General features: G+C 36.4%; 3 protein-coding genes and 1 long non-coding RNA gene across 7 annotated transcripts; 2 read left to right on the plus strand and 2 right to left on the minus strand.

The window, feature by feature from the left end:
* Positions 1-1,646: 1,646 nt before the first annotated feature.
* LOC114268751 (putative complex I intermediate-associated protein 30) lies at positions 1,647-10,466 on the plus strand. The gene is given in 10 exon segments (XM_082869566.1): positions 1,647-1,751; positions 2,319-2,390; positions 2,474-2,543; positions 2,795-2,867; positions 5,076-5,189; positions 5,612-5,662; positions 6,985-7,076; positions 8,504-8,584; positions 8,707-8,805; positions 9,970-10,466. Coding segments are annotated over 7 exon segments (681 nt in total). The 5' UTR covers positions 1,647-1,751; positions 2,319-2,390; positions 2,474-2,543; positions 2,795-2,815; the 3' UTR covers positions 10,162-10,466.
* A 20,059-nt stretch (positions 10,467-30,525) lies between these two features.
* On the plus strand, positions 30,526-32,065 carry LOC114317339 (uncharacterized). Its single transcript, XM_082871991.1, has 4 exons — positions 30,526-30,763; positions 30,935-31,331; positions 31,423-31,579; positions 31,739-32,065. Exons 1-4 carry the CDS (start codon positions 30,526-30,528, stop codon positions 32,063-32,065), a joined length of 1,119 nt encoding a protein of 372 aa, XP_082728117.1.
* A 9,366-nt stretch (positions 32,066-41,431) lies between these two features.
* LOC114276168 (chlorophyll(ide) b reductase NOL, chloroplastic-like) lies at positions 41,432-44,517 on the minus strand. 4 transcript variants are annotated; one of them, XR_014330002.1, is made up of 7 exons: positions 44,269-44,515; positions 43,477-44,144; positions 43,276-43,384; positions 42,790-42,935; positions 42,666-42,707; positions 42,006-42,116; positions 41,437-41,905 (listed from the first exon to the last, which is right to left on the minus strand). XR_014330002.1 is itself a non-coding variant. In XM_082869540.1 (6 exons), exons 3-6 carry the CDS (start codon positions 42,928-42,930, stop codon positions 41,858-41,860), a joined length of 342 nt encoding a protein of 113 aa, XP_082725666.1. In that variant the 5' UTR covers positions 42,931-42,935; positions 43,276-43,384; positions 43,477-44,510; the 3' UTR covers positions 41,442-41,857. The 4 variants fall into 4 exon arrangements, 1 of the variants encoding a protein (XP_082725666.1); XR_014330004.1 differs by having other exon boundaries at positions 41,438-41,905; positions 43,477-43,518; positions 43,646-44,514; XR_014330003.1 differs by having other exon boundaries at positions 41,432-41,905; positions 42,340-42,707; positions 43,477-44,517.
* A 10,859-nt stretch (positions 44,518-55,376) lies between these two features.
* On the minus strand, positions 55,377-56,818 carry LOC145790183 (uncharacterized). Its single transcript, XR_014328847.1, has 4 exons — positions 56,514-56,818; positions 56,261-56,363; positions 55,681-55,767; positions 55,377-55,439 (listed from the first exon to the last, which is right to left on the minus strand). It is a non-coding gene; the product is annotated as an uncharacterized LOC145790183 (long non-coding RNA).
* Positions 56,819-72,089: the final 15,271 nt, after the last annotated feature.

The following is a 72,089-nucleotide window of genomic DNA, read 5'->3' on the forward strand; positions in this document are numbered from 1 at the left end:
AAAACATAGTCCTCGCTCGCTCGAGCCAAGAAACACAACCTTTAGGTCCAAACTAGACGCAGACGCACGGATGCACGCTCGAACGCAAGAATGCTTGCTCGAGCCAATAGACACACCACTCAAAGCTCGCTCGAGCGAAGGAATCCTGGCTCGAGCGAAGGAACTAAAACCCAGAGCTCGCTCAAGCGACAAAAACTTCGCTCGAGCAAAGACACCAAAAACTGGGCAACAACCATTTGTTTTAAAACACACCCTACCTGTTACAAACTTGCCTAACACATCCTAAAACTCAAATACAAAGAATTGAAGGACGAAAAGAGATATATACAACAATACTCAACCACGGAACCCAAGTCCGGAATACTGTACATAAAGGAAAAAACCCGAGATCGCTATATTTACATAATTTTTGAAAATTATGAATAAAAATTCATTTGGTTTCTATTTTCATTTTCAAAAAGTTATAAATAGGCACAAAAAGGTTAGTTTCGTTTCCTTTAATTTTTTAATTTTTATTTTTTTTATTTCTTCTTATTTTTTCCACTCTTTCCAACTACCACCCATCGCTCTCTCGGCCAAACCTCAATTTTATTTATTAAATATATTTATATATATATATATAAAATATTTATTTTCACTCATTTATCATATTACATCTTCTAACTCTCATTAATTATAATCTATTATATTACCTTTAATTTTTATTATTTTTTTTTTATTTTTAAAGTTATAAAACTAACCTATCATTGCCTTTATATGATATGGGGCTGGGGCTAGGACGGAGACGGTGGTAGGGGTAAGGCATGGGCAGGGGCAGGGGCAGGGGCAGGGGCGAGGGCAGGGCCTCATTGTCATCTATTCTCATCATTATTGGCTACCATCACTAACAATGGCCTCATTTGTTAACCACTTTCAGCTACCACATCCCTTAATCATTAACCACTTTTCATTGGTACCAACCGTCTCTTACTGGTGATAACCATCCTTTGGTTACTACTTTTTATTGAAAATCACCTTCAACTACCACTAGTCATTATCTTTGACAGTTGACAATCACTTTCAACCAACATTTCATGTGGCCAATAACCACATTTAGCCACTGCAAACTACCTCTTACCGGTGGCAATCAGTTTCAGCCATTAACTTGCATTGCCAACGATCATCTCGGGCCACCATTTTCAACCATCAACAATCACCTCTCCATCCCTTATTTTTACTTGGTTTCAAAATAAAATTTTCAAATATTTATGTAAAAAACATTTTTTTTTATTTTTACTAAAAATAAATATAAACATATTTAATATTTTTTATAAACAAAATAAATTTATAATTTTTTCCAAACGACACCTTAATTATCTAACATGTTCATATTCCAGTTCTCAATCAAAAAAAAAAAAATCTATTAAGGGGTTATTTGGAATAATCTAAATAAGTGTACTTTTTTATTTTTTAAGAAATATGGATTGAATTTGAAGTGATATGGTAAAAAGGAGATATGATTTAAATAAGATAATGTGACTTAAATAGAATAGTAATTTTTTAACTTTTTTATGTTATGCCAAACTTAACTTAAATATTGTATTTGTAAACAAATTACATATGTTCAATTTATATTTTTTTACATAATTTTAATTTTAATGTTATCCGCATCCGTTTTTGTCTTTTCTCCTTATTCGCCGTCTCGCCCTATCCACGGCCTCCCCGGCACCACCGCCTCAGCCCCACTCGACACTGTCGCTCCACCTCATGTGGTACTCTCGTCTCTCTCTCTCTCTGTCTCTCTGTCTCTCTCTCTCTCTCTCTCTCTCTCTCTCCTTTGTTGATTTGTGTTGCTTTCTTCTTGCAACTGTATATGTATATGATCCTTTGAATCCCCAATCCTCCAAATCCAAGGCTGGTCGCTGATATGTGTTAGGGCAAATTTGATCCTGCAAGTCTCAGGTTTCTAATTGTTAGATTTCTTGAAGTTCAGGATTTCTTGCTCTTCCTTTGATTTTTTGTTACTTATTATCATTTTTAAAAGCACACAGCTCACCCCTACTGCTTTCTACTTGCTTCTAAGAGTTGTGTGACCTCTCCACTTGATTTTCTTCTGAGTTGGATGTTTGTTGGTTTTCAATTTGATGTTCATAGAATTTGTTTTTCTGTCTTCGTTTGGATGAATTTTGCAATTGTCGTTGTTTTCTCTTTTCCTTCTACATTTTCCCATATTTAAATTATAGTTTCCTTCTATTCTATTGTTCCTCTTGATTTTCTATTAAGTTAATGTTGTTGTTGTTGTTGTTGCTGTTTTTTTTTTTTTTTTTTTTTTTTTTCAGATTGAGAACAAAACTGTAGAGGACCACAAAACAGAACAGAAATATTGGAGTTTGTTTTCTCCTGCGTTTCAGGTAAAAAAATTCTCTATGGTTTAGGGTTTCTATTGGCTGCATCTTGCTTTGAACAAATCTCATATATATATATATATATACAGAGTGGATTTGGGTTATTTCTTTGTGGGTCATGCATGAGAGAGACGGAATGGTGGTGACTACGGCTAGTGGGTATTGTGCATTTGGTTAAAATAATTTTTTGGTTCTTAGAAGCTGCAAGTATATATGTAATTAGTTCAAGCCCACCAAGAAATTGACATTTTTTTTGGAGTAATTACTCATATTGTGTAAAATTATGTTGAAGCATTTGCAAAGACTGCTTTCTGTTTACAAGTTCACAGTTCCCTACAGCTGCACTGTCTTTAGGTTTTTATATCAACCATAGCTAAAGATCTGAAAAAGGCAGTTTGTGTATATTTTAGGAATTTTGAGGGGCAAGGGAGATGTCCAGGTTTCGTGCACTGTGGCAAGCTTCTCTTAATGCAACAAAGTGAGGTATGCCATCTCAACTTTTAAGATGATGGGTGTCTATGTTTATGCATGTTGAGTTTGCAGAACTGCTTTCTTGTTGTTAAGTTGATCTCTATCTGCCTGTTTGATATGTTTATTGGTTCTTTTGATTTTTATTTATTTATTTTTCAGTGTTTTTTTTTAAAAAATAAAAAAATAAAAAATTGCTGTGTAATTAAAATTATTGTATGTTGTATTGCTGCATTTAACTGGAATTCATGTCAATGCATTGATGTTGGAAATCGTACACCACATTTCTGATAAGTAGGCTATTTCTGAAGTTTGACGCAATTAGTTCTATGAAGAAATGAAATTTTGTGAGCTGTTAAAGAAGTGTTTCCCTTTCTTTTTCTTGATGTCAAAAAATATGTCTCATATGATATCACAAATCAGGAGTAGAGACACTAAGCTTCGCAAGTTTATCAATCATTGATTAATTTGTGAAATAGGTAGTTGTAGATTTCATCACCGACCTATTTAATAAAATATTTTTATGAAATTTCACTCACAAATATTTGAATAAAAAACTAGGCTTTGCATTTTGGAAATTTATGTAGTTAATAATTGTTTCAGGGAAATCACTTATTTGAGAAGTAAAGCAAGTGAGTTCCTTTTTAATATTCCATATCATTTAAACGAGATGTCAATGATTGGTGCTATCAAATTTTTCTGGTTAATTATATTGCCATAAAAATTGCCCTTGATCAACTTTGTCAAGACTTGTATTTAAGACTGAAAGATTACATGTGAAACTCCTTTTGAGGTGGTGCTTAGTGAAAAAAAGGATTCTTTTTAAAGTTTCAACCTAAGCAACACTGACACTTCTAAGAAGGTAACGTGCCGTGTCCAACACCATGCCGGACACTGACACAACACGACATGACATTTATTTGAAACTTCCCAACACTTAGACACACATGAATGACATTACAAGTTTGAATGGAATAACTTGGAATCAAATGACAAAAAGAAAGTAATGTAAATTTATAACCAATCTCCTCCGTAACAAGACTTAAAAAATTATTATCTTTTATTTAAATATTCATATATATGATATATAATAATTATTATATATTTATTATATCTTTTGCATGTGACCCCACGTGTCAAGCGTACATTTTTTGAAAATTTATGTGTTAGTGTGTCCGTGTCGTATCATGTGTCCGTATCTGTGTCTGTGCTTCTTAGGTTTCAACTTTCAAGCAGAAGTTCCTTCTATATTAACGTGCCATCTGGTATTAACAAGATGACTTGAGAGAGAATTGGGGTTGTAAGTTGTAAGTTAACATCTCCAACCCATGTTTTGGGAAGTTGGTAAAAAGCTAGTTTTTTTGCTTTTTTAGTCTATTTTGTATGTGAGAGGTGATGTGACTCAAAATGGCTAAAAAGTTAAAAGCTGGCCTTTTTTTTTTTTGCTTCCCAAAAGACCCCAAGGTTAGAACGAGAAATCCAAACTTGGATAGCTTTTCAGAAGCAAACAGAATAAATAAGCACTAATTATTGGTTATAGTCGTCGAGTTGTTAATGTTTATGAAGTTGGACTTCATAAACATTGCATTGGAGAGTTCTAACTACAACAAAGAGCTGAAGGAAGCCGCCCATGAGTCTTTCCTGAGAGTGCCGTGCTTGGTGTTGGTTGCAGGCTAGTAGTCTCATTTTTGCATTAAACATGGTATGGCCATTTTATCACTGGCTACAATTGAGCAATAGAAGACATTTCCCAGTGGATACAATGCTTGTTGGAATTTCATAGAATGAAAGGGTCCCTCAAAAAGCACAAAGACATCTAACAACGGTTAGTTCTCAAGATGAGATTTTGCCCCTACATCTGATTATCCACATTCTTGAAAGGTATATATATGTTCTGGGCTGGATATATTGAAACCAAACATCGATTGCCATATGATTTAAGTCTGAAAGTAAACTATTTGACTTTATTTCTTATTGTTATAAATATCTTCTTCTCTTTTTTGGAACATGGAGTATGGTGAAACTTTTCTAGGATCTTATAACTCATTTTATTGTTCTAAAATACCCAGATGAGGATTTGTATTATCTAAAGTTTGTTCACCTCTGCATCTCTTGAAGACATATCCTTTTGTGAGCATTATGATATGTGATGCCTTTTCCTTGTGTTTGTGCTTTTATGGATGACCTTCAGTCTGCCCTTCTTTTTCTGTTGTTAACTTGTAGCTCTCACATGGAATTTGGAAGACTTGATTCCTCCGAGCGAAAGATATATTTTCAATTTCAATTCAAAAGAAGAGCTAAAAAAGTGGCATCTGTATTCAGATTCTGAATATGGAGGTGTGTCTTGCTAAACTTTGATGCCTCTATTACATAAATGATTCATGATTGAGATATTGTACAACATACACATCCAACCAACCAAAGGTTGTGGAGGAATCTGTAACTCACTTTATTTCATTTGTTGATTCCTTTTCTTTTATAGTGGTTGTTGTATTAATTATGTACATGAGTAATATCATTCAATCTTATCCCGGATTTACTACACACTCTTTAAGTAGAAAAATTCTTGTTCATTTTCTCAAGAAAGTATCTTGATTTACTGAACTGCATGGTTCTTCCAACACCCCCCCCCCGCATTAATTTTTTAATTTTCCTGCATGAAGGCAATTCATGTATAGTTAGATGTTGTGCAGTAATTGATACTAAAGATTATTCAAAGTGGAGACTCCTTTTACTATCATTGATCGGTCACTCTTCAGGTTTGTCCTCGGCGTCTTTGGAGATCAGAGATGCTGGAACTGAATTAAGAGGTAACTCTCAGTGGATATTACTCAATATGTCAAAGCACAGGTATCTAGAAATTAGAAAATATAGTTATTATCTTGCGACATTCCAAGGGGAATGTAAAATATCTATGTATGAGCATGAAACTAAATTCCTTTTGGAAAATTTCCAGGAGAACATTAGTTTATACCTTTTTATAGTGCTTCCCACTCTTTAATCCAAATTGAGGTTCTAAGTTTTTATTAAATGCAGATGGCATCTAGTTTTTTTTTCTTTGATCAGAAAACTCAACCTACTATCTGATGGTTGAGGAATCCCAGTTTAATCCATGCTAGAAATGGTTGAAATTAAAGTTAGAGTGAGTCAAGATAAAAATCTTGTTTAAATGACTTTGGTGAACTGGTGGTTATTTCCTTCCTTCCTTTCCTTCCTTGTCTTTTATAGGAATAACCCTGGGTCTTCAACTATGCTACAATGGACTTTGGTATGGGTGTCGGATATGCAAACTAGACAAAAAAGGGGTCGTATTTTTACTATGTGAGATGAAATGGTGTTATACGTAACATACACTGTTTAAAAGGCATTTTACTCATTTTACAACAATTATACAATAATATATACATATATAACGATGGTGTTAAACACAAATATAACAAGTGTCCGATGGAATGTACCAGACACATATGTCACACCCTTGTCCAAGTGTCGAGTGTATGACATGGGTATTTGATTTATTTTGATGAGTCCATGTAACATAGGTCTTCAACTAATTTGAAACTTCCTATAGCATTCTACGTATTTATATTGAGCTGTGATCAGGTTGCTACAAATCATGATATTTTTCTTATATGTAGGGCTTCATTTGTGTGCGCAACCTCTTACTCAATTATGTTTGAGAGGGGTACACTGGATATTGACTTGACCTTTGTCATAATACGCACAAAGTGTCTGCTGTCATAATTGATCCCATCCTTGTGCTTGGTAGTATTAGCATTTAACCACTGCACCAAACATTGGCTCCTACATTGTTTGGTTGTTTTCATTTTTTAATTTAAATCATATCCATGCAAGATATGTGGTTTTGGTTTTACTTTCTACTTATGCTAGTGCCATTTGGGTTCGGCATCTCTCATACAACATGGTGCAGCAAAAGCCTGTCTGATTTTAATATGGTTGCAGCAAATCAGCTGCCAAACTAACTTCTCCATGACTCACCTGCAAAATCAGAAGCTTACAAACTGCAATGTGCACTTTAAGCTTTGCATGATTCCCTAAATTTTTGTTCTTTACAACATTTGAACCTTGTGTTGACTTCTGAACTTTGATTGGTCTTGATGTTTTTGATTAGGGGTTTTCTCTGGAAAACTTTCTCTGGATGTAGCTGAGGATTCAAAATGGAACATTTCTCGGAGTGGCTTTTGTGGTATGCGCTCTAAGAAGGTGATGTGATTGCCATCATTCTTAGGGATCAACTGTAAACAATTATAAATTTCTATTGCAGTTCTATTCCTGTTTGCATTTTCAACTATGTTCTGGAGTAGTGTTACCAGAAAATACTAGTACCCTAGAAAATTACGTTTTGGAACGCATGTTCGAAAACAGGGTACACTTTTGTTCCAAAACAGTAAATTTAGCTATCCAAATCAATCCCAAAAGTTTTTCCAATATATTTACTTAAGGTTTCCGTATAAGTAAAAAAATAAAATGTAATGAACTAAAATGGGTTAATAATATTACATAGACCTCCCTTGAGGTTTTTGACAATTACAGAGACTTCCCCTAAGGTTTTTAAAATTACAATGACCTCCCTTACTTTACTGACAATATACGTGAACCTCCCCTCTGTTAAATAGTTGTTAGAGGTGCTAACAGAATATTCTAACATCGGCACATTTGAGCCTCTAAATGCCAATACTATCCTTTTTCACCACTGCAAATACCAAACACCTTTTCTTATCCCTAACACCAAACACGCATTATCACTGACCATCACAACCAAACACCACCTTCTCTCTCTCTCTCTCTCTCTAAAGTGCTGCACCATTACTTCCAATCCCACCCAAATCAAACACTCACTTTGAAAACATCTTTAAATTCTTTTTTTTCTTTTATTCTTGTGGGTAGAAATCTTTGAATTCATTTATATATATATAATCTGGTGGGATATACACGATCTTTTGCATTTCATATTTCTTATGTGTGTATATATATTGTCTATATATATGAATGCAAGATATACATATATATATATATGTATGAACCTAATGATGGTGCTTAACCAGAATTAAGGAAACATTTCTATGCTTGTGATATCTATGTGCGTCTCTAGGATACTCTGGACAAGTGGCAATGAGCCAGCGTATGGGATGGGGGTTGGGGAGTGAGATGGCGATTCTACTATGGTAGGCACTAGGCACACAGATTGAATGTTGGAAGGGGTTTAATCAGGTTAGCGGTTGGCTGTTGTCATTTATCACACAACCTATGATTTCCTTAGAATTTGAATGGTTCTGTGTCGCCAACCACTCTCTTGGGAGCTGTGACATCTAAATTTTTCTCCTGTTGTTTTAAGCACAATAAAAGATTGGCTTTTTATCTGGGAGAATTTCCCCCTCCCTATGGTATGCAAGTTAAATGACTCAAATTCATGTCATGTATTAATTCATTTGCCTGATTTTAAGAAAATTAAATCATTTTTTATTTTATCAACAATTTTTTAATGGCTCCTTTCCTTAATGACTATATTTCATACTCCAAACATTGCGTAGCATTAAATGGAATGATTTAATTTACATACATGCAATGCAGAGCATCCCTCCTCCTCTCTGCTACCACAGTTTCTCTTTACTAATCTGTGTTGTCTGCAGTTTGATGGTTTCATTGATTTGGATGCATATGACACCATAGCACTAAAAGTCAAAGGAGATGGAAGATGCTATATTTCTACTGTGAGCTTTCTTCGTTGAGAATGGACTATTGAGAGGCTTGTATATCTAGTGCTCTATCTAGGGTTAATAGTTGATATTAGACTCTTCAATTTGTACTGAACTTTTAGCATACTGTGATGCAGATTTATACGGAAAATTGGGTCAATTCGCCTGGGCAGGAGGAGGATAATTCCTGGCAAGCTTTTGTTTTTGTGCCTAGGGACAACTGGTATATTGCTAAGGCAAGTTCCGCACCCTTTCGTATAGCTGGAGATTACTAAGACAGTTTAGAGACCAACTAGAAAAAGCTAAGAAAGGAAAAAAGGTGACAAAATTGTAGTAATTTACCTGGAAAGATGTACAACAGAAAACAGTGACATTATTGATATTATAAACAAAAAACTGTTATTAATAACACCATAATTTGAATCTGCTTATGATACTGCTACTTATTGTGGAGCTTAGATTATGCATCTTTTGTTGAATGGGAATGACCTTTTTGCTTGATAATTGAAATTCCTCAATTTGTAGACCGTGGTAAGATTTGTTTATATGGTAAAATGAGCCAACCTGCCAGTTTTTGCTTGTATATAGGAAATCAAGTGTTATTTGATGTATAAGACTACTGGGAATTTTAGTTTTTGTTATGTCCATTTGCACACTTGAAACATGTTCTATTGTGGCTTAGGTGGGGTTTGACAGTTGCTTATTATTATTATTATTATTATTATTATTATTATTATTATTACAGAATCTAAAAAAGCTTATGCATTTGGTAATTGCTAGAAATAATTTTTGGGGCTCTTTTTAAACTTGCTTTTTGGTGAAAAATTCCCATATTACGCTTGTATAATTGTTGGGCCTTTGTAGGGACGCAATGGAATTTCTGAAGTATTGAGGGTAAAATCTTCGGTAAAATCTTCTGTTCACAAATTTGATAAATAATAAAGAAGTCATTCCAAATAGGCTCATTTGCTTTTGGCTTTTTTAGCAAAAAGAAAGAGCTTATTTAGGAGATCCCATACAGAGGCTTAAGTTGCCCTGTTCTGCAATTGGAATTTCAGACTCATAATCCTATGTAATGTCGGTAAGAAAAAAATATCATAGACAGAGGAATACTTTTCCATCATTTTGGGAAGTAGGGAGTCTGTGATCGTGAATTGTCATGTTGAAAATGCTAAATATGAAATATGTTTTTCTTATCTTTTGACATCTGCTGTTTGTCGAATATCCATTTAAAATAGTTTTTTATGTAACTGTTGCTTGATTTGCTTGCTAGCAACATGGTTGACTTGCCCTAGTAGATCTGAGATAGGCACGTAATGCTTCTTTGCATGGGAAAAAAAAAAAAAACATGTAAATTAACTACAAATTGGTTGTGCTTTGGAAACAACGTGGCTTTACAGATTCCGCTTGCTCGATATCTGCCAACATGGAGAGGGAACATTATAGACGTAGACTTGGAAATGAATCCATCTCGAATTGTTGGCATGTCTCTATCTGTCAATGCAGAAGGTGGAGTCCCAGGTGCTACGTCTGGCCCAGGTGATTTTCAAATGGAAATCGATTGGATTAAAGCCTTGAGGACAACACAGTGAGTTGTAAAATGCTTTGTTGTACATTGTTCATTTCAAACATGTTACATTTAAAAGTTATTGACTAAAAAAAAAAAAAAAAAAATGTTTTTGGTTAATGTGCTAACTGAAATCCCGAATCCATGGAGTTGCTTTTTGGTTTCGTGTATTTTCTCTGAACTTTCTCATTAATTTGGAGTATCTTTTAACTTGACTTTGTGGACATTGATTCTTGTTGCACTCTCAACTTGCAAAATACTCTCTTCTGCCCATGTACCACTTTCATCTTTGTAATAGCAACATTCGATTGTTCACTTTCTCTGATTCAATTTCTCATTGTCCTAGTTTATGACTCTCTTTCAATTTTAGATTTGTGGGCATATTTTGTTATGTTTTTGTTTTTGTTTTTTTGTTGTTTGTTTGTGTGTATTTTTAAAAACTAAAAGCAAATGGAAAATTTGAACATATCCATCATTTTTCATTTTTGTGTGAAATATTTTTCAAAATAACTTTTTGGTTTTCGGCATAATGTATTGTTCTCAAAAATATTTCTTAAAAACTGTTTTTGAAAGGTTTTGACAACTTGTATAATCGATAGTAGTAGAATATGAAAGGATTTTTTTTTTTTTTTTTTTTTTCTTTTTGAGAACAGTATTATATGAAAGGATATGATAACTTGTGGCCCTTATGTGATCTGTAAAAATTTGGATTTGACTTGTTTGGTGAATCAATTTTCCAATTGATTGTGATAGAACCACCAAAGTTATGACTATTTGTGGTCATTGTTACTAGCTTTGTGAATAAAAAAAAGTTATGATATTACGTGGGCTATGACCTTGAAAGTCAAGTTTTGTGGTTATGAGTATGGTTATCAAAATCTTTATTTGAATGTTAGGATCTTACGAGTTGGACCAAATAATTTGGATTATAATAAGATTTTAAAATAATTACAATCTTAATTATAAAATTGTGTAAAATCGCACTTTGATTTCAATTCTAGTTCGATTTTGATTTTACTAATTGTTTTTTTCTTTTTATTTATTTCTTGTATGTGTGTATATGCATATATGCATATATTTATATTAAAAAAAAAATTGACTATAAACTCTATTTTTATCCATGTCCTCTGATTTATGTTAACATAGAAAATATATTAGCGGTTGACACATGTGATATATATGTAATTTAAATAAAGATAAATTACTAATAAGTCTTACTTTTAAAATTTAGAAAAATGCTTCCTACCCCCAGCTGGGGGTGACACCCAGTGAGGTGTCAGCTGGGGGTTGGTCCGAAAAAAACAGTTTTTTTTTTTTTTTTTTTTTTTTTGATTTCTGACCAGTGGGGGCGCGCCACGTCACTGGGGCGCGACCCCCACTGGGTGTATGAAGCAAGGTTGTAAAATTTATTACCCATTAAGTCTTATTGATAAATTTATTAGTTTATCTTGTTTTTATGAATAAATTTATAGTGATAAATTTATTAGTCAAAACTTGTAGATAAATAAATATAGTTAATAAGATTGATTGGTAAGTGCTTTTTCAAATAAATGATAAAAAAAATTAAATAATATTAAATTATGTATATTGCTCATATGGTAAGAGTTTTATTTCTCAAACTTTAAAGTTTCTAAGATGGTGCACATATATATATATATATATATATTGTTATAAATATAGAAATAAGGACACATCTCATAAACGTCAAGTTTAGCCTTCACTTCACATAATAATATAAATATAAATATAAATAGTATAAATTATATTATTTTTTTATAAATAATTTTGAAATTATGTAATATATATTATTATCATCAATGTGCCTCCGTACTTTTCAATTTTGTGGTGGTTTGTGAGGGCACATGTTAATATGTAATGCTAGAGGCTCAAATATGAAATTTAGAAATAAGAAAATTTCTGTGATACAGAATTGATTTGTTTAAACACTAAATTAAATATTCAAATTTTTAAAAAAAAAATAGTAAAATTTTTAATTTGAATGTTTAAATTTAAATAGCGAAATTCACACACATAATAGTGATTTTTATTCATTAGGCTTCAGGTTGATTATGGGTACTTTGAATTTGATTCATTAATTGGGCTTCGGATTGATTATGGGTACTTTGAACTTGATTCAATAATCTTAGAAAATTATTATAAAATTATCATTTTACTATTAAACAGTCAAACTATTTCATAAGCTGATTATCAATCACTACTGCATCAATTGAGTGCATCATTTATAAGATTGCACATGTTGGAAAGATTTACACAAAGCACCTATGTAACAAAGCAAATAGACAATGATTGAGAGTTTTAATTTTTGAGTTTTAAAAAGAGGTCTAGTGATGTGGGAAGAGAGAAAAAAAAACAAAACAAAACAAAAATCAAAAACATAGACACACATATCACATCATATGTGAGTCCCACTCCTTACACATCACTAAAACTTTCTTTAAAATTTTAAAATTAGAACTCTCAATCTTCTCAATCTTTATTCAAGCTCAAAATGATGGTTTACTTTTTTCACCATACATGGGGCTCAGTAGCACTATATGATCTCATAATTATGTTTTCCTATGCTTTTTTGTTTTCTAGATTTGTAATTGTGGAATCTATTAGAGTTACAGGCACCCATCACATTAGTCCCTTATTTTACACTGAATATACATTATACTTTATGTCCTCAATTCAAGTCACACGTGCAATTTTATTTGAATACATATTATTTGAGTAATGATTAGTAAATAGGAAGATTATATGAGCGAATTATATTAGATTTTGATTCCTTCATTTCAAATAAAACACTCATTAGCTTTTTCTTTTTTTTTTTAAAAGAAAGTATACCATGCGCATTCTCTATTCTATGTAGTAAATGTTAGGAATATTTGTAGTGTATTATGTTATTTTTTGGTAAAAATTAAAAATAACAAATATATGATGTGCACCATTGAATGAAAGTCCTTACAATTCGAATAAATCTTTCAAAACAAGTTTATTCCATGTGATTTGTGGCCCCATGAATTTTTCTGGCAAGGGAAATCGAACCTAAGGTTTAGAGAGTGAGCAAACTCTCAAATCTCAAGTCTCAACCGCCAGGTCAAACCCTTGGAATTCCCTTAGAGCATCTCCAACCACATACTCTTCTCATGAGGATGAAAATAATATTTTTAATTCAAAAAGTAAATATAGGCTCCAACCACAAACCTTCATTTCCTTCATTCAAACTCCAATAAAAAAGTAATTTTTGTTCATTAATAAATATTTAATTTTAAAATTTTTGTAAAACATATTTAATATTATACTCATTTTAAAGGTATGATTTCATACTTTTTACTAATGTCAATTTTATAAAAATTAAATTTACACATTAAAAGTTATTTCGAATATAATTAAGAAATAGAGAGTGAATAGTGTTTTAGAGTCTCCTCCATTTTTTCATCCTCCCTTTATATTTGGAGGATCAATTCATCATCCTCTATTTGGGAGGAGGATATGGAGGATGGGTTGGAGTTGTTTTTGGGAGAGGATCCTCCATATTTATATGGAGGATGGGTTGGAGATGCTCTTAGATAAAAGTTACGAATCATTGTAGTATTTTATGAAAGTTACAATTATATTATCAATGATGTGGTATAATTATTACAAATCATTTGTGATGAAAAATGTAATAAATCATTATGGTAAAAAAGTTAAGGTTTGTGGTATTTGTTTACAGAAGTTATATCCTATATGTTGTAATACCCTAAAACCAAAATTTCAGTCACAATGGTTATATTTCAATCAATTTGGGTCATTATCAAAATCAAATTGGATAATAACAAAAATACTACAAATGTCTTGTAACAAAGGCCAATTCAATTCCTTAATTTGAGTCATAACTAAAAATATCACAAAAGTCTCATAATCAACCATTACAAAATTTCATAACCAAGTTCACTAAAAATTTGACAATCACAAAACTTCATAATTAAGCAATATATTATTTATAATCGACACCACAAATCTTCATAACTTAAGTGTTATTGTGTACCATACAACTTTTTTTCTTTTAATTTGTTTCTGAAATATTCTATAAAAAATTTGAGTTTGTAAATAATTTTCCAAAACAATGTGGTAAACAATTTGTTTACGTGATTAATTTAAAGTATCACATAAACATTATCTTTCTAGACAAAATGTGATCAATATATTTGTAATTAGTATAATATTATGAAAAAAAAGGTGGTACTGAAACCAGAATCAAATTAGTCCTCTGCTGGAACAAGTCATCTATGCCATTAACATCATCCCAGAACATGCTTTTGAAACATTTTTTTCAAAGGGACTGATCTAATCTAATAATTGATTGACCATGGGGTTGATCTTTGTAGATTCACTTGATTTGATACACGTCATTTTGCACAAATATTATATTCTATTTTCTTGTTTAAATTTAAATTAGCCGACAAAATAAAGTTGTTGAATGAGTACTATGCTTTGACATGCAGTTTTAAGCAAAAATTTGAGTAAATTATATTTTATACTTCTCTACTTTTTATTGAATCTCACTTTGTTCGCTAATTTTTTAGTCCATTATCTATATTTTGAGTCAAGTTATAATTAAGTCTAATTAAATAACACCATTTAAAAAATTGAAAGAAAAACAAAAATGTAGGGACTAAATCAGATTTTGATAAAAATATATGAGTGCTAAAGATTAAAGTGAAATTTTGATAAAAAGTGTAAGGGCGCTAAATGTAATTAATATTATCACATAGCTGTTCTTCGTTAATTTTTAAAACAATGTTATACAAATGTATCAAATTACTACTCGACTCAAACTCTAAGACTGTGTTTGGTTCAAAGATTTGGGGAAGAATTTGGAAATGAAAAGAGAAAAAGTAGGTAAAATATAAATAAAATATACCTATATTTCACTTAATTTTACACATTTTTTTCCTTTTTGTTTCAAAATCTCTCCCCAAATCTATGAATCAAACACAATCTAAGGGGTTGACAATATAATTAAAAAGTTAGAGATAAAGTGAGATTAGATGTAAAGTGTAAGAGTGAATGAGTGTAAAGCATAATTTGTCCTAAAACGAGGGTTTTGTTCGATCTACAGCTGAGTATTGGGAATTTGGCGGAGAATATTAGGAACCCATTGCTTAAATCAATAGTTTGAAAGTATAGCAGCTAATTCTAAGCAGTTATTTGCTAAGCCTAAGTTATTACGTGCATATAATTATTTTACGGATAAATTTATAGCGTGTATTATTATTCTGTCTTTCAAAAATTTCATATTGACGGTGTACTCAACCAATAGCAGAGGAGTTAACAATTTTATGGCACTAAAAATAAGAAAATAGTGAAGGAATGACACTATCTCATTGAATTGACACATGGTCATGTGATCTTCTTGATCCATATAACAATCTCTGCTTAACAAAATAGTTATGACTTTTTGTATTGAAAGTAATGGATATTTATAGTGTATGTTATATTGTAAAGTTATGCACAATGAATCTATTGTGTACATTTTAAAATTACGAATGACAAAACTATGATACTTTGTAATTTTTGTCATGATATTTTTGTGGTGAAAAAAATTATGATATTTTGTTGTGAGAAAAATTAGAATATTATATAATTTATGTTACATAATTTTATAAATTTGCAAAAAAAAAAAAAAAAAAAAAATAAATTATGAAAGGCCTACCATAAAAATCATTTTACAGGTGTGCTAGTCTCTCCCTTATTTTACATAACTCCTATAATTGAAAGGACACACTAATTAACATAGACCTTACCTATTAAAATATTTCTTTATGAATATATTGCAACCTCTTTCTTAGTGCGGCTCCACTCCCCTATTTTACAATTAATGACTAATGTTATAATGATTATGTACATTACATTTAATTTATTCTGTGATATATCATCACTATATTAAGAATAGATGTAACTCATTTAAGCAATACAATTGTAACAAATGAGATAGTAAATCTCACATTTTATATAAATAAAGTCATTGTCGTACTATTCGATAGTATTTTTTGGATTTTATTAATGTATGCCTTTTAGACATATAAAGACACAAGTTATTTAGACCCATCTTCTGTAATGGAAATACTTGATCCAAATAATAGAAAAAGAACACACATTAACAAGACACATTTATGTTAATATATAAAGTGAAGACTAAAGTTAGTGTAGATATTACATAAATTATTTTCAAAAAAGCACCTCAAAACTTGATAACTGTCATAAGCTATTTCAATTCTTTCAAAACAGTCTTAAATAACTATCATATTATCAAATTCAATTATAAATTAGACAAAGAAAGGACCATCTATCTTAAATTTTCTCCACTTGTGGGCCAGCATTGATTACTGGAGTGAATCCATTGTAACTTATCATGAGTAAGGCACTGGTTAGATTTCATTATGTAAGGTAGACTTTCAAATTCATTATCGTTTGGCATTTGCTTCTTTCATTAAAAAACCAAAAAAGTCCACTGCATGTTATGTGATGTTGCATGCTTGACAATGTTTGAGTGTTTGATGATTGAATGGAAATTTGATGAATTGTCTATTGAGCATGAGTCCGGCTAAGAGTTGGTTTTAATTTTGTGTGAGTTGTATTGGTACCCGCGCGGGGAAGTTAAAGGTGCCCAATCGCTCTGTCTAGGCTTATCACTGGATGAATGTGGGAAAAATATTTTTGGGTGTCTACTGGTCCTACCGTATTAGTTGGCAAAAGTGGAAAAATAGATGATTTTGGGTGCTCACGTCCTACCGTATAATAGTTGATAAATGTGAGGATGATTTTTAAGCAAAAGAAACTTGTGTTTTGACTTGGACTCTTACATGGGACTCATGGGTTATTTTCTTTTGATGTGGGATGTAAATGTGATTATTCAATTGTTATGGTGTTTACATGATTACAATAATTATATGTGTACGTAAACTCCTTATTGTGTTTTGTCTCAATGATATCACATGCTTATTCGAATAATTAAATACTTGGTTAAATGTATTTCTACTGAGCATATAGCTCAACCCTATTTTATTTTTCAGGAATTGATGATACACCACATCCTTGATGAGTTGGGAAAGACAAGCAGTAGTTCAATTTGGGAAAGATTGGTTTGAGAATATTTTGTTGTTAATGTAGAAGGCATTGTACCTAGACTTTTGAATTTGTTTTGTTATTTTGTACGCCCTTGAGGCTTACTATTTTTGTAAGGCCATCTAATTTATTGAACTGGAAAGTGAAACCAGGGTGTTTTGGGAATGTAAATGTTGAATTGTAATCTCTTAAATCCTAGTTCAATGAGAAAGATGACCTTTGGGGTACATTATGGTATTTGTCTTGGTATGTTCGCTGTATGTATTGCCAAAGCATTACAAATTTGTATCAGAGCAATATGTTAGAATACTTTGGGCTCGTGGGAAGTGACATGTGTCACGATAGGGTTCTTAGTCTAGGACGGAATGCTTAGAGTGTCTTGTGTGTTTTGTGCATCGATGTGATTGTGTGGGTGTGGAGTTAAATTTCTATGATATGGTTTTTGTCTGTTGCATTCATCGAGATCCTCTTGGAAAGGCACCTGATCACCGTTCTTTCAACTTAGAGGTCCTTGATTGCCATGGAATTAGCCAATATCTTTGGAGGACAACGCATGTGTGTTTTATGTAATTGCGTGTGATTATGTGGAAATTTGTGTGTTTAGATGGTGTATTAGTATGAGGATTTGGAATGGAGCACTTAGGTGCGGAAAGTTGGTCTTGAATTTAATATTGTCTCTAATTTTTATAGATGTCTAGGCATGCTAGAGTTTGTGGTAGACCTCGGCGGGGAGGCCAAAACATTCCAACCCAACCCGAGATCCCTCCACAAGAAGAAGGAGTGGGTCAAAACACTATACCCGTTCCACAAGCCCAAGAAGCTATGGGGGCCTTAGCCAAGGAGATGGTAGGGGCTCTTCGGGAGTCCATGGAAATACTTAGAGCCGAGTAAGCAGCTAGGACAATGGAAGGAGAAACTAGAGCTTCATTTTTGAAAAAAGAGTTCTTTCTCTCAAACCCTATTGAGTTCAGTGGTGGACCTGACCCGATAAAGGTGGATGAATGGTTGGAACAAATTGTCAAGTCCTTTGAGATTTTGGACATTTGGGAGAATGAATTATGGGTGGCGCTAGCAGCCTATCAGTTAAAGGGAGAGGTCGAACAATGGTAGAAGTACATTAAGAACCGAGTCGAACACACATGGGAGGCATTTATGCCTGCCTTCCAAGAAAAGTTCCTCTCTCCCATAGCTAGGGAGCGGTTGAGGAAACAGTTTGAGGAGCTGCTCCAGCTTAATACACTAGTGGTTGAGTTTGAAGCCACATTCACTAGTTTATCACTATTTGCACCTGAGTTAGTAGCAACTGAGGAACGTCAATGTCCAGAATTCGAAAGGAGATCGAGGTCGAAGATCTTAATAAAGGTGGTGGGTAACATGATTCGAGATTATGACCGCTTAGTGGAAGCAACAGCCCATGTCAAGATCACGGTGGAGGCAGAAGAAGCAAGGCAGAGGTTAAAGAGGTCGGGCCATTCAGAATCCCGGGGTGATACGGGTTCTTCAAAAAGATCTAGGGGTTCATCATTATTTTTTCAATTGCCTCCACAACAAGCCAAATCATATGATTCTATGATGGGTGGAAGTTTGGGGAGTGTGGCCTGAGTCCGTGGTGCTTGTTATAGATATGGCCAGATAGGTCACAAGGCTGTAGAGTGTGGATAGAAAAATAGAGCATAATCCCAAACTATGTATCCACAGAGTCAATCTTAGAATAGGGGCCAAGCACAGTCTTACTACCAGTGTGGTCAATCGGGGCACTTGAAGAAGTTTTGCTTGCAGAGAGTAGGGACTACTAGTGTGGTAGGGTCTCAATAGTCTAGAGGTTTTTAGATGGGCTAGGGACAGAGACAGTCTTATCAGACAGTTCTATCAGGTCAGACATCTCGAATAGTTCAGGAAGCTACATCTACACAATTTGCACAACCACCTTATGCTTAGAGAGGTGATGTAGGAGAGCAGAGATCACAGGGAATGGTGTATGTTGTCACTACTTCCAAGCAAACTTTGGGGTCATCAGTTGTGAGAGGTACATTCCTCATCTTCAATACCTGGGCTAGTGTATTGATTGACACTGGGGCAGCTCATTCATTTATAGCCGCTTCATTTGCATCATTGTTAGGTTTAGAACGTAAGCTACTAAAATCTTCGCTCACAATAGAGTTACTGGTTGGGAGTAAGGTTGTTTTGATCCATGGGTGTCAAGGATGCGTGATTGAGGTTGCGGGTCGACAATTCCATTCAATTTTGTTTTGTTGGAAATTTTCGGTTTCGATGTGATCCTTGGTATGGACTAGTTGTCCACTTATTAGGGCAATTATCAATTGCTATCGAGAGAGAGTTACCATATGCATTTCGGACGGCGATTGTTTTACATTTTGGGGGGATAGGTATGATAGATCATTACTCTCCTCATACTATCCACGTGGACGAGGTGAATTTACTTCTCTCATAGAAGCCTTTTTAGATGATGGGAGTGGTGTAGTCTGAGGCGGGTTTCCAAAAGTAGTATGTGAGTATCTTGATGCTTTGCATAAGGATCTCACTGAGTTACCTCCCCACCGGGAAGTTGAGTTCACAATAGATCTAATTCCGAGCATGACACCTATCTGCCTATCACCATATAGGTTCGCTCCAGTTGAACCGGTTGTTCTAAAGGAACAATTACAGGAATTGTTAAATAAGGGCTTTATACGCCCTAGCACATCTGTCACGACCCAAACCTGCCCCTATGGGTTTAGCACCGTAACCGGCCAGTAATCTGAGATTACCGAAGGCCTTCTTAACAGTAATACAGTAAAACAGAGTACAGGGGCTGGCGGAAGCCAATACAGTAAGTAAACAATGTCCAATGAGCTGTGACAGTCTGAATGCCAAAAAGAATTTTCATATGTATATATATATATACACACAATGCAGGACAGTATGTATAACATTTATAATCATCCAGATCAGGGACCTAATCCCTATTAAACAGTACAGTAACAATCTATACAGTCTACAAAACAGTTACAGAGACCGACGGGGGAAAATTAAAACACCCCTAAGCTATAGCTTGACAGGCTCGGAACCTCGCAGTGAGGCACAGTGGTTAGCTTGACAAAACTGGAGCTTACCCCGACGCTTCTAGCTGCAGTCTGGTGCCTGTACACCTACATATATATATGAGCAGTGAGCTAAAGCCCAGTGAATAACATAATGCGTAAAGGGGTTTAGAATGAATGTCCTTACAGTAATGAAAATAGTTCATTAAATCAGTATTTCAGTCGTTCAGTCAGTACAGTCATATGTGGTACATCCGTTAGCATAACAGTACAGTAAACAATAGGTCTTGAAAGACCGAACAGTCAATGATGGCCATCAATCAGTAAACAGTAGTGGTTCTAACAAGGGAACTGATAGAGATCTCTGTAACAGTAACAGTCAGTAACAGTCAGTAACAGTAGTTGCTAAGGATGCCACAATACAGTTCAGAATAGAGGATATACATTCATTCTATTAACAGTATCAATTCAGAAACAGTACAGTTCAATTGTTCAGAAGATAATCATTTTTGAACATATCTTTACATAGTTATTACTCACAGAGTTCTGGGCTACAGTTAGGCTAGAGCGCGTCCCCAGTCGCCAACCCTACACAGTTTACAGATTGAACACACACTAAGCTACACAGTTGGGAAAGATAATAACTTAATCCCTATCTTAACTCGGTGTGGTTCTACATCTATATCCTCATTAAGATGCCTTAAACTAGGCCTAAGAATGCATAGGATGAAATGAGGATGCAAAGATGCACTTTAAAAGCATTTTCAGAAAACAGGAGTCCCGCTCGAGCGTAGGTTAATCCGTCGAGCCGACATGCAGACAAAGGTTTCCGTTCGAGCGCAGACTCAACTGCTCGAGTGTACTGCAAAATAGTCAAAAGTGCTGGATAGGTGAAATTCACGCTCGATTGGGCGCTCGACACCCGCTCGAGCGTAAAACACAAGGTCCTGCTCGAGCGTAAATTACCCCGCTCGAGTTGACTTAAAAACAGAACAAAATGCTGGGAGCACGATTTCCACGCTCGAGCACCAGTCACCCCGCTTGAGCGTGAGTTCAAAATCTGGAATTCCCAGATTTGAACCTCAAGCTCAAATTCAACTACAAATGTATCAAATTCGATTCCTTTGGGCCCATTTCCTAGAAAACACTTCAAAACTCATAGTTTGACATGATTCAAAGCTCAATTGTAAAAATCAAAACCCAAAGGTAGTTCAAATAAATCCAATTTCAAACCAATTTTCATGAACATAACTTCAATGCAACATGCATGAATTTAAACCACTTTCAAGCTTTAAACACTTGCTCTAATGAGCCAATTGTTCCAAAAACAAGATGAAAACATGGTCCATTGTAAAAATATGAACATGCATGCAATATTTCCATGAAATCAAACCTCACGATGCAAGGATAAACACATGCATGCATGAATTCTAACTCAAATCGACATATGAAGCTATTTCAAGACTCAATCCACTAACTTCGGCATGAATCATGTAAGAACTCATAAACAAGAGGGTAATTACACTACCTTAGGACTTGTAGTTCAAGAATGGAAACACAATTTTGAAATCAACCTTCAATTCCTTCAAGTTTCTAAGCAAATCAACAAGGACAATTCAACTCTCTCACTTTCTCTCTCTCTAGTTCGGTGGTGGTGAGGAAATGAGCTGATGAAATGTTTGTTTGAGTGTATAAAGGCTCAAATATGTTTAGCCTACATGGCCCACTAACAATGGTACTATTGCAAATAAGCCTAATGATGCTATTCAACCTTAATTAATCTAATTTAATCATACCTAATCAGTTTTCAGATAATTACACCATAAAATCACATAAATTATGATGATCATAAAACACTAATCGATCTCCGGTTCGGCCGCCGATAAGGCCTTCAATTCGCAATTTAAACATAAAACATGAACAGATAATCAGACAGTCAAACAGATACAGTCAATCAATCAGTTTCAGATTTCAGTCAGTCAGTTGTATTTCAATTAGTTGAATTACTTTTCATAATTAATCTCAGTTTAGCAGTAATCGGTAGTTTATCGGTAAACAGTGGTGAGGGTTGTTACAACATCACTTTGGGGAGCCTCGGCTTTGTTTGTAAATAAGAAGGATGGTTCATTAAGGTTATGCGTAGATTATTGTAAGTTGAATCAAGTCATGGTTAAGAATAAGTATCCCTTGCCCAGAATAGATGATCTTTTTGACTAGCTTAAAGGCTCTCGTTGTTTCTCCAAGATAGATCTACGGTCGGGCTATCACCAAATCTGAGTTAGGGAGGAAGATATTCCAAAGATCGCTTTTCGCACTCGATATGGTCACTATGAGTTCTTGACTATGTCATTTGGTTTAATTAACGCTCCAGCCATATTCATGGACCTAATGAATAGAATCTTTTAAGGGTTTCTTGACAAATTTGTGGTCGTCTTTGTAGATGATATTCTTATCTATTCACCTTCGAAGGAGGAACGTGAATGGCATCTTCACACTATCTTACAACTTCTTAGAGAGCATTGTCTGTATGCAAAATATGAGAAGTGTGAGTGTTGTCTTTCAGAAGTAAAGTTTTTGGGCCATGTAGTCTCCAGAGATGGAATTATGGTGGATTTTTCAAAGATAGAAGCCATACAGAATTCGGAACAACCTAAAAACGCTTCAAAAATTCGTAGTTTTCTGGGCTTAGCCAGTTACTATCGCCGGTTTGTAAAGAACTTCTCTTCCATAGCATCACCATTGACTAGATTGACCAGCAAGGAAATTCGTTTGGAGTAAAGCTTGCGAGAATTCTTTCTGAGAACTAAAGCTTAGATTGACCAGTGCTCCTGTTCTTATCATTTCAGAACGTGGCCTGGGATATACCGTCTATTGTGATGCCTCTAGAGAGGGGTTAGGATGTGTTTTGATGCAAGAGGGTATGGTGGTGGCTTATGGTTCACACTAATTGAAAATTCACGAGAAGAACTACCCAACGCGTGATTTAAAGCTTGCCGCCATTGTTTTTGCTTTGAAACTGTGGAGACATTATTTGTATGGTGAAAAATTTGAAGTCTTCTCCGATCATAAGAGCCTTAAGTATCTATTCTCCCAAAAAGATTTGAATCTACATCAACAGAGATGGATAGAGTTTTTGGAAGATTATGACTTTGAAATACACTACTACCTCGGTAAGGCTAAGTTGTAGCAGATGCTCTAAGTAGGAAATCCGTAAGTACTATGGCTAGTTTAGAGATGAGGAAATGGAAGATGATGAGAGATGCCAATGAATTTGACTTGCAACTTTGTGAATCCTCGGGGCAAGCTACCCTATTCACCACCATTGCACAACCCACTCTTGTTGCGCGAATATTAGAAGCACAGTTAGGTGATCTAGAAGTGGATGTGATTAGAGAAAGAATCTCCCAAGGGAAAGAGGAGAGGGGCATGAATATTTATATGAACTCTAGTATTCGTTACCATAATCAACTATTTGTGCCCACATCTTTGAGGGATGAAGTTTTGTGGGACTTCCATCACTCACGCCTGGCCGTGCATCCGGGAGGCACCAAAATGTATTATGACCTCAGTCGACAATTCTAGTGGAGAGGTATGAAAAAGGACGTAGCTTTATTTATGTCCAAATGTCTAACCTGTCAACAAGTCAAAGCCGAACACTAAAGAATTACAGGACTGCTCCAACCTCTTCTAGTTGTTGAATAGAAATGGGAGCATGTTAATAAGGATTTTGTTACAGGCCTTCCTAGAACACAAAGAAGCAATGATGCCGTATGGGTAATCATCGACAGGCTCACCAAATCAGCCCACTTCCTTGCCATGAGTATGGGGGATTCTATATAGTTTCTAGCTGAACTTTATATTCAGTAGATTGTTTGTCTCCATGGGGTTCTAGTAAGTATAGTGTCTGATAGAGACCCTCGCTTTACAGCTAGGTTATGACAAAGTCTTTAGAGTGCCTTGGGTACTTAGTTGAATTTTAGTACTGCTTACCATCCACAAATCGACAGGCAATTTGAACGTACTATTCAAATTCTGGAAGACATGTTGAGAGCATATGTACTAGATTTTAAGGGGTCTTGGGAGAATCACCTACACTTAGTCGAATTTGCTTATAACAATAGCTATCAAGCTAGTATCAAGATGGCACCTTTCAAGGCTTTATATGGGCGTCCATGTAGATCACTTGTGTGCTGGACCGAAATAAGAGATTTACCTTTGCTAGGCCCAGATTTAGTTCGTGAGACTACGAAGAAGATAGCTCTCATTCAAAAAAGGTTAATTACTGCTCAAAGCCGACAAAAGAGTTATGCAGATAGAAGAAGACGACCCTTAGCCTTTGAAGTAGATGATCATGTATTTTTGAAGATATCTTCTAGAAAAGGGTTGATGAGGTTTGGTTAGAGTGGAAAGCTATCACCTAGATTCATTGGTCCCTTTGATATCATTGAACGGATTAGAGAGGTTGCATATCGCCTTGCATTGCCGCCACAACCCTCTGGGGTCCATGATGTGTTTCACGTGTCTATGCTTTGCAAATACGAACCTGATTCCTCTCATGTGTTAGATTGGACAGAGATTGAGATAGATAAAGATGTGTGTTATGAAGAAAGACCAATCCAAATTTTAGATACTAAAGAGCAATTTTTGAAGGGTAAAACAATTCCCTTAGTTAAAGTGTTATGACACCATCACAGTGTGCAAGAAGCTACATGGGAGCGTGAATCCGAGGTCCGTGAGAAATATCCGGACTTGTTTTCAAATTTGTGATGTAATTTCTCCTTCTCCTTTACTTGTCCTTTTACATGTCCTTTTACATGATGAATTAAAAATGGACTATTATTTTTCCAAGTCTCCCTTATCCTTGTTTTTTATTTTAAATTGACAGATCGTTTTATTGGGAGTTGCTAAAGATTGATAAATATGTTTTGTCGCCATACTTTGTTATTGGATTGAGAGCGAATGCTATTTCGGGGACGAAATTCCCTAAGGGGGAGAGATTGTGACATTTTGTTCCAATGCCCGCTCAAGCGAAGGAAGTTGTGCTCGAGCAGAGAATTATAGCTCTCAGAATCTCACGAGTTTATGGGCGGGTCGCTCAAGCGCAAGAAATTGCGCTCAAGCGGAGAATGTTGGCTCCCAATTGTTTCATTGTAGCTCTGAAAAACTTCTGGGACTTGTCATTTTACGCTCGAGTGAAGGATTTGTCGCTCAAGCGAGCCTTCCGAGTTTGTGTCGTAGGCTCGAGCGTAGGTAGTTACGTTAGAGCGGTCTACGCGATATCAGCAATTTAAAAAGGACATTTTAGATAATTTCTTTAATTTTTCCTTTTCTATGTTCCCTTCTCTCTCATCATTTCCAAAAACCCTATATTCTCACTCTAAAATTCTTTCCATTTTGCTAAGATTTGTCCAAGATCGCTTATCAAAAAAGTGAAGAAGACTTGAAGATATTACTTTTCTACCGATTAAAATTTGGAATTGCGAAGGATTCTCCTAGAAGCTCTGCTATCTTGCTTGATCATTGAGGTAGGGTTACCTTTAACCTTGTATTTCTTTGTTTTTAAGAAGAAATTGTGGTATTGTTGCTACTTAAGATGAAATATTGATGTTTGGGTTAAAATAAACTCTTAATCTACATAAAGTAGACTTTTCCCTTGCTTTTAATTGAAATTTCCCAAACTCTTTTTATCAAATATGCATATTATGGTAATGGAAACATGTATAAGTAGAGAAGTGGAGAAAGCCCCAAATGTAATAAAACCCTAATTTCAAATTTGAGCTGAGAAGGGTATTTTAATTGAGGATTTCTTTAAGGTATTAGGATATTATGAATAATGAGGAAATGAGATATATGGATATTATTGTGGAGATAGAATTGTGATTTGGGTAGTGGTTCCCTTTGCATGTTATGTGATGTTGCATGCTTGACAATGTTGAGTGTTTGATGATTGAATGGAAATTTGATGAATTGTCCATTGAGGTTTTGATTTTGTGTGAGTTATGTTAATACCCACGTAGGGGAAGTTAAAGGTGCCCAATTGCTCTGTCTAGGCTTATCACTGGACGAATGTGAGAAAAATATTTTTGGGTGTCCACTGGTCCTGCCATATTGTAGTCGACAAAAGTGGAAAAATAGATGATTTTGGGTGCCCACGTCTTATCGTATAATAGTCGGTAAATGTGGGGATGATTTTTAAACAAAAGAAATTTGTGTTTTGACTTGGATTCTTACATAGGACTCATGGATTATTTTCTTTTGATGTGATGATGAATGAGGTGGGATGTAAATGTGATTATTCAATTGTTATGGTGTTTACATGATTGACAATAATTATATGTGTACGTAAACTCCTTATTGTGTTTTGTCTCAATGATGTCACATGCTCATTCGAATAATTAAATATTTAGTTAAATGTATTTCCACTGGGCATATAGCTCAATCCTATTTTATTTTTCAGGAATTGATGATACACCACATCCTTGGGGAGTTGGGAAAGACAAGCAGTAGTTCAATTTGGGAAAGATTGGTTCGAGAATATTTTGTTATTAATGTAGAAAGCATTGTACCTAGACTTTTGAATTTGTTTTGTTATTTTGTATGCCCTTGAGGCTTATTATTTTTTGTAAGGCCATCTAGTTTATTGAACTGGAAAGTGAAACTAGGATGTTTTGGGAATGTAAATGTTGAATTGTAATCTCTTAAACCCAAGTTCAATGAGACAGATGACCTTTGAGGTACATTATGGTATTTGTCTTGGTATGTTCCTGTATATATTGGCAGGGCGTTACACATGCTTTAGTATGGCCCAATCCCACTGATCCAACTTTTGTAATAACCTCAAGTTTTCTACGCAGCATTTTCATTACAATTAAGGATTCATCCATTGAATTTGTTTAGTCTGAATTTGTCTAAATAAGTCTCTTATTTAGATGAATTCGGGCTAAATAAATTCAATAAATATAGCGGTGTGGTTTCAACCCAATGGGTCTATCATGCAGCATTTCAAGTAAAAAGGCCTAGCTAATGAAAAAGATTAGGCAGCTGAATGAAACTAGCCTCTTTGGTGCAGCTACATGTTAATAATTAAAAAGGAGAAATCAAAACCACTTTCTTTAATAGAAAATGATATATAAGCCTATTTTTTATATTCATTTTGTAGATTCAATAATATATAAATGATATGATTTGTTGATAATTAAAAATATATATAAGAGAGAGTGTTCCCTTTAATTAGAGGTAGCAAATGGGAGAGTTTGGACTGGTTTAAATGGGTTATGCATTAAAACTATTCAATCCAAACCTGCCCATTTAATAAATGGATTGGTTTAAATTGAGTGTGGATTGGACAAACTAACCTGACTAACCTGATTATTTTATTGAACTCTTTTCTAATTGATGCAAATATTTTTTCAAAACTAATTTTCATGCAATTTCAAAAATGATTTTTTTCAAGAATTAAATTCAGATTTAAAAAAAGAGAAGACAATTACTAATTAACTAATGATTATTAAATGAATAAATATGACGTAAAAGAAAATGTAACGTGATTGACTAAATAATAAGTTAGTTGCTTTATTTTTTTATTTATTTCTAACAAAATAGTATTAACATAAATATTTTTATACAACAAATGTATCAATCAAGTGTACAGGTGGAACGGAAGTATTGCATTGATTTGAAAATTTTCGAATCCTGTTCCTTACATTTTTAAAACACTAGCGGTGGGGCTTATTTTAATATTATTTTTCAAAATATCTTATCTCTCTATTATCTACAAATAATAAACTACTAATCAATAAATATTAAAAATAAACAAATAAATTAAACCTTATGAGCTATAACAAATAAATTTAAAATTTTGATTTGTCTTCAATTATTATTCTAAGTTTCATTTTTTAATTTTTTTTAGGAACAATCCAAATAGTTTTGTTATAATGATCATGAAAAAAATTAATATTTATTTTTAATTTTAATATATTTTGGTGTCCTCCTTATTATCTATAATTTTTTTTATTTTTTATTTGCTTAACCAAATTTAAAATTACTAGTGGTGGGGCACACGCAATGCGTGTGCAACTCAAAAAAATTATAATATAAATTATTTTAGGAAAAATTACGCATAAATCCTATTTTAGTAAATGTTACACTAATTAGTCCTGAATGTTTTTTATTAAACCATTTAGTCCTATTTTTTTTGGTATAATATTGTTATTAAATGTATTATATATCATGTTTACCTTTTTGTCCTTTTTTTGTTTTTGGTTTTGATGTTATCCTCGTGTTTGTTTATTAAGGATATACTGTAACATTCCTTTTTATTGGGAGAGAATTTCGTGGAAGGTGTGGACTCGTATGGAAGTGTAGGATATTTCAGTTATTGTGTTCTTGCTGAGGACGTTGGCTTTGGGTCTATGGTGGTTCGTTTCTTGGCGTTTTTTTTGGTTGCTGCGGTTTGATTCTTAGAGTTTTTTTCCCCTCTGACGTTCGTCCAGGTTTGGTGATGTTACTGTTTGTTTTTTTATGTTTGTGATGGATTTTCTGATGGTGTTTGGGGGTGTTTTGTTGGACTATTGTATGTACGATGTTTGTTTGTCGGTTTATGTTGTTTTATATGCTTCATTATTGTTGTTTCGCGCATTGCCGTTTCTGCGTTTTGTATAGGGGTGTTTCGAATTTTTTGGGGGGGTATTTGCGGGGTATTTGTTCTCTTGTGAAGTGTATTTTCGGTATTGAATTGTTGATGGCATGTATGGACGGTGTGTCGGTGGGGATGTGTTATTGTAACTTGCCTTCATCAAGTAGAACAGTTCGGGTGGGTGTATTTGGGGGAACTGGTGTTTCGTAATGTATGTTTTGATGTTGGTTTGTGGGTCGCATGTATGGGCGATGTTCTGACCGCGTGTGTGTGTGTTAGAATTTCCATCGTCATGTTAATCTTGTTGTTGTTAATTTTATTAGCATACACTTATGCAGTGTTAAAACATAGGACTGTGCAATTTGTTACAGCAAATACATGCCGATATGGAGCAGAAGTTATTTTGCTTCATAGTGAACTGTGATGTTTCTGTTATATTTGTCTACATGCATACATATATATTCAATTTTGTACGTTCAAATTCATTTGCGGATTATGCTATTTTTCGTATTTGTTACCAATTTTAGGTTGCTAATATTTAGTTTCTTAATTTCCAAATGTTAATGTGGTAATTTGTTAAGTTTATGGTTGAGTTAGAATTGTTGTTTTAGCGAAGAAGGTTGTTTTTTGGGTGGTGGGCTGTTATTGTGAATGGGGGTGGTATGTTATTGTGAATGTGTGCTTAATTTTTTTTTGGTGTAATGTGTATGTTATTGCAGGTGATTTTTGACAGTTATGGAGTTTGCAGTGTTGTTGTTATGTACGTTCGGTCAGACCAACGCAGTGTTCCGCATTCATCAAGCATTCACTTTCAAACAATTAATTGATGTCGTTTGCGACAAGTTTGATATCATAGAGCGGGAATTGGTTTGTTTATTGTTTACTATTCCAGGATATAATAAGTTTAAGGTTGACTCTGACGATGACGTTCGAAACATGTTATTACTTGCAAAGTCTTTCGGGCATGAACATATTGACGTGATAATTCAAGTGCGGGATAATGGGTCTGCTACTCAACGTGGTCTTCCAGTGTCACATGATGATGGGGAGTGTGAGACCGTGGATATGCGGACGGCTGATATGGAAGACCGAACGGATTTGTTGGCGACATGTTGTCGTCATCGAACGAAGACGTATTTGTCTGCTGGGTGGGCATTCGACATCACGCATGTCGGCCAAATTTTTCCAAGTGGTGCACATGAATTCCGAACCGTATTGTGCAAGTACGCAGTGGAATGTGGGTTTCAGTTCAAGTATGTCAAAAACGACGCTGTATGTGTTACTGCTATATGCAAATTTGTAACGTCAATTGCGTGCGGGTGGTTGGTTCACGCATGGGTGTTTCCTTCGAATGGTGTTATGTGTTTGAAGAGATTTATTAGTGTACATTCCTGTGGGGCTGCTGTACGAACATACCGTAATCCGCGGACTGGCTCAGATTTGGTGTCCGATGTGATCGCAGGATGTGTGCGTGAACAACCACTAACGGCCGACGGATGTGGTGTTCGACATGAAGGATGGTTATGGTCTGGATATTAGTTATCGGGTTGCATGGTTAGGGGTGGAAAAAGCAAGAAACGAAGTATTTGGCGACCACGCTATGTCGTTCGACCAACTTAGGTGGTATAGCGACGCTGTTATGGAAAACAACCCACATAGCTACATTAATTTGGATTTCGATCAGCAAACAGGGAGGTTTGTGAGGTATTTCATAGCTTTCCGTGCATGCATAGATGGGTTCAATGGTTGCCGTCCACTTCTATTTTTGGATGGTACATTTTTGAATGGAAGGTTCAAAGGGACGTTGCTCGCTGCCACCGCCAAAGATGGAAACCAAGGTATGGATGACAATTTTGTAATGGTTATTTGTACTATCTCCAGAACTATGTTACACATTTCTCTGTCACCATACCATGTTACTTACGGTTTTACAAATTGTATAATTTGATATTGCATTATGTAGCAACAACTTGATTTACATAGCATGGTACTCACATGATGTTATGCAGGTTTATTCCCCGTCGCGTTTGCTATTGTCGATTCTGAAAACTCATCAAATTGGGAATGGTTTTTGCATCATTTGGCCCAAGTTGTAGACGGAGCTCGGAAGTTAACTTTCGTGTCTGATCGTAATTTGGGTTTAATACAATCAATGCTCGTTGTCTTCCCCGCGGCACACCATGCATTTTGTTTGTTACATCTTCAGTTGAATCTTCGTGACCGGATGAAATATGTTAATGCTGATCAGAAAGTTGGTCTAATGAGGAAGTTACGAGATTGTGCTTACGCACCTATAGTAACGTCATTCAACCAGAAAGTTGAAGTTTTAAAACAATGCAGCCCAGTATTGGTTGGTAATTTTTTGAAAGACCTGCATCCCCAACATTGGGCCAACGCGTACTTTAGGTATTTTTATATTTACATATTCGTGTCTTCCACTAGTCTGTGTACAACTTATTGAAGGGCATGTACATCACTAATTGTTTACCTTTTACAGGGGTCGCCGATTCGGTGAGATGTGGTCTAACGCCGCAGAGTCCTTCAACAACTGGATTCGGGAAGCTCGCCACCTGCCCATTACTCAATTGGTGGATGCAATAAGGGGAAAGATCATGGAAAAATTGTCAAAGCGTAAAGAAAAATCCAGCAACTGGGTTGGAGAACTTTGTCCGAAAATGGAAAAGCGTTTGATGTCTGAGTTTCAAGATAGCAGGCACTAGATTGTTAGTCAATCGGATGATAACATTTTTGAGGTTCGGTCCCAGCCATCAGTGTTAGTTGACGTTGGCAATCATTCATGTTCTTGTTTTCAGTGGCAACTAAATGGTTTCCCATGTCCCCACGCGATTGTTGCTTTTCGGAATACTGGTAAGAATGTGTACGATTACATTGAACCGTTTTTTCACATGGTGAAGTATAGGGAAGCATATGAAGGGTCGATTCACCCAATTTCCACCGTGGCAAAACCCAATTTCACACCATCAGATTATCTCATTGCATCACCCGTTTACAAACGTCCTTCTGGAAGGCCCAAGCGTAAAAGAATTCCATCAAACGGCGAGGTTGTTCAACACATTAGGTGTGGTCGATGTGGTAAAATGGGCCATCATAATAGGAAAACATGCAAGGAAGCCATGTAGCAGACTTTTTGTCAACTTTATCTTATTTGAGAACGTTGATGAAATATTTGATTGACATTATTAAATAATTATGTTAACTCTCGCAAAACTTTACCGTATTACTCTACAATAATGGAAGTTTATCCATAGTTCAATTATTTTTTACATTTACCTCATCTTGCTGTAAGACAAGTGTAGTGACTTGTTATAATAAGTTACATAACCTGTTCTTCTGGCCAAAAAAATGCCTTTCAGAATGTTTAATTTGTGTTGATTCATGAAAATTTTCAATGCCACTTAGACTAAACCCATACATCAGCTTTACCCACTTCGAATTTAATTAAGTGGCTTACATTGATGACAACGTTTGACACCAATAAATCCTTTCAGAACATACATGTTGTACATGTCTCACAATTACATCATTCGTGTGCGCGAAGAAAATCAATGTTTCCCCAACCCAACACACTGGTCCGCCGTTGACATTCACACTTCAACATTCTAAAACAAACCAAATTACCAATTTCACCAAACACCTACAACTAAATTAACATATGCATGTGAACAACATCAGAATGACAATTGACTTATTATCAATACCACCGGGCCTGCTATCCACAGTTCAACAGTAAACAATACGTACTTCGACCAATGCCATGTCTGCCCAACACAACACAATGGTCCACCTACAACATTGCCATTTCAACATTGCGCAAAATAAAACGTACAACCCTTTCCAAACATCACCTCGAGTAACTTAATTGAAAACACACGCACTGCCGACATTATTATCTTCAAATACCATTGAAAATAAGTCTGTTATCACATTTACACGTCCAATGCAACACTGATGTAACTTTGACCCAAAAAAAAAAAAAAAACCAACATCAACAAGAATACTACCACAACAATCCACACAACAGCCAACAAATTGTACATTCCAAAAATATCAACGACATTACGTTCCAATCACATTCCTACAGTATAGCCATCAAAACAAACTACACAAAACATTTGAGCCCGAGCAAATGTGTAAATTATGTAGCGTCACGACATTTGTTCAAAAAAATCAAGTCACTATGCATGTGATAAAGCAATCAAATCAAATTTAAGTAGTGTAAACTACGTAACGTCGCGTCATTTGTTCAAAAACATCGAGCTACAATGTACGCGACAAAGCAAACAAACAATATCTAAGTACCATACTCCAAAATAGTCGAACCAAAACAAATTAATCTGTCAACGACATTCAGCAAAAATATAATCAACCATCAAAATGTAAATTCAGAATCCATTTTGCAATTTCCAAAATTTCTAGGCTGATAGCGTTGTCATTTTCCTTCAACGTATTGTACTGCGAAGGCCTCTGCCTGAGTCGTTTAAGAACATCTTGACCATTGCTGCTCGTAACTCTAGTGGCGTTGTTGCTTCCATCGTGGAGCCTATGTCGCAACCATGCATGTACTGCTTGATGATGTAGCAGACAAAGATTGCACAATCTGATCTGCAACCAATCAACCAACCATATCAACGTCCCCGTGACTGTAAGAAGTTAATTTCTTTTTCAAGTAAAAAAAAAAAAAACACATAACCAGCACACTGTAACAACTTACGTTTCCGGGCTCTGTTGTGGACAATCAATGACAGAAACAAGGGGTCTGTCAAAGTCTGGCATTCTAACAATATCGGGTGCCAACCGTAGCCAGACAAATTTTGTATAATATTCGTCCACCCACTGTTTCTACGAAATCAAATTAAATATACGTCATTTTTTGTGGGATACAGATTTACATCATACTAACTAGAATTCATAACAAATGTTTTCCTGTAAAACATACACATGTTTTACAGAATGGCAGTAACTTACGAGCAAAAATTAATATGTATGGTAAAAAGTAATTTGACGTTGACGAACTTACCACTTTCAGCGATTCATTGTAATGTTCATCACGTATTCCTCGCCTCGGTTTTAACAAATTATAATGTTTCCATGACCCGCTGACCGTGTCATGCACCATTACAGTCCAGTGTTTGGCATGGTACACCAGGTAATGCGTGTATCTATGTCCTTTTGCAGCTTTGATTTGCACATTCAAATATTTCCCCTGCGACAGTGCATTTGGATTCCTCATAAAATCCTGTTTTATTATGCCAGCTGTTCCAACGAAATTAGGTATCTTGGAAAAAATAAATGCACTTTACACTATGGGTGATGTTCGAAGGTATGCGTCTACGTACGAGAAAATACATTCAATACACTTACCGAGCATACGCTGCTAAAAACATACAAACTGTCCCCAGCGTCTTGTCTGTCAATACCTTTTTCTTGCAATTCCATCAACATTGCTGCGTATACGTCAATGACCTACACCAGTTAGCCATGATGTTATTTCTGTCACGCAAACATTTTTATACCGGAAACTCATGTTCAGACTATGTTTAGAACATAATTTCCAGTGTGTTAACACTATACTTACGTTCCCTTGAATAGAAGATCTTTGCACTAGGTCACGGATATCACCGAACAAAACTTGTATACCGCTTTCACCTCCATCCCATATTACAGCTTTGTAAACAACATCACATCATTACCAAATTTACAAAATTAACCTGAACGGGGGAAAAAAAAATTTGTAACATATATTAAGTACAAACCAACCAAACGTATATCACATGCCAACAGTAACTTCAATGTCATACCTCAAAAGAACCCTCCACCGATAATTCCACGCTTTTCAGTTTACCGATTAATTTTCCAAGGTCCCACCGAAAAAACCGTGGTGTAACGTTCGGTCTATTTGGCTGTGTAATGTCCGTGTACTCACAAATCAGAAACTACAAATAAAACAACAATAGCAAATGGTTAATCACAACATCAACTACTCATACACAATCAAACTCTTAATGTTTTTAGAAGCTAAATGGTTTTTCTGGGTTTTACATCGTGATCTTACTAGCAACGCTACGACACAACCGGTGACCCGTTCTGGCCTGCTGTGTGACTCATTCAACGAAGAAACCAGCGAGTTTCGGATTGTTGCAGTCCAATCATACAACCGTAAAGTCTCCAACTTATCGATAACCCGCACAAACGCCCAACCAATGGACTCACCTGTTGTGGGAAAAAATAATTTGGCACATATGTACAGGCACATCAGCTTAGCAACATCTTCTTCGTCTCGCTCAGTCTTCCCACGCATTGCCACTACAAGCGCATCTTTGATTACCTTCGACGAAATCCGGCTGATGTTAGGACATCTTCTTTGTATAAAATTTGCCGGTCCTTTACCAACATGCGACAAATCTAACTTCTCCCTCCCACATTGCAAACCAAATAATAAACGGATGTCACTATTTCGGATTGGTAGCCCTATCCCCCCGATGTAAAATTTCTCGTCAATAGGATTATATGTCTGAATCACACGACACACCGTCGCATCACACTTCTTATATGCAGTCGGATCCAATTTATGCACTCGGATCGCGTCAATCATCAGCCAGAACGGGATTTTGTGTAATTGCTTTACATGACGATCGTTGAAATCAAATTCTAACATGGTTTTCATAACGTCGGCAATGTTAGACCGGTACATTACTTTCTTCATGTCGACAAAACCTCTTTTTGTAGAACGTTTACCAGTCCTGCTTGTCTTGAATGGCAATGTTGACTGCTTCCTCGCAGCTAATCGAGTTAACGTTTGTACAGAAGATCGTGACTGTGGAGATCTGCATTTTGCCTTACGTTTCGCACGCTGCCGGCTTCCACTACCTGCACAACATTAACATTACTAAATTTGCACCATCACATACATTATTTCCTAGCCCTAAACACATATCACGCTTTAACATCTCCCCATCAATGAACCCCCAAAAACCACAAACTGAAAATGCACTAACATACAAGGTTACCTTTAATAATATAAAATTAATACAATCAACTTGCAAAATTAATTTTCAATTACCTTTGACATAGTAACAATACAAGATTTGTTAGTAAGTTATTTCGTAACCCAACTGCCTACCAACTCCTATGTAACCCCACATTACCACGTCACCACATCCCACATACATCAGCTTGATACACCCCATTTAATTCTACAACCCAATGTAATTCAATTAATTTTGAAATTTACAATAACAGTGACATAAGGTGTGGTCCATCACCTACAAAGTAAACACACGACTGGTTGGGAAACATTATGGGAGGGACATACTGGTACAATGTTTCCCCAACCCAACACACTGGTCCACCGTTAACATTGCCACTTCAACATTGTAAAACAAACCAATTTACCCATTTCACCAAACACCTACAAATAAATTAACATATTCATGTGGACAACACTAGAATGACAATTGACTTATTATCAATCCCCATCGGATCTTCTATCCACAGTTCAATAGTAAACAATACGTACTATTACCAATGCAATGTCTACCCAACACAACATAATGTTCCACCTACAACATTGCCATTTCACCATTGGGAAAAAAAAAACTTCCGCCCTTTCCAAACATCACTTCGACTAACTTAACATTGACTTACAGCCCTTTCCACCCAATCAAAATCAATTCCAAACTCCCCCACCATCATCACCAACGCACCCAAAATAGGGCTCCACCACAAACATATAAAAAAACACAATTAGGCCATCCTAGTAGCCAACTATGAAAGCAATGTTTACCCTAAACAATTCCGTGGGACCACGGACAATAACATCAAACAAAACAACAGGATGCACACAACATCACACCATAAGTTACATACCTGTCGCCATTTGTTTTCGCGGGGATTAACAGCGCCAAAGCTCTATTTCTGTCGTATTCTACGCCAACCACAGTTCTTCACAATGTTTAGACCCAAACTCTGATGTTGCCAACACCGTATTTCCACGATTTAGGTTTTCCACAAACTAGGGTTTTACTGGGCAATCGGATGTTAAATTAGGAAATCACATCAACAACCCAAATCTTAACAACCAGTCTCTGTAATCTCGGATTCGGAATCGCTTCAACATCGGAAACACGGTCCCACTCCAGAAACTACCTCCCAAATTCACTCACACTACATTCACGTTCTGTTTCGATGTTGCCCTCTTTGGTAAATTCAACAACAAATAATGCCCGTTATTTACCCCTTACTTCAAGACACGTATTCCACAAAGCATGGCCTTTAACGTCTTTAACATTGGAATGGGATCTCTTAGTGTTTCAAAATAAACATAGGACTAAATGGTGTAACATTTACTAACTTAGGACTTATTGGTGTTTTGCCCATTATTTTAATATTATTTTTCAAGGTATCCTATCTCTCCATTATCTACAAATAATAAACTACTAATCAATAAATATTAAAAATAAACAAATAAATTGAACCTTATGAGCTATAACAAATAAATTTAAAATTTTGATTTGTCTTCAATTATTTTTCTAAGTTTCATTTTTTAATTTTTTTTAGGAACAATCCAAATGGTTTTGTTATAATGATCATGAAAAAAATTAATATTTATTTTTAATTTTAATATATTCTGGTGTCCTTCTTATTATCTATAATTTTTTTATTTTTTATTTGCTTAACCAAATTTAAAATTATATTTGTACATAATTTCTCAAGATATCCTATATCTTTCTTTCTTCTTATTTTTTTTTAATTTAAATATTTTTTGGAATCTTTTTATTATCTACAAATAAACTACTAATCAATAAATATAAAATGTAAACAACTAAATTAATAAAACAATACCCCCATCTGAATTGGTTTATCAGAATTTTTATGATACATCATAATAAAGTAATAAAGTAATAATTTTTTTTAAAAAAAATTGAGAAAAATTGAAGAAAAGAGTTTCCATTAATTTTTTTTTAAAGAGAACTAGAAGAAGGAAAAAAAAACTTTACAGTATGCAATCTGTATTTTACATACCAATAACATAAAAACAAATTATATAAAGAAAATATACCTGACAATATTTATTTTTATATTTTTACTTGAGTAGCAGTCGCTTGCAAAATTAACAAAATAATTGAGATTAAAAATAAAAACAACAATAGAGCCTAACCCATTAAAATCAAATCCACCACCAATCTTCCAACCATGGTTGAACCCATTCAAATCCGACTCATTTGACTTCAAACTGTCGGACAAATTGATTGAATTGGTTGAGAGAGAGATTAGAAATCCCTTGAAAAGTTTGTGCAAAGGGATGAAGTAAAAAGTGAGGGAACAAACATGAGGGATGAAGTAAAAAAATATAGTTGGGCAGTTAAAGTGAGAGAAGATATATAGGTGTGAAATAATAAAATGTGAGGAAGCAGAATGTGTAGGGCAGTTGAGATTTAATTTTTTTTTTTAAATATATAATTTACAGGTGAGAAAAGCTTTAAGAGCTTCACTTAATAGGTTCTGTTGCAAGATTTTACTTTGACTTCCTATTTCTTTTCTTGACTGACTAAAAAATACCTAATTGCGTCTTTACACAAATATGGTGAGGTTCAAGAAAAACCCATATATTACATCAAATTGTATATAGTTCTCTTTAATCTGCATGGCCTATTACGCAATTTGATGAAGTTACACAAAAACCCATTAAAAATTCACAGTAAGAACCTGACACACAACCTTCAAAGTCTACAAAAAGTTTCAAAACAACAAATCCACAGAAGAACAGAACCACAAAAACTTATGCCATTAACAAAACTCAGAGAAAAATGCACAAAACCTAATACCATAACAACTAAAATTGAATCAAATAATTCAAAGAAAATGCAAAGAACTCGCCAAATGTCCACAATTCAAAGTGGTGGGAAAAGGGAATGAATACCTTGGAAGAAGGCTCAAAGATAGATCCAAAAATTCCAAAAGATGATGAAGCAGAGGACTCCTTGGAACTGAAAAGATCAGAAGTGAATGAGGAAGATGAAGGAGAACCCATTTGCTTATTCGCGTCCATATTTCTCTATCTTCATCTCTCTCTCTCTCTCTCTCTCTCTCTAAAACTCTCTTTGTATACCCACAAATGAGAGTAATGGAAGAGAGAGAGAGTCAAATATGTAGAACAACCACCATCAAAGAACACCCAGAAGGAACGAAACGGCCGACAAATTTTGCTAAGAAACAAACAGAAGGTGCAGACGAAAACAAATGAAGAAGAAACGGAGAGAGAGATCACTGAGGTGTTTGTGTTTTTGTGTGTGAGAGAGAGAGAAATCAAAACCGTTTCTCACCAATTGAGTATTGGGTAGTTGATTAAGGAAGAAAGTGGAAAACGTGGGATCTATTTTTTTTTTTCCAAATTACTTAAATTCCACGTGGCAGCATATGGTAGAGGCTTCAATAGACCAAATTCAAGCCTCACTTCTAAGCTAGGCTTTATGACACCAAAGTTGGTGTTGGCTTTTAATAATACAATAGATGGGGAACTTATTGATAAGTTTTATACACAAGTTTAAAATCTATCTAATCTTAAAATAAAACACTTATATCAATTAGTTATATATATATTTTTAGTCGTTATAAAAAAATTGTATTTAAAAATAAAAAAAAAAAATTTAAAGACGTTGCATCTCACCACCGCTGGACTTTTGTCAGACGGTCATCGGAAACTTGCCGGAATGTTCAACGTCACCGAGAATTTGTCGGAATATCACTAGAAATTCGTCGGCGTATTGCCGAAATGTTCTGAATGTCACCGGAAGTCGTCGGATTGTCTAGAATGTTCGCTGGACGTCAAGAATATCATCGGAAACTTACCGGAATATCTAGAATATTGTCGAAAAAAAAGACGAAGAATAAGCTGAAAAATTAAAGTGAAAAATTATAGCCAAAGATGCTAAATATTGATAATTTGAAAGAAGAAAAAAACCAAAGAATAACAAACAACAATAATGGGAAAAAAAAACATATATATATATTTTTTTTGTAGGGCTTAAGCAAATATTTTTCAATATTAATCAAACTGAAAAGAAAACTTTGAAACTATAAAATGTTGCAGTTTCAAAGTATGATTCTACTAAGTATTTATTCTTATTAATCAAATTGAAAATCATGTTATAAAATTGCAAAATTTTACAATTTTAAAGAAATGATTCATTTCAGCACAAAAAAAAAATGAAACTCTAAAATTTTACATTTTTCACCGCTTGTAATTAAAACTCGAAAACAACTTATTCAGAACTTGAAAACTTTCTCCATTATAACAGAAAAATAGAAGTGTGTAGTATAAAAAAAGTATTAAAACTGGGAGATCAAAGGAAAGAGACAAATATAGAGAGATGCTTGTATTCCGATAACTATTTTTTAATTTAGATCTAGCAGGATCTAACGTAGATCTACCCATCTTCTTCGTCGAAAACTCATCCTTTTCAGCGTCGGTAAGCACGAAACAAGGAGTTGGTGCGGAGTTGGTGCTCAGTGGTTTGCTCGTGAATCTCAATCAATGTTTGTTGTCGGTGACTATAGATTAGAAAAAGAAAGAATAAAAAGAAGTCATGGTCATGGTTGTCCTTGTCGTCATATTAGAGAGAGAAATAAAGAGAAGAAGCAAAGTGTAGGGAAAGAGGAGAAGATGAATGGGTACAGGACTTTTGAATCTATCTAAAAAGTTTTAGAATTAAATAAAATATACACTTTTCAAAAGACTTGTGAGTAATTTGCCCTTAAAACATTCCCAACTGTGGACCCAACCCAATAAGATGCCCAAATACCCAATTATAACCCAAATAAACATGTCCATACCTGATAAACTATGGGCGGTTGATGGGTTCGGGTTGATATTGTCACCTCTATCTTTAATATTTTAATTAATTGTCACATTACTAAGCGTGAAAATTAAATTGAATTTTTTTTAATCTTGAATAGCAATGTTCTCTTTAATCTTGAGATAATTTAATTTTTTAGTTTATTTAATTTATTTTTTCTTAATAAGTTTTTTTTTTTTTTGAGCATTTTTCTTAATAAGTTAAAAGCAGAAATTACTATCTACAGCTTGACACAAACTCCCAGAATACAAAAATATATATATATATATATATAAATAGCCATAAGACTATTTGGTGTAATCACGGCTGGAAATTTCACATTTAGTGGCGTTTAAAAAACGCCACTATAGGTATAAAAAAACGCCATTAATTCTTTTTGTGACGTTTAGTACCAAACGCCAAAGATGCGGCTGTCGCTATAACGATATGACGCTTTAAAAACGTCACTAAATTAGTATAGACAGCGTTTTAAAACGCCGCTAGATGTGATAAATAACGGTAAAATGACGTCATCCAGTATTTAGCAACGTTTTAAAAACGCCGTAACAGATTTTTTTCTATTTTAAAAATATGACTTGGCACTGTAGTGGCGTTTGGAAAAACGCCGTTATAACCTCTTTTTTTTTTCTTTATAGATTGTGCATTCTGTTAGATTTCAAAACCAAAATCAACCAAAAATTAAAAAGAAAAAATATTCTAAACCAAAATCAAGCAACAAACACAACCAAAAAATAAAAAGAAAAAATATTGTATCACACACATATATTGCAGACCTGTCAAATAACAAATTCAACACGACAAGCAGAAAAATATAATTTCAACAGAACTTCTACATCAATTTTCTACAATCTTGGTTAGCACAGTAATAAGCAAATAATTGTAAGGCATTGTAGAGACAGTCTCCAAAACATTTGAGTTTGCTACACATGGATAGAAACAGCTAGGCCAATGATTTAATGCAAATCTTGACCACAAAAGCTAGAGAGAGAGAGAGTAGCAGCAAATTTTATGTGAAAGAAAATATGTTGTATGGACATATTAGACCTCTGATCCTCATCAATCTTCAAGCAGATATCGATTCCTCCTAGCACCAAAAGCAAATCTCTACACAATACGGCCAAAAAACAAAAGGATTAATAACCACAATTTAAATATAGAAAACCAAGAATCAAAAGTTCTTTTCATTTTTTTTTTCCCACTTAACTGAGAATATCTGAGAGTATGCTTTCAAGCCAGTAAGGAATCGAATGTAAGTGGGCTTGCTCAATCCATTGGTAGGGATAGATCTGATGTTTGGGACGAGGTACTCTGCTACCTACATGCATGCCCTCACTCGCATAAACACACAGGCGCATGCACACACAAGGCGAGTTGCAAAAAGAAAAGGAAATGCAACAAAATAGAATATAATTATTCCAAATGATACATAAATTATAACATCTTCAATGCATATTTTGCAAATATGTGTTCATTTCTTTAATATGTTTTGCTACTTATCTAGAGGACTAGTTTGCATCTGAATATGGTAAAAAACTTACACATCACATTTGAATATGATCTTCAGAAGTCCAATTTTCTTTTTTTTCTTCCCAAATTCATTTGAGCACTCACACATAATTCAGTCAGTAGTTGATCATAGCCTAGAATGTTGTGTCTAAATGGTCCATCTCTAAGTCTTGTATGTGCATTTGCCTATTTGGAAAACCTAACCATATGATTTATTTCATCGAACATCACAATCCATAATCATGAATTCAGATGACTATTGAAACAAAGCAAGCACCTAAAACTCAAAAACAAGGAATTAAAAACACTGTTTGTACATCACTCCCTTAGGTAGATCACCACATCAATAAACTCTTACCACTTCTACCGGTTCTGCCAAAACATTAATGAAAAACTTGGCCTGAAATAAATAAAACGCTTTCACTTGATTGATCCAAAAGCTTCACAAAAGAAATCAAGGAAATATGCAATACACATTCTACCTGCTTTGTAGAAGCTCCAGACAACAGAAGATCAGTTGTTACCATTCCCGGCTGCAGCCAACAAGAGGGAAAATTTTGTAACAACGCTTTCACTTGATTGATCCAATGACCCATTACCAATGACACAAGTCCAAAAAGCATTAGCTCTGCCAAAAGGTAAAGGCAGGACATATTTGAGATGAATGAAAACAACTTTGAAACGCTATTAGAGATCATTGTCCGTTTAGGACATATTTGTTAGGATGGATTAGATTAGATGAAATTAATGTTTGTTAGCTTTAGAATTATTGATCTCTTTAAATTGTGTATTATATCCCATGTTTTGATTAACTTATTATGAGAAGAAAAATGTTAGAAACAGTTTTAAAGCCTATTAGTAGGGTTATGTGTGAACACACTATCCGAAACTTGCTACAAGATGTAATATTTTCCACGTTAAGTTCTATAAATTACTAAGAAAATAATGAAAATGTCCGAGTTCATTACCTCAGCCTTGAGGTCACGGTGAAATACACCTTGGAGATGACAGTAGGCAACCACACTCAAAATCTGTACCACGACAGCCTTTGCATCTTCTTCCAAGTATTTTCCTCCTCTAGAGAACATAAATCAGAAATTTATATGGCCAAAAGATTGCAGAACAGGCCAAAGACTGCCATGAAAGAAGAAAATATGAAAATACGGTACCTAGAAAGTATTCTATCCAATAATTCACCTCCTTTGCATAACCTGAAAAACACAAAACATGATACAAAGTAAGCTTCTAACTAGAAAAATAGAAGAATTCAACTACTTTTTCTGATTTGCATTTGGGTTAATTTCATAAACAAATTGGAAAATCTCCAGAGTAGTTTACCTTCGATTTCTGGATAAGCTTGACTGCCACATCCTGTCCTTTTAAGCTCCATTTCTTTGCCTTGGCAGAGCAAGTATAACCAAAATGCCCGCGCCCCACCTCTTCACCTAGCTCATAATAGATCATGAATTGCTTTGAAAACCCAAAATTCTTGTCCAACCCCAATTCAATCTCATTCCCTTCTGGTATTGAGTCCTCATTCGGCTTAACCGAGCCATGCCTTCGAAGCAAAGCCCGAATGTGCTTTGCCGGCGAAGGCGGAGGAAACGGGAGCTTGAATTTGTGCAGAGGGGTTGAATTCACAATGGAATTGGCAGGTGAGTTCTTGAATGCACTGTGCAATGGACTAGGGCTGTAAAAGGGGAAAATTGATGATTTCCTAGCTTGTGGATTCAAACCCGGCTCGTTCTCACTGGGAATTATTGGGTTTTCAGATTTTCTTTGTGGGTTTTCCATGACAAATTCCCATGGAATCAGAAACCCAATTGGAACAGAATTACTGAAACCAAGTACAAAAATCAAAAAAGAAAATCAAGAAACAAGAAGATAGTTAAACCATTAATAAGGAAAAGAAAACAGACATACAAGAAAGCAGATTTTCAGTTGAATTTAAAGAACTGAACCTCAAATCAGAGGATGTGAAGAAACCCAACCGAGAAAACGAAAATGAAAGTTCAATAGAAGAAAGCAATTCAACTTTCTGATTAAACAAACAATGGCAGATGGACAAAACCCATCAAGAATCAACACATTTTCAGCTGAAGAAGTGAAGGAAATAGGGGACATGAAAACAGCAAAACAAGAAAACCTAGGGCAATTTTCAACCAAGAAGGTAAAGAATGAGAGTAACAGCATAAAAGTGAAAAAAAAAAAGAAAAAAAGATGCTTAGCGGAGGGTGCAAGAAAAGAAAAGGAAGGTTACTTACTTTCTTTGCTTGCTTTATCAAGCTTTTTCTCTATGTGGTTTTGGTTTTTGTGTAGAAATTTCATATATAATTCTTGTTTAGAGGACCAATTGTTACTATTGTTCATCAGCAAATAATAATAATGATAGTGGGGTTGGATCTGTATGTGAACATTTTTGCTTACAATTGAAAGAGCTAACATTTGTCTGTGTCGTTTGAGCTTTGACCACCTTTGTGAAGTTTGAACAATTTACCTATGTTTTTTCATCTTTATTTATTTATTTTGAGACCTTTTCCACAAAATTTGAAATGAAATGCTTTTTTCTAGGTTTTTGGAAATTGGGTTACTGCTACAAGTGTGAAATTTCAGTACTCCAAAAATAAACCAAATTTCAGTACTCCAAAAATAAATAAATAAAATATTCAGTGCTACGCTAGAGTTTAGAAATATTCCAAACCATGCCAATAGTATTATATCATTTAGGAAGACTAGAAGATTAATAGCTCACCATCCAGTCCATGGAAGAAACAGTTTGTGACCCAAATCTGGTCTCTCTTTGGCAAAGTTAAACATGAATGTATACATTAGTACAGTAGGCTCCGCGACTCCCAAAATCAGTAAAGGTTGCCCTCCAATAATGGAGTGAATAATCCCACAAATTGCAGTGGATGCTAAGGTTTGAACCGCAATTAATACTCCTTCTGCAAGTCACAGGTGGAGCATTTAATGTAAAATCATATAGCAAATAAAGGCTTGATACATATCATGATTCATGCATTATACTATGTTGTAGCATTTTCCTGTTGACTTTCTTCGTCTCTCACTTCTTTTATTTTTTTGCCTTTTTTTTTTAATAATTGAAATGCTAAGTTGAAGATGCTAACAATTGTGACACATCTTGGGAGCCATTTAACATCCATTCCAAAATATAAAAGAAATTTCATTTAGGTTGAGAATTATTTACAGTTAATTCCCATACCAGTGTTTCTATCTAGTTGTTCCCCAAATGAAATGACTGGGATTGCAGATGCAAAGTGTCACGCCCCACTTTTTATTATTCGAAGTCATTACCAAGTTCATTAACTTAATTCAATTTCAGAGATAACATGCGGAAATAAACTCAAATGTTCAACTAAAAGGAGTGAACAACAACTCTCTCTTTCGAATGCTAATTAAATACAACATGAGTATTCTGAATGAGTTGCCCTCAGGCTTACAACATTAAATAATTCAATGAAGGGTACAACCCTTTTACATATATGGCATTCTGCCTACAACAAAGAGGCCCCGTGGCCAACAAATAAGAAGATCCAAATCTTGTAGCACATCCTGCTAAACACCTGAAAAAGATTGAACAACGTGGGATGAACATATAGTCCAGTAGGGATCTCAACATGGCCCTCAACAATAACAACATACAGATAGCTATGATCATGAATGCTCAATCTCATACTAGAATAGTAATGTGACAGTTTACACAAAATATACATAATATTGCACTTTTCTCGAAAACAACCATTTCAATCAACGCCATAAGCGATTCATCTTTCCTTTTTCCTTTCATTGATCCCTGTTCCCAATCTTTCATAGCATTAACAATTACGTAGGAAATAAATTGACTAAGACCACTACTCTCTCCCATTTCCCAAATATACAACATGTGTACCTTTTTCAAAACATAATTTCAAATATTCGATTCCCTTCAATTCCCAAAAGACAAAAAGACGTTTTGGTTTCTTTAAAACACAATCATATCTATACATGCAAACCCTGAATAAAAGGGAGATAACAAATCATCAACATGTATAAAATCAACAGATGAGGGAACCCGGCCTTCCAAGATTTACAATGAACACAATCCAAGATGTTCCTAGATATGCAGAAACAACAACCACAAAACTTCGCTCTACTAGCTATGTGCGTAGTAAGCCAAAGATACACCTTTCACAACAACAAGCCAGTTCACCAGGCGCTAGCTGGAAGGGTATGGTGCCTCCGATTTTTAGCGCAGTCAATTCTACAGGCGCTAGCTGGAAGGTAACGGTACCTTTGATTTTAAGCGCGGGGTATAACACTAACAATCATAGCACAACAAGGCATAACCAACATGTATATTGCATACACATAAACTATCAAGATACCAGCAATGTGTTAAAGTAGATGAACACACATGTGTAATGCACACACGACAATTCAACACAACCACGTCATCCTCCACCGATGACCAAGGACAAAACCTCTAGATGCATGTATATTGTACATCTATTAACAGACTCAATTATCATGAGATCCCAAACCCATCAACAACCCAAGTATGGTAGCTACAAATTAATTCCCCCAAATATGTGCACTCGACATGCATGATACAACAATCCAATTCCCATATATATTTTCTATGACTCACATAGAGTTAAAGTTTCATTCTTCACTTTCAAAATCAACTTTCATAATTTTCCAAATCAACATGTTCCACCACTTATTCCAAAAACACTTTTCTCATTTCCCCAAAATCAATTCCATTCCTTTCATAACCTTCCAAATTAATTATGCAAATTAAGTCATAATTATTTAGTTAGGGTTTTTCTCCCTCTTTCTCAACATTGACCAAAAAGGTTCAATCATCAACAATAAACAACAAAGACCTCATTTGAGACCCAAAATACACAAGTATTTGCCCAAAGAATAAAACCCCTCTTTTAATTTATCAAGACACATATAAATTAGGGCTTTTCTATGTTTCAACAACAACATGCTATTTTACGCCACAAATAGTCCAATGAACAACCAAAGACAATAAATCCATTTTTAATCAACCAACTCTAGGTTCCCTCATGATTTTCAAACAAACCCAACATAAGCATGGTTTTCATGCAATACAAAATTACCACATGTCTATCTATAGACGAAGTATTGAAAAAAGAACAAGGAAATCCCTACCTCAAATGTAGAACCCAAGGAGAAGAAGAGCAAAACTCAGAAGTGCTCCAAATCCCAAATTTCTCGGATTAAAATGAAGCCCTCGACAATCAACACAACTTTTACAAAGGCCAAAGGGTAGGAAAACACTCTAACTAGATCAATCCTAAGAGAGAAGTTAGGTTTTAGAGTGAGGTGCTCTCCAATGGAGGTTTTGAAAAAGTAAGAGAGAGAAAGGAAATCAAAAAGTGATCAAAAAGTGATTTCACGGACTGATATAAAAACAGGTCCGCTCGAGCGTACAACACCCCGCTCGAGCGTCAGAAACAGGTTCATGCTCGAGCGTCCAAAGATCCGCTCGAGCGCCGGATGCACTCTTCCAGAATTTTCTGCAGACGTCCAAAATGCTGAGAGAAGGAAATTTACGCTCGAGCGTCCAAACTGCCGCTCGAGCGGAGAGGCAACAACAAAAGCCCGCTCGAGTGTCAAATCGCCGCTCGAGCGGAGAGACCAAAACTTGGGCAAAAATTCTAAGTTTTAAAGCACGACCAACTTATTCCCAACTCAACACAACCCAAAACTCTAACACAAGGAGTAAGGGATAGGAATGAGGATAAGACAACAACGAATCTACGGAACCGAGTCCGGATTACAGTTAAACAACAACAGGGAATACCGGGATCGCTATAACGTCCCCCCCTTAAAGAATTTCATCCCTGAAATTTAGAACACGCCAAAAGCACAAGGCCAATTGATCACACAGCACCCAACACCCGAGTACTAGGAAAGAAACTATTCTTCCTACAAACCTTCGATTCACTCTTACCAAGGAAGATACTAACCAAGGGGACACGTTCCAAACGACAACACTCAAGCACGAAAAACTACAATAAAACCAAACCTTCCCGACACAACTTACCAACATCTGACTAGTGCTTCAGGCTAAGTCACTACCCAACAACAAAATTCCCAAAAAGCAACCAAAGCAAATCTTCTGAGGAAATAATAAGAAAAACATTTTCTTGCTCATGAGACATTTCTCAAAGATAGTCAAATTTTTAATGTTGACATTCCGAAATAAATCTTTCATTTTCTATGCGACACTCAAAAGTTTTGTAAACATTTTTCACAAACACGGTGTTATCCAAAACACATAATTATCCACAGTTTATTTGCCAAAAATCATTCATTTGGAATTCCTCAAAACCCTTGAATTAAATCAATTTCTCAACAATGCATTTAGATGTCCCAAACACTAGGAAAATTTTGTTTTCCATTTCTTTCCAAAATAACACTGTCAACAACCATCACTCACACAGTGATGCCACAACCAACACGGAACACAACATTTCTATAATGATAGTTAGTAGAAATAACAACAGTATTATCAACACATAAGGCATAAGAAATTCATGGTTTTGCAATTTTATCTCGCCTCCCTTTACTTAACCACTTTAAAATCATAAACACGGCTGAAAAATACACAAATGATACACATTGTAGTGCTATATCAATATCAAACCAAACACTATACATATATAATGTATAAAAAAAAAGGCCAACCATTCACAATGATCAATCAATACACAAATATGATGTATTATTCCGACCGTCAAAATCAGTGACACAACATTTTCGATTAGTTTCAGTTTTCCCTAATCAACACACAAAGTTTACGGCAAACGAGACCATCCTCAAGGTGACAGATGTTAACCCAAAACTTGATACCAACCAGCTGACAAATCAACTCGATAAACTCCACACTCAGTAATCCACACATTGATGTGCCACTAACCCCAAACACGGAGCTCCCCACACAAACCCCCAAATTTTGGAATCTCAACGGATCTTCTAAAATTGAACCACATCAACACTGTGACTAAGGGAATCACTACTTCCCCCTTCTATGGCTACCTAGCAAGCCTGTTCATCTCCTTGACTTAAGACCGACACGGTCAACCTCAATCACGAAGGACAATTTTGACCAACGCTATTCTCATTACTCTAGAACTCAAACTGTTCTTCCTCCGAAGAATGCTGCCAGCATCCACTCACAAACCATACCCCACAATTGATAACCAATCACACTACAAACACTACCCCTATACAACCGATGGGGTCACCACGGACTCATTAACTGGCAAAGCCCCAAACACAAACCAACATACAAGTATCGCTTCCGCTAACCCGAGATACAAATCTCACGCCCCCTTAGAAGTTCTCACTTAACTTACCATTACTACACAACTCCCGAAACCGTCACACCAAACTCATTCACCTACAGATTCCCGTTCTCAACAATTAATTTCACAAAGTGGACAAGGCTCACAGGCTGCCACAGTACCAAGCATGTAACAACATTAGGATCATTGATCCCATTAACAACTTCTCAATATACAAAATAGAGGGTTCGAAATTCCATATCTACTCCCCAATACACGAGGATTAAATAAACAACAAAGTGCATACAAAGACGATACATAGACATGGTGCCTCAGCATCCAACAGTACACCGGTCGACAACAAGATGATTCACATGATACACCACCGGCCAACAACACAAAAGTTCCCTTCCAGGGTAATACTATAGGGCTAGCTAATAAGTCGCCCCTCGTGAGGCTCTCGAAGCCTGGCCTGCACGTTTCTGGTATCGATAACGTCCCTGAGTGGACGGGCACGACTGAGTCTGACTAGGTTTTGAAACACTTGCAGAATTCACACGCAAAGGGCAAAAACGTCTACCATGGCCCAGCTGACCACAAACAAAACAACCACCAGACCCCCTACTCTGAGACTGGTCTGAAACCTGCACCTCCCCGGACCTCCCAACAGAAGAGTCCGAAACCTCTGGCGAAGCAAAGGGACCAGCCCCTGACTGAGCATGTTTCCGCCTCCACCCCTTACTGAGCCTAGAGCGCTCAAGAACCGTAGGACTTACCAAAACGGTCTCCTCCTTAACCCCATCATCACTCACCACCATGGCCTCCACATGGGCCGCTGCCTCGACTAAATTATAATAATCCTTCCAAAAGGATCCAGCTACCTTCTCCCGAATATCGAAACACAACCGTTTCTCAAACTCAAAACAACGACGCTCCTCTGTTGCCACCAACTCTGGAGCGAACCTCGACAAACTAGTAAACCGCATCTCAAACTGCGCCACGGGAGTATCCTCCTGACGCAACTCCAAAAACTGATCCCTCAACCTTTCCCGAGCAGAAGGAGGGAAGTACTTGGCCCAAAAGGCCTCGGTAAAAGCAACCCACGTGCCACCTACCGTACTCTTAGCATGCTTCCACTAATAACTCGCATCACTCTTCAATTGAAAAGTCGCCAAAGAAACCCTCAACTCCTCCTCTTCGACTCTGAATATATCGAGAGTCTTGGTAATCTGTTCCAACCAACTCTCTGCCTCTAACGGTTTAGCCTCCCTCACAAACTCTGGTGGGCTGGAGCGAAAAAACTCCTTAGTAAGCTTGAGAGTATGCCCGCTGCCACCCTCAGTGCGAGCTAGGGCGTTTTGCACCGCTCTCACAATCTCACGTGCGACATCCTCGCCGATAGCCGATGCTGCAACGGCGGGTGCTAAAGGAACTGCTGTGCCCCTACCGACACTCCTACCACTCAACCGTCCTCTACTTCCTCGTGTAGACATCCTATAAAGCACAAAGCAAATACCACGCTTAGTGCACAATACAATAGCCTTCCCCGAGGCACACACCACTACTATTAAGTCACGAGACTCACTTAGTCACAAAATATACATTTCTGTTGCATATAATCATCTAAACATGTAAACACATAATCGAATCAAGTCCACAAAGATAGCCACTCATCCCGGAACTCTCAAGGAATTCCCATCAGAAACCACGTTGATCAGGCGTGTTTCCAAAAGGACCTCAAAGCAAGTTTAACGGCTATGAATACTATCCAGGAGATTGGGTCCCATGCTCACATAAATGAAACACATAAGTTCTAACTTTCATGATATCTATATGCAACGTCCTCACTATACGTAGCAAACCCACTGTGGTAAAAACCACTTCCCACGAGCCCAAAGTATTCAAACCCGGCTCGCTCTAATACCAAGTTGTCACGCCCCACTTTTTATTACTCGAAGTCATTACCAAGTTCATTAACTTAATTCAATTTCAGAGATAACATGCAGAAATAAACTCAAATGTTCAACTAAAAGGAGTGAACAACAACTCTCTCTTTCGAATGCTAATTAAATACAACATGAGTATTCTGAATGAGTTGCCCTCAGGCTTACAACATTAAATAATCCAATGAAGGGTACAACCCTTTTACATATATGGCATTCCGCCTACAACAAAGAGGTCCCGTGGCCAACAAATAAGAAGATCCAAATCTTGTAGCACATCCTGCTAAACACCTGAAAAAGATTCAACAACGTGGGATGAACATATAGTCCAGTAGGGATCTCAACATGGCCCTCAACAATAACAACATACAGATAGCTATGATCATGAATGCTCAATCTCATACTAGAATAGTAATGTGACAGTTTACACAAAATATACATAATATTGCACTTTTCTCGAAAACAACCATTTCAATCAACGCCATAGGCGATTCATCTTTCCTTTTTCCTTTCATTGATCCCCGTTCCCAATCTTTCATAGCATTAACAATTACGTAGGAAATAAATTGACTAAGACCACTACTCTCTCCCATTTCCCAAATATACAACATGTGTACCTCTTTTTCAAAACATGATTTCAAATATTTGATTCCCTTCAATTCCCAAAAGACAAAAAGACGTTTTGGTTTCTTTAAAACACAATCATATCTATACATGCAAACCCTGAATAAAAGGGAGATAACAAATCATCAACATGTATAAAATCAACAGATGAGGCAACCCGGCCTTCCAAGATTTACAATGAACACAATCCAAGATGTTCCTAGATATGCAGAAACAACCACAAAACTTCGCTCTACTAGCTATGTGCGTAGTAAGCCAAAGATACACCTTTCACAACAACAAGCCAGTTTACCAGGCGCTAGCTGGAAGGGTATGGTGCCTCCGATTTTTAGCGCAGTTACTTCTCCAGGCGCTAGCTGGAAGGTAACGGTACCTTTGATTTTAAACGCGGGGTATAACACCAACAATCATAGCACAACAGGGCATAACCAACATGTATATTGCATACACATAAACTATCAAGATACCAGCAATGTGTTAAAGTAGATGAACACACAGGTGTAATGCACACACGACAATTCAACACAACCACGTCATCCTCCACCGATGACCAAGGACAAAACCTCTAGATGCATGTATATTGTACATCTATTAACAGACTCAATTATCATGAGATCCCAAACCCATCAACAACCCAAGTATGGTAGCTACAAATTAATTCCCCCAAATATGTGCACTCGACATGTATGATACAACAATCCAATTCCCATATTTATTTTCTATGACTCACATAGAGTTAAAGTTTCATTCTTCACTTTCAAAATCAACTTTCATAATTTTCCAAATCAACATGTTCCACCACTTATTCCAAAAACACTTTTCTCATTTCCCCAAAATCAATTCCATTCCTTTCATAACCTTCCAAATTAATTATGCAAATTAAGTCATAATTATTTAGTTAGGGTTTTTCTCCCTCTTTCTCAACATTGACCAAAAAGGTTCAATCATCAACAATAAACAACAAAGACCTCATTTGAGACCCAAAATACACAAGTATTTGCCCAAAGAACAAAACCCCTCTTTTAATTTATCAAGACACATATAAATTAGGGCTTTTCTATGTTTCAACAACAACATGCTATTTTACGCCACAAATAGTCCAATGAACAACCAAAGACAATAAATCCATTTTTAATCAACCAACTCTAGGTTCCCTCATGATTTTCAAACAAACCCAACATAGGTATGGTTTTCATGCAATACAAAATTACCACATGTCTATCTATAGACGAAGTATTGAAAAAAGAACAAGAAAATCCCTACCTCAAATGTAGAACCCAAGGAGAAGAAGAGCAAAACTCGGAAGTGCTCCAAATCCCAAATTTCTCGGATTAAAACGAAGCCCTCGACAATCAACACAACTTTTACAAAGGCCAAAGGGTAGGAAAACACTCTAACTAGATCAATCCTAAGAGAGAAGTTAGGTTTTAGAGTGAGGTGCTCTCCAATGGAGGTTTTGAAAAAGTAAGAGAGAGAAAGGAAATCAAAAAGTGATCAAAAAGTGATTTCACGGACTGATATAAAAACAGGTCCGCTCGAGCGTACAACACCCCGCTCGAGCGTCAGAAACAGGTTCACGCTCGAGCGTCCAAAGATCCGCTCGAGCCCCGGATGCACTCTTCCAGAATTTTCTGCAGACGTCCAAAATGCTAAGAGAAGGAAATTCACGCTCGAGCGTCTAAACTGCCGCTCGAGCGGAGAGGCAACAACAAAAGCCCGCTCGAGTGTCAAATCGCCGCTCGAGCGGAGAGACCAAAACCTGGGAAAAAATTCTAAGTTTTAAAGCACGACCAACTTATTCCCAACTTGCCCAACATAACCCAAAACTCTAACACAAAGTGTAAGGGATAGGAATGAGGATAAGACAACAACGAATCTACGGAACCGAGTCCGGATTACAGTTAAACAACAACAGGGAATACCGGGATCGCTATACAAAAAATATATATGTGGTAGGAGGCAAAATTCCGAAAACATAACAAGTTATATTAAAATTCACCAAAAAAGAAGAAAATGGGTTACAGAAAAAAGAAAAAAAGAAAGAAAAAGAAGCTTATAAAGATCATTCTTCTTTGATTGTATTACATACCCGAAGCCAGCTCTAAAGCCACCAGTCCAATCTTGCTTGCAACACAACAACCTGCCCTTAAGATCATTCTTGATCCCGCGAAAAGGCACAAATGTCTCTTCCATAGTGCTCTGCTATATTATTATTATTATTATTGTTATTATTATTATTAATTAGTTCAATGTTGTACTCTTTCTTTTTTTAACAGGCTCTTCTTGTGGGCGATCATAAATCAATCCTCTTGTAATTACTTTAAAAAAACCTTAGTGAAAATTGCAAATTATCTGAATAAAGAGCAGTACTAAATAATAGTAAAAACAATGAATATTATTACCTCTCAAGAACATTGGGTTTTGCAAGCTCTTGTTGTATCTTCTTGGTGCCTGCTCAATGATAAGAAATTGAAGGGCACTTGACAGCGGAGGATTGCTCCATTAATAGCCTAGCCTTCTACTCCTATGAAAGGGATGACGGTTGATAAAGGAAAAAGAATTGTAAGGTTTACCATTGGGACAATGTGAGAGGATGTGAAACCAAATTTTGAAACTAGCCTTCCACTCCTAGTACTAATTCTGTTTGTAGATTAAACGTTTGTTATGCTGATGCTTTAGTTTTATGACAAAAAACTTGATTCAGCAAAAGTGAATCTACTCACTGGTTCTAAGGGATAATCAGTTGGTGCATACCCAGCTCTAAAATAGATGACTGCAATTGCTTGACCACCACTACAGGAGCAAAGGCTTTTAACTGGTTAAAGTAATAACTTACAAATAAAAACATCACATTGTAATCCAACAAATTTAGAACCCAAAAAAAAAAAAAAAAAAAATGAAATATTTTAAGCCACAAAGCTACGTACGCGAGAAGGGTTCCATCAGGTAGAAGCTCCGCTTGCTCATCAATTTCTGCCAATGTTTTCCGAATAGTTGTTACAGCATGTGTGTTACAAAGCTAAGGTAAAATAAATAAAATAAAATAAAACACTAAAAATATGTGAAGAAAAAACTCCGAAGCTAAAAGTTTCCATCAAGATGGTATATCTGATAAATAAATCATTGATGATAGTTATGGAAATTATTATTGTTTGACCTATAGTTATAAAAGGAGTTCAATTCTTGGCTTGATTTTTGCCACCCTTATCTGCCTTAGTGGCAGCCTTTCTCTTCCCGACCTTTCTGAAAAGAAGAGATATATATGATTCGTCATTATAATATTCTTGTTACCACTATATCCACCATTAAATATAACGATTATATGCATACAGAACTCATTTGACTCGACCTTGAAACTTCTGATCAAGATCATAACATTAAATAGAGTCATTCACATTAATGTAAACACCAAAAACAAAACAAACAAAAAAACCCCACAAAGATGCAACTACAACCACCAAAATGTTACACAAACTTAGCAAACCTGTCGTCAACTGGCTTCAACGCCTCCTTTGGGACCCTGATTGCTGCCCCCTTACCCTTGGCAGCCTTCATTGTTACAATTGAATGCCTTAAAAAGTAAAACAGTCTTAGATTAGAACCCAAAATATGCACAGTAATTTGTTTTAAGACCAATTTAGATCCCAAAAAAGTTAAACAAGACAAATATTCATGATAAAGCCATACAGGTCAACACAACACACACAAACATAGAGATTAATATTAACCTTAAAAAGACAAAATCAAGCATTTCTTAAAAAAAAAAATGAAAAAGAAAAACTAACAAACAAACAAACAAAATAAGGAATTGAATCGATCAAAATAATCACAGAGAAACAGAATAGATCAAAAATGAATAATTAAAGTGATTTATTCTAGAAAAATTATTCCAGCAAACTGTTTTTCAGTAACTAAACGGACAGAATCACAGATTTGAAGCTCAAATAACAAACAATCAACAATCAAATTAAACTTCATAAACACAATCATATACATACATACACATATATACATATATATATATATATATATGCAATTGGTATAGATCAAAAAGAAAAACAAACCTCTGATCGAAGAAGACGAAGAGTTCCAAATACACGGAGATGAATCATGGAGCTGTGCTCAAAATCGAACTTCGAAATCACAATCCTGAGATGAATCACCGACCTGTAGAAGAATCGAAGAAGAATCACTAAGAGAGTGAAGAAGAATTGAGAGCCCTAAGGGCTTAAGACCTATATGGAGCCCTAAACCAAAGTATTCACTAAGCAAAACATTGATCCAAAACAGGGATAAACCACAAACAGAATAACTAACCTCTGATCGAAGATATAAATCACGGAGCTGTGCTCAAAATCAAACTTCGAAATCGCAATCCCGAGATGAATCACCGAACTGAAGAAGATTCGAAGAAGAATCACTGAGTAAGAGACTGAGAAGAATCGATCCTCTGAGAGAAAGAGATTTGGAGAAACAGATTCGATTCTCTGAGAGAGAGAGAGCAAGAGAGTGAGTGAGACAGGATTCGATCGTCTTGACGGCAGTGCTGAAGATAGGGTTTTAAAAATAAAGGTTTGGAGAGACAAAAGAGGGTGGGAAGAGAAACTGAATTTGGAGGCGCTTTTTAACGTCTTCCATTCACAAAACGGTACCGTTTTAATTTATAACAAATGCGACGTTTAAAAAACGTCGTTAATTATTAGAAAAGGTGACGTTTACTAAAACGCAGTTAATTAAACGCTGTTAAATCCCTAATTTCCTGTAGTAAATTTATCTAAATTGCTTATAGGTTTTTTTTTTTTTTACAATAATAATTCTGATAGTCTGTGTTTGACTGTTTAATGTATCTTTTGATTATAGCTTATTAGATAAGAAATGACTTAAATAAGTTTTAAAAAAAATCAATTTTCTAAAAGCATGATGAAACCGCTTTTGATTTATACTTTTAAATTATTAATTTTTAATTTATAATAGGTTGTACTAAATAATACCACAATTGCACCAAACAGCCCCTATGCATTCTGCTGTGCTATATGCCGACTTGGCGTTGCATTCTTCTGTTTTTATTCTTTGCAAAGCGAGTTTTATTTTTTTAGGATAAATTACATATACACTTCTTAAGATTTATTTAAAATATAAATCGCCTCATGTAGTCTTAGAAACCATATTCCACCCTCTGAACCTTCTAATTTCATAACAAATAACCTATTTTATTAATAAATCACCAAGTCAATTAATAGTTTTTAATAATGTCATAAATATATTTTAATTAATAATTCAGGTAATTTTATTATTGTATAAGAGAGCAGTTATAAATTTTATTTTTTTAGTTAATTTTGTTAAATAAAAAATCCAAACAAGGGGGTTTCGTAAATTTCCAAATCACAGGGACAATCCGTATTTTAAGCAAATCTTAAAGGTTATATTTGTAATTTACCCCTATTTTTAAAAATATTTTTTTTGTAATCATTGAATAGTTTTCCAAAATTAACAAACGATTTGACACTATACACTAAGAAACAATAACTTGATTTTCTTATTTTTTATTTTATAGTTTAGATATGGATTTCAAAATTGAATTTGAGAGTTTTGTTTAATAAATTTCAAAGAATTATGTAAAAACAGTTATTGTTATTATTTTGTCAATTGATAAGATATTGTTTACAAATATCAAGAAAATTATTTGAATTGAACAATCAACTATATAAGAAAATTTAACAACAAATATCTACAAACCAACACACACAATATTAATAGAAGAAAGCATTGAAATTCTACATGGATCTTAATAAAACACTTCTCTTCTATCTCTAATTTATCTTTTTATTTAATTTCTCAATCCAACTATAACAGCTTGATTTTATATTTTTGTACAATTCAACATCAAATCATTCATTTGAAATCCATCTATTAAAACGAGATTTTCAAAGAAAACTGTTATCCAAAACATAATTTTTACTTTCAAATTAGTCTTTGAGAAGAATATTTTATTATATTAATTCAATATATTGTACACTTATATATAGAGATGGCTCACTAGTAAGTCCTATAATTAAGTAAGCCCTATAATTGAGCTATTCCTACAATCAAGCTTATCTCTAATAAATAGGAAACAATCACAAGAGATAATTCCTAAAATCTCTACACTCTTCTTCAAGTTGGTGCATAGATGTCACACATGCCCAACTTGCCCAAAAACTTTGAGAACGCTCGACTGGACACTACTTTGGTAAGGATATCGGCCAACTGATCTTCTGAGCGAATTTTAGGCAACTCCACAATTTTCTCATCCAATTTCTCCTTAATGAAGAATCTGTCCACTTCCACATGCTTTGTACGATCATGTTGAACCAGTAGAGTTGAACTGGTTTTGTAGGCGAATAGCCCAAATCCCCCAGGAGAAGTTTTAGCCATAATGATTCACATATTCCAAGTGCCATACCTCTAAATTCAGCCTCTGCGCTAGAACGTGCAACAACATTTTGTTTCTTGCTTTTCCATGTAACAAGATTACCACCTATAAAGGTGAAATATCCTGAAGTAATTTGTCTGTCATCTACTGCTCCAGCCCAATCAGCATCAATATATGCATCCACACTTTGACAATCCACATTTTTTGTAAATAAAATTCCTTTTCCAGGAGCAGACTTCAGATACCTCAAAATGCGCATAACTGCATTCATATGTTGCTCTCCAGGATTATGCATAAACTGGCTGACAATACTCAAACCATAGGCAAGGTCTAGCCTTGTGTGGGCTAAGTACATCAATCTTCCGACGAGTCTTTGATATCTCCCTTTATCAACAAGCACCTGATTAGTCTCAATACATTACTTTAATCCTTCTTCTACTGGTGTATTAGCTGGCTGATATGCTGACATACCAGTTTCCTACAACAAATCTAAGGCATATTTTCTTTGAGACAAAAAAATTCCTTTATCAGATCGAGACACTTCGATCCCAAGAAAATATTTCAACTGATTGAGATCTTTCATTTCGAATTCTTTGTACAAATAACTCTGTAGAGCCTTTCTTTCTTTAGGTTCATTTCCTGTGACCACCATGTCGTCAACACACACAATAAGGGTAGTGATCTTACCATGCTGTTTTTTCAAGAATAAAGTGTAGTCCGAATTACTTTGATGGCAGCCAAAGGCTCTCATAGACTTTGTGAACCTTCCAAACCATGCTCTAGGAGATTGTATCAACCCATATAAAGCTTTCTTTAATTTGCACATCTTCTGAAAATGCACTTATGGTATCATGCATCTTGGTGGCAAATCCATGTAGACTTTTTCGGACAACTTGCCATGTAGAAATGTATTCTTCACATCAAATTGTTGTAATGGCCAATCCAGGTTTGTAGCTAGAGACAACAAGACACGAACTGTGTTGATTTTAGCTATAGGTGCAAATGTATCTGTATAATCAATCCCATAAGTTTGGGTGTACCCTTTTGCCACAAGTCTCGCTTTAAAGCGTTCAATCATACCGTTTGCTTTGTGCTTCACACTATACACCCACCGATATCTAACTGTTTTCTTCCTAAATGGATGATCAACAAGTTCCTAATTTCATTTTTCTGCAAGGATTTCATCTCCTCATTCATAGCAGTTTTCCATATTAGGTTAGCTAAGGCTTCCTGCACACTATTATGAATAGATATAACCGATAATTGATTTGCAAATGACTTATTTGATTTTGACAAATGATGATTAGACACATAATGACTCATGGGTTATTTAACTTTACCAAAAAGTTCGGGTTCATATGTGGTTTTAGGGATACCTCTAGTTTGATGCGGTGGTAACTTTTTTTCTGGATGGTTCAGGAACATCCTTAGCAAGCGATGGGTTTGGTGTATCAGCAGCCTGTAGTGTGAGGGATTCAGATGGAGATGGAGCTGCAACTGCAATTTCTGGGTGGTCATCATTTTATGGGTGTTCATTACCACGTTGGTCCAAAGGTATACTACACAAATCTAATTCACCCATATTGTTTTCAGCCGATTCAGAGAGTTCCTCATTATTCACATCCTGATTACCAGGTTTAGAGAATGCCCTTTTGGTAGAGATCAAATTATTGTCATAGTCTAGAGCTTGAACTTCTTCCCAGTACTCCCCTTGAAGTTCAGGCTCAGAGGAAAAATACATAGAGTCTTCATGAAAAACGATATCCAACATAACAAACATGCGTTTGGTAGGAGGGTGATAGCAACGGTACCCCTTTTGAGAAGCAACATATCCTAGAAAGACACAGCACAATGCTCGAGGAGTCAACTTGGTGCGCTGATGTTATGAAGGTGCACAAATGTTACACAACCAAACACATGGGGAGGTAAGTTGGGGGTGACGGGAGCAACAATTGCTTCAGCAAGAGCCTGAGATGGTGTCCGAAAATCAATGGTGCTGGAAGGTACTTGGTTGATCAAATAAGCTGCAGAGGTAAGTGTGTGTCCCCAATAAGAAACAGGCATATAGGCTTCTATCAACGAGGCACGAACAACCTCCAATAAGTGCTGATTTTTCCGCTCCGCCACCCCATTTTGCTGGGGTGTATCAGAACAAGTAATTTGATGAATAGTTCCATGGGTTTCCAAATACCACTTCAATTCAAGACTCGAATATTCACCTCCATTATCTCTGCAGAGAACCTGAACCTGTGCATTGTACTGACTGTGAACAATTTAATGAAAATTTTGAAATAACAAGTTTACTTCACTTTTGGACTTCATCAAACATACCCAAGTCATCCTGGTACAATCATCAATAAAAGTAACAAACCAACGTGATCTATCCAAGGTAGTAACTTTAGATGGACCCCAAACATCATAACATATGATCATAAAAGGAACTGAGCTCTTATTCAAAATTAATGGAAACGAAGCATGATGGCTTTTTACAAGTTCACAAACATCACATTTGAACTAGAAATATCAATTTTTGCAAATAAATTAGGCAACAATTTCTTAGGTAACCAAATGAAGCATGCCCCAGACGTCGATGCCATAACCATATCTCAGATTTCTTCTTTTCACCCTCAAAACTGCCTATTATTAAAGCATGACGCAACCGGTTCGAACTCTTTGACAGCAAGTCTAAGTAATACAGTTTCCCTCCACCAACACCACAACCAATCGTCTGCCTTGTTTGGATGTCCTTAAACACACAAAAATCAGGCCAGAAAATGACAACACAAAATAAGGAAGTGGTTATTTAGAAAACTGACAAGAGATTATAATCTAAAGATGGAACAATCAAAACAGAATCTAAATTCAAAGTGTCAGTGAGGGACAAGGATCCTTCCCCAATAATCGGAATTGAGTTACCATTGGTAGTGGAAACAAAATTTTGTGTAGAAGGTTTAAGAGGAAAGACTTGTTTAGAATCAAATGTCATATGATTCGTAGCACCAGAATCAATTATCCATGCACTATTAGAAGCAGGTGCAGAAATATTTAAAACCTTACAATCATTACCTGCCATTACTGCTAATGCCAAGAATGCTTCGGCAATATCATTCTCTGTCTTTGTTTCAACAACCGCAGCAGTGGAGGTCTTCTTAGAATTCCTCTTTCGCGAGTCACGTTTATGATCCCACTATTCTGGATACTCCACAAGTTTGTAGCACGGATTTTTGGTACGACCATTTTGATTGTAGTGAGTGCATTTGTAGGAAGATTTATCGACACCAGTAGCAGTCTTAGAAGGGATGGGCTTCGGTCGGTCCTGCTGGTGTTAAGGAGGCCAATTCTGATTAGAACGGTTTCAAGTCACCATGGCAGAAGCTTCAGCATTTCCAAGTTCGACATTCATCGTTTCGCATCAAACACATTCACGGCGGACCAATGCATAACATTCCTCTAATGCGGTAATGGGATCATTCCTCAAAATTTCACCACGGGTTTGTTCGAATTAACCATCTAATCCAACAAGAAAAATTTGCATCCTTAACCGTTGAACTGATTTCTCATAGGATGCAACATCTTTTTCACTCTCCATGATCACCTGATCACGGTGATCCAATTCACTAAAAATTTCAATTAACTCTCCATAATACATAGAGAGTTTTTTGCCACTCTATTTAGCAGAGAAGGCTCCCTGGTTCAAGGTAAATACTTGTAATCCATCATAAAAAGCTTTAGAGAGAGCTTTCCAAATATCGCGAGTGCTGGGTAGGTGAATGTATCACTTCATAATGTTTGGGGACATAGAAATTAATAGCTATCTCCTGACCTTTTGATTGTCTGCATACCATTTCTCATATCTATCATCCATCTTGGTTGGTGCTGTGAATTGCCATGAATAAAGGAGAGTTTCTCCTTCTCAACAATATGCATTTCCGTGATTTGAGACCACAAATCATAATTGGTCTCATTGAGTACAATCCCTACATTGAACGATGAACCTTTAGATTGAATGATATTGAGAGCAGACCTAGTGCCAGATGTTTCAGAATCTGACTTTGCCATGATTTGATGGTGATATGAATTCAATGAAAGGACGATGATGATTCTTTCAAGGCTCTGATACCAACTTTCAAATCAGACTTTGAGAAGGATATTTTATTATATTAATTCAATACATTGTACAGTTACATATAGAGATGGATCACCAGTAAATCCTATAATTGAGCTATTCCTACAATCAAGCTTATCTCTGATAAATAGGAAACAATCACAAGAGATAATTTCTAAAATCTCTACATTTTTTACAACAATAATATGAGAATATCCTTTTTGCAATAATAAACTATAATGATGAGCATTTTAATTTTCAATCAATAGACATAAATAAAAAATAATTATATATAAAACTTTGTATAAAAATTCTATTTGTATAACATATTCATTTCCAAATATCACTCAACATCATTACATAAATATATGAAGCTTAACTCTCGCCCAGAAGTATTATTTACTATGATTGAGGCCAAAGAGTCGGTCTTATAAATTTATTTCTTGAAGCTCCAATCTAAAAGGCATTACTTTATAGAAGTGTTATTATTAAACATGTAAGAGAGATGATCACAATCCATATATATATATATATATATTATATTTATAATATCGTAATGTATATAAATTACGGTTGTGATACAGAGCACTAGGTGTAGAGCTCTAAATTGAGCTCTACATTAGAGCTCTACACAGCTAGTAAGAGTAAAAAAAAAAAAAAAGGAAAAAGACAAATTATCATGAGGAAAAAAACAAATTAGAGCTCCCCTAGAGCTCCTAATTTAGAGCTCTTAAACATTTTTGTATAAATTAGTCAGCACTGATTCAGTGCTCTAAATTTGCAGTACTAATGCCAGTGCAAGAAAAAAACAAACAAACAAACAAACAAAGGCCAAACTATCACATCAATGGTGGGGTCCACATACGCCACATCATTAGTGATCTATTAGTGGTTTTCAATTAGTGGTCTGAAGCATTTTTCTAAATTAACACTGCTACAACGATCACATTTTATTATCGTGTCTTCACGATGGCCAACGAGAGTACTATACATTAATATGTATCAGTTCTAGTTCCAATTCCAATTCTAGTCCATGTTCTAGTCCTAGTCTCTCCAAGCTTGTAAACAAGTTGAGCACTGCAGAAGTAATTTTTTTGTAATGCCATTGGCTGAGAGGGCGAAGAAACACGTCTCATGTCACTAGACCCACAAGAATGACAAAGAAAATGAGCCAAATCATGTAGTGAAGCCAATGGAGCTGATTTGGGATGAAGACGGAGACAAGGGACATTGCAGAAAGAAGCCCTGAGATTAGAAAAAGATGGCTAAAGAATCGACAATAGTTCAAACAAAGCTGAGCTAGTTGGAACAAAGCTGCCAAGCCATAAATGCATATTACTATCGGAAAAATCTCCATGTTCTTCGAGTGAGTTTGGAACAGAGATTCATATCTGTTTTGATACTTGATTTGAATGAATCCAATCAACAATGTAAGCCAAGCTATATATATAGCATGGCATGCAGCAGCGGCAGACAAAGTGAATTCTCTTGTTCTAACAATAGCAAGAATTAAAGATAGAAAATATTTATTAGACTTATCATAGGATTCAAAAGAAATACTAGTGCGTTTGGTTTCAATTTTTTGAAAACTGAGTTTTTTGTTTTTTTATGTTTTTTTTTTTTTTTTTTTAGTGAATATTTTTAATATTTTAAGCATTTTTTCCCTTTTTTAGATGCACCTTACTTAGATATATCTAAAAAGTAAAATATTTGTGAAATTTTTTTTCACGAAAATTATATTTTTTAAGTGCATTTATGTTAGGTGTGCCTAAAAATTAAAAAAATTGCTTAAAATATTAAAAAATTTAGTAAAAACAAAAAAATATAAAAAACGAGAAAGTAAAATTTTCTGAAAAGTGTTTTCAAAAAACTGGAAACAAACATGGTAATTCTAGTTTTTAATAAAAATGTAAAACTACATACTTCCAGCATTGTTCTCAAATTTTGTAAAACTTTGGCCGGCTTATTTAAAACTTTAGTCGAAATAAATGATTAAAAAAATTAAAATAAAAATAATAGAATGTGCACATACAAGTTAAAAAAAAAAAAAATACACAAATTTGGATTAGAATTGGCCAAATAGCCAAAAGTTTTTCGAATTTCAAAGGAACTTGTGTGTTTAGTTGAATCAGACAAACATTTATTAAGGTGTTTGCAACTGATATGGCCTTACAAAATAAATGGTTTCGATCATTGAATGTGTATTGATCCCGGTTTTCCCTCCATTGGTTATTGTATTCCGGACTCGGTTCCGTGGATGTCTGTTGTTGTATATGTTCCATTTCTATCCTTTAATTCTCTGTATTTGAGTTTTGGGATGTGTTGGGCAGGTTTGTAACAGGTTGGGTGTGTTTTGAAACAAATGGTTGCTGCCCAGTTTTTGGTGTCTTCGCTCGAGCGAGGCTTTTGTCGCTCGAGCAAGCTCTGTGTTTTAGTTCCTTCGCTCGAGCCAGGGTTCCTTCGCTCGAGCGAGAGTTGAGTGGTGTGTCTGTTGGCTCGAGCGAGCATTCTTGAGCTCAAGCGTGCGTCTGCGTCTAGTTTGGACCTGAAGGTTGTGTTTCTTGGCTCGAGTGAACGAGGACTATGTTTTGGGTTTCTTCGCTCTAGCGAACTTTTCTTCGCTTAAGCGTGCTTCTGGGTTGCAGACCTGAAGCTTCGTGTTGTTGGCTCGAGCGAGGCTTTCTGCACTCGAGCGAGGTTCATCTGTGTTTGGTCGCTCGAGCGACCATTCCTTCGCTTGAGCGAGGCTCGATTATATCAATTCACAGCAACAGCTTCTTCTTCACTTTTTCACTATCTTCTTTTACTCAAACCCTGTAACGCCCTCAAAATAATAACATTAAACCCATCAAATACGACATTCATTGACATATGAAATAACCACATTCTTCTATTCATCAGAGTTTCATTACAAAAGTATTACATGTTAACGACAAAAGCAAAATGCCCTACGGGCTTACAGCTTTCCAAGTTAACACTTGGTTACAACAAAAGAGTACTAACTCGTTTACACATTAAGCCCTTGGCTTGAATTTACATGTAATACATCAAAAATAAAACGACAAAAGTATGTCCGCCTCTAGCCTCCCAAGCTATGTCCTTGGAGGTGGCATGCTACCTGTACCTGAAAATGATATTCCCATATAGGGTGAGCCACAGCCCAGTAGAAATACACTAAACCAACCATGAACAATGACTAAAAGATTAGCAATTGATAGATGGCCAACACTGATACATTCACATAAATCACATATTTATGTCATACAACTTATGAGTCCAAGTTACTTTTCATTTTCCCTTTTTCAACAGATAAGCATGTCAGCTCTATCATCATTTCAACAGATATGTATAAAAACTATATCCCACATTCACAGATAAGCATATAAGCTGTATCCACATTCTCAACAGATATGTATAACGACAATATCCCACATTCACAGATAAGCATATAGGCTGTATTCACACTTCACAAGATAAGCATATGAGCTCTATTTTCACTTCTCTAGACAAGCATATGAGCTGTATCTACGGAGTTCATCCCCTATCTTCTCCCAACACTATCCGGTTTCGAGGTACATCCCCTATCTTCCCCTAAACAGCGAAGTACATCCCCCATCTCCTCCTCTACACATAACGTATACAAACACATTGGTTCTATATACAATCAGTCAATACATATAGTTAATGTATTCTATCAACCGTCAAATTCCATGACACATTCCATTGATTAGTTTTTGTTTGCCTAATCATCATGCATTGTCTACAACAATCACGACTATCCTCCACCGATAGCCCAAAGCAGTTATCTCTATACAGAAAATAAATGCACAATGGATATTCAATCAACATTTCAATTCGGCGAGTGATAAATAATTCAACTACGCCCTTTAACCCCATACATTCCCAATCTCGACAATTCCATTTCATTTCCTCATTTCTCACAATTAATTATCCTAATTAATCAAACAATGTAATTAGGTCATTTTCCATAATTACCATTTCAACCCTTAGGTCCCATTTTCATCAATGATTCAACATTAATTCCATTTCTCTATACCAAACATGCATCTAGGTTTATTATAAATAAAACCCCAACCTTTGTGAAATAACACAAAAGCCCCAAACTTTCACAAAATTACCAAACCCAACCCAACATTTCAAAATACCAAAATTTAAAGACAAAATCCATAGAGAGGAGTAGGATATTCTTACCTCAAATCCGGAGCTCCAAGGGAGAAGATGACAAAACCCAACGTGCTCCAAATCCCGAAATTTTCAGATTAAAATGTAGCCCTCGACGATCAACAACTTTTTTGTAAAGGCCAAAGATGAGCAAATCACTCCTACTAGATCAAAACCTAGAGAGAAGGTAGTGTTCTAGAGTGAGAGGCTCAACAATGGTGTTTTTTGGAAAAGTAAGAGAGAGAAGAGAAAGTGAAAAAGTGATTTGAAAAGTCAAAACACGGAACTTAAACCCAGTCGACCCGCTCGAGCGTCAAACACCCCGCTCGAGCGTCACTCACAGACTCCCGCTCGAGCGTCCACAATCCCGCTCGAGCGGCATATACACACTCCCAGAACTTTTACAGAACCAGGTCTCCGCTCGAGCTTCCAACTCCCTGCTCGAGCGTCACTCACACAACTCCGCTCGAGCGGCCAATCCCACGCTCGAGCGTGCAACACTGCACAGAAAATACTGGATGGGTGCAATTCCCGCTCGAGCGCCAAAACCCCCGCTCGAGCGAACAGGTCAAAATCTGGGCAACTAGTTTTGGTTTCTAAACTCAACCAACCTGTAACAAACCTGCCCAACACATCCCATAACTCAACTACGAAGTAAAAAGGATGTAAACAAAATAATAACAAACTACTAACATCCACGGACACATGTCCGGATCACTGTACAACAAGGGTAAATCCGGGATCGCTATAACCTTCCCCCCTTAAAGAATTTCGTCCCCGAAATTAAGCACAAGTTTTCAAAAACAGGTTTTCTTCCATTTTAAACAATGTTACATTTTAACATTCAACAATCCGACCCATTACCGGTCACTCCCTCCCTTTAACAAGAGGCATTTCACAATATGTAAACAACATATGTACTTTCAACATGCATCAACATTACGCATTTCCTTTCCAATTTTAACAACATATTCAACATATATAATGTTACATTCAACTTCCATATGAGGCAAGTTCCAAAACATATTTCCAATAAACCAAACATTTTCAATGTTTCACAACTTAAGACATATATAAAAGTTCTTAAGTTCAATAATAGTTCAAAATTTAAATACAAGATTACATATCAACAAACAAGTCCGGATATTTCTCGCGGACTTCCAACTCACGTTCCTAAGTGGCTTCCTCCACTCCGTGATGTTTCCACAAGACTTTCACCAAAGGAATGGTCTTGCCACGCAGGACCTGATCCCGCCTATCCAAGACCCGAACCGGTCTCTCCTCATACGAGGCATCCTCGTCTACCCCTAAATCGGTCCAATCCAACACATGCGATGGATCCAGCTCATACTTCCGAAGCATACTCACATGAAACACGTCATGCACTCCAGACAACTGCGGCGGTAAGGCTAACTGATAAGCAACCTCGCCAATCCTCTCAAGGATCTCAAAAGGACCAATAAACCGAGGGGAAAACTTCCCACTCTTTCCAAATCTCATCAGACCTCGCCTAGGTGATATCTTCAGAAAGACATGGTCACCTACCTCAAACGCCAAAGGCCTCCTCCTACGGTCAGCATAAGATTTCTGACGACTCTGGGCTGTAACAAGCCTCCTACGGATAAGCTCAACTTTCTCCGTCGTCTCCCTAGCCAACTCCGGACCCAACAAAGGTGCATCACCCACCTCGGCCCAACACACTGGAGACCTACACGGTCGGCCATACAAGGCCTCAAACGGTGCCATACCGATGCTAGATTGAAAACTGTTGTTGTAGGCAAACTCTACCAAGGGTAAGTGCCTCTCCCACGTCCCACTGAAGTCCAGGACACAACCCCAAAGCATATCCTCGAGGATCTGAATAGTACGCTCGGACTGCCCGTCAGTCTGAGGGTGATAAGCCGTACTAAAGGTCAACTTAGTGCCCAAGGCACTCTGCAAACTCTGCCACAACCTGGCAGTAAAACGAGGATCTCTATCTGAGACGATCGTCACTGGGACCCCATGCAACCTCACTATGTCCCGAATATACAAGTCGGCAAGATGATCTACTGAATCTCTCACGCGCATCGGAATGAAGTGCGCCGACTTAGTCAACCGGTCTACAACCACCCAAATAGCATCACTACCCCGCTGAGTCCTCGGAAGACCCACGACGAAGTCCATAGTGACATGCTCCCACTTCCACTCGGCAATAGGCAAGGGTTGCAACAAACCCGCTGGCCTCTGATGCTCGGCTTTCACTTGCTGGCAAGTAAGGCACTTCGATACGAAAACAGCCACATCTCTCTTCATACCTCGCCACCAGAACTGGCGACCCAAATCCTGATACATCTTAGTACCTCCCGGATGCACCGCAAGGCGCGAATGGTGAAACTCTCGGAGTACTTCCTCTCGGCAAGACTCCAGCACAAACAAACGGTCTCGGTATCTCACACTCAGGTCGGGATACACCGTCAAACCCTTCTCAACCTTCCCAGAGGAGATCTTCTCTCAGAGGGATTCTACCTCAAGGTCACCTCTCTGTGCCTCTAACACTCGTGTCACAAGTGTAGGCTGCGCAATAACAGAAAACAAGGCCGCAGCCTCAACGGATTCGCCCAGTAGCAAATCAAACTCGCCAAGTGCTCCCAACATCTCCCATTCTCGGATGGCTATACTAGCTACATCACTAATGGATTTCCTACTAAGGGCATCGGCCATAACATTGGCCTTTCCCGGATGATAGTGCAACTCAAAATCATAGTCCTCGATGAACTCCATCCACCTCCTCTGCCTCAAATTCAAGTCTCTCTGTGTAAACAGATACTTCAAACTCTTGTGGTCCGAGAACACCTCGAACTTCTCACCATAAAGGTAGTGCCTCCAGATTTTCAAGGCAAAGATCACAGCCGCTAACTCTAGGTCGTGTGTAGGGTAATTCTTCTCGTGTATTTTCAACTGACGTGAGCCATAAGCTACCACTTTCCCCTCTTGCATCAACACACAACCCAAACCCTCTCGTGAGGCATCACAATAAACCGCATAACCCAACCCTCTCTCCGGAATAATCAGAACCGAAGCGGTAGTCAATCTAACTTTCAGCTCTTGGAACGACTTTTCACAAGTCTCACTCCACACAAACTTGACTCCCTTCCGAGTCAGTCTAGTCAACGGTGACGCTAACCTGGAGAAATCTTTCACAAACTGGCGGTAATACCCAGCCAATCCCAGAAAACTGCGGATCTCAAACACACTCTTAGGCTGTGCCCAATCCTGCACTGCCTCTACCTTAGATGTATCAACAGACACCCCTTCCCTGGATACCACGTGGCCTAGGAATTTGACTTCTCCTAGCCAGAACTCACATTTCCCAAACTTGGCATACAACCTATGGGCTCAAGGCAACTCAAGCACCACTCTCAAGTGTTCCTCGTGCTCCTCCTCTGAAGGTGAATAGATAAGAATGTCGTCCACGAAAACGACTACGAATCGGTCCAAGAATTCCCAGAAGATCCGGTTCATCAAGTCCATAAAGACTGCCGGTGCATTGGTAAGCCCAAATGGCATCACCAGAAACTCATAATGGCCATACCGCGGACGGAATGCCGTCTTAGGAATATCCTCCTCCCTGACCCTCAACTGGTGGTAACCCGATCTCAAGTCTATCTTAGAGAAACAACGGGAACCCTTCAACTGGTCAAACAAATCATCTATACGGGGCATAGGGTACTTATTTTTGACCGTAGCCCGATTCAACTTCCGATAGTCTATACACAATCTCAAGGCACCATCTTTCTTTTTAGCAAAGAGGGCCGGTGCTCCTCACGGTGAAACACTAGGGCGAACAAAACCCTTATCTAGCAATTCCTGGAGCTGAACTTTCAACTCAACCAACTCTGCTGGAGCAAAACGGTAGGGTGCCATAGAAATCGGCGCCGTACCGGGCACCAAATCAATAGAGAACTCTATCTCTCGGTGAGGTGGCAAACTAACAAGATCTTCGGGAAAGACATCCGAATACTCACAAACCACCCTCGGCAATACAATCTGGGTCTCATCACACTCACCACTCTCAAAGCTAGCAAGTAGACCACTAAGCTCACTTCGCCCTCGCGAATCATACCCCGGTGGCAAAACACTACCAACCCGGTCTCCCAAGAAATGGAACCACTCCCCGCTCAAGGTACATAACGTGACCCTCTGGCGGTAGCAATCAATAACAGCCCGGTATGACGATAACCAGTCCATACCCAAAATAACATCAAAACCCTTCATGGGCATGACAACAAACGGAAAAAGAAGCCTATGGTCGGCGACCTTTATATCACAACCTCTAACACCCTGTTTCAGGATCAACTCACCACCCAAAGGCGATACCACACAAATAGGAGATGCTAACTGTGCTAACTCCAATTCCAAAACAGATGCAAATGCAGCAGATACAAAAGAATGAGGTGCACCCGTGTCTATCAACACATTAGCAACCGAGTTGCAAAACAGAAAAGTACCTCTCACTACCGATGGAGCTGGTACTAAATCCTACGCGGTAACAGCATACACGCGCCCCGTAGGCCCCTGGTCTACCTGCTCACCCCTAGGAGCAAAAGACTGCTGCACAGACTGGGACGACGAAGCCCCCGGATTGGCCCTCGAGGCCTGCACAGACTGAGCTGGCTGAAAACTCTGCGTTTGCCTGGAACCAGACGCTCCCGAAGTGGCACTCAACTGCGGGCAAAATCTCTTCAGGTGCCCAGGCTGTCCACACTGATAACAAGACAAGGGCTGCCCCCTGCCCAAACTTTGACTCTGCGGTCTAGCTGAAGAAGAAGCAGCTCTCTGACCCCCACCCTTCTGCGGGCAAACTGAAACCTTGTGACCCAGCTGGCCACACTTGTAACAAGCAAACTCCCCCTGATTGCCTCTCCCCGAGCCTGCACTCGGCACTGGAAAGGTCGATCTAGAAACGGCTCCCTGAGACTGCTGAGGGTTATAACCCCTCTGCCTCCTGCCATCACCCTGACCATCTTGGCCCCTCTTGGAGCCCCTCTGCTCTTCCTCCTCTTCCTGTATCATAATTTCCATATGAGCAGCAGCATCTACCAGGTGTCTATACTCTCGGATGTAAGACCCACCAACCCTCAACTTGAGGCCCCGCCTCAACTTCCTCTCAAACTCATAGCAACGGCGTTCCTCAGACACCACCAGTTCAGGT

The sequence above is a fragment of the Camellia sinensis genome, chromosome 5 (genome assembly GCF_055761805.1).
Source record: "Camellia sinensis isolate YWXY chromosome 5, ASM5576180v1, whole genome shotgun sequence".
Taxonomy (NCBI): Eukaryota; Viridiplantae; Streptophyta; class Magnoliopsida; order Ericales; family Theaceae; genus Camellia; species Camellia sinensis.

Coding starts and splice junctions, on each gene's coding strand:
- LOC114317339 (XM_082871991.1), top strand. CDS start 30,526: ATGTCGTTCGACCAACTTAGGTGGTATAGCGACGCTGTTATGGAAAAC. Junction 30,764..30,934: donor CGCCAAAGATGGAAACCAAG/GTATGGATGACA, acceptor GATGTTATGCAG/GTTTATTCCCCGTCGCGTTT. Junction 31,580..31,738: donor AAGAAAAATCCAGCAACTGG/GTTGGAGAACTT, acceptor TCTTGTTTTCAG/TGGCAACTAAATGGTTTCCC.
- LOC114276168 (XM_082869540.1), bottom strand. CDS start 42,930: ATGCTTTTTGGACTTGTGTCATTGGTAATGGGTCATTGGATCAATCAA. Junction 42,708..42,789: donor CTGGAGCTTCTACAAAGCAG/GTAGAATGTGTA, acceptor TATTTATTTCAG/GCCAAGTTTTTCATTAATGT. Junction 41,906..42,005: donor CATACTCTCAGATATTCTCA/GTTAAGTGGGAA, acceptor CGTATTGTGTAG/AGATTTGCTTTTGGTGCTAG.